This window comes from Gastrolobium bilobum, unplaced genomic scaffold, assembly GCF_033153095.1.
Source record: "Gastrolobium bilobum isolate Gb01-03AN ecotype WA unplaced genomic scaffold, APGP_CSIRO_Gbil_v1 utg25646, whole genome shotgun sequence".
Classification (NCBI taxonomy): Eukaryota; Viridiplantae; Streptophyta; class Magnoliopsida; order Fabales; family Fabaceae; genus Gastrolobium; species Gastrolobium bilobum.
The window spans coordinates 40,515-112,603 of NW_026898523.1; the positions used below are offsets into that span (position 1 = coordinate 40,515).

Below are 72,089 nucleotides of genomic sequence, written 5' to 3' on the forward strand. Positions count from 1 at the left end.
TATCACCAGATACGCATGAGGGAAGAAGACATTCCCAAAACGGCTTTCAGAACCCATGAGGGTCACTATGAGTACTTAGTGATGCCTTTTGGGCTCACAAACGCTCCATCTACCTTCCAGTCCTTGATGAATGAGATATTGAGGCCGCATTTGCGCAAGTTTGTTCTGGTGTTTTTTGATGACATTCTTGTCTACAACAGCTGTAAGGATGAGCATTTAAGACATCTCAGGGCTGTTCTGCAGATTTTACGTCAACATCAATTGGTAGCAAATAAAAAGAAATGAAGTTTCGGGCGACAACAAATTGAATATTTGGGCCACATCATTTCTTCGGAGGGAGTGAAAGCAGATCCCTCCAAGATTGAAGCTATGTCTCAGTGGCCTAGTCCAAAAAATTTGAAAGGACTGAGAGGTTTTTTCGGGCTAACCGGTTATTATCGCAAGTTTGTGGAAAGGTACGGGAAAATAGCCAAACCACTTACTGATTTGCTTAAAAAGGATGCCTTCCTCTGGAGTCAAGAAGCCCAAGCATCCTTTGAAACGTTAAAGGCGGCCATGAGTATTGTCCCTCTCTTAGCAATGCCCAATTTTGAAAAACCGTTCACTGTCATCACAGATGCGTCTGGCAAGGGAATATGAGTTGTCCTTACTCAAGAAGATCGCCCAATTAGTTACCTCAGCCAAGCTTTCTCTCCTCGAGCTTTGGAAAAATCGGTTTATGAGAAGGAATTGATGGCAATCGTGTTTGTTGTCCAAAAGTGGAGACCTTACCTAATGGGTCGTCATTTTGTCATCAAAACCGACCAGAAGAGCTTGAAGTTTCTTGCTGACCAGCGTCTTCTGGGGGAAGAGCAACAAAAATGGGTCTCCAAACTCCTCGGGTTTGACTTCGAAATTCAGTATCAGCCGGGAAAAGAGAACAAGGTTGCTGATGCCTTGTTCCGAAATTTGCAATTTTTCTCCCTCTCATGTGTGTATGCCAACAAATACGAAGCAGTGGAACATGAATTACATGCTGATGTCCGAATGCAGGGGATCATTCAAGATTTGCTACTCAACCCACAAGCTCATCAAGGATCCAGCTTACAAGGTGGTCGGCTGTATCATCAGGGGCGGATAGTATTGGCCAAAAACTCTAATTTTATTCCATTAGTGTTACATGAGTTCCATGACTCTAACATTGGTGGGCATTCTGGGTTCCTCCGAACACTGAAGAGAGTCAATAGTCTAGTGTATTGGGAGGGCATACGCAAGAGAATTCAAGAATACGTGGCAGCTTGTCCCGTGTGCCAGCAAAATAAAGTATCCACGTTGTCTCCTGCTAGACTTTTGCAGCCTTTACCCATTCCTACAAAAATCTGGTCTGATTTATCTATAGACTTCATAGGTGGTTTACCCAAGGCTCAAGGCTTTGACACAATTTTTGTGGTGGTGGATCGGCTTGCCCATTTTGTTCCTCTCAAGCATCCGTATACTGCCAAGGTGGTTGCCTATATGTTCATCAAGGAAGTAGTCAAATTACATGGGTTCCCAACATCCATTGTAAGTGATAGAGATAGAGTTTTCCTTAGTGCATTTTGGTCTGAGTTATTTCGCTGCAGTGGCACGCACTTGAAGTACAGCACCTCTTATTATCCCCTATCCAATGGACAAACTGAGGTGGTGAACCGTTGTTTGGAAGATTACCTCAGGTGTTTTTGCTCACCTAAGCCCAAAACATGGCCTTCTTGGTTACACTGGGCAGAATTTTGGTATAATACCACCTTCAAGAGTGCGACGGGTACCAGTCCCTTCAAGGCAGTATATGGTTGTGAACCACCTACATTATTTCGGTCCAGCTTTGCTATTTCCCCTGTAGATGAGGTCTCCACAATACTGCAAGATAGAGATCTGATTTTGCAAGAGTTACAACAGCACCTGGTTGTCGCTCAGAATAGAATGAAGACCCAATCAGACCTTCATCGGCGTGATGTAGAGTTTCAAATACATGACATGGTCTACCTCAAACTTCAGCCATACAGGTTACGCTCACTGGCCCGAAAACTGAATGAGAAGTTAAGTCCTAGATTTTATGGCTCTTATGAGATAGTGGATCGCATTGGAGCTGTAGCTTACAAACTGCTGTTGCCAGAGGATTGCAAGGTCCATAACGTCTTCCATGTGTCCCTTCTAAAGAAAGCTTTCTCCCCTAACACTATGGTACAACCGTTGCCACCCATGTTGACTGATGATTGGGAACTTGTGGTTCAACCTGAAGCAGTCCTTCAATGGCGGAGGAACTCTATGGGTCGGGAGGAGGTGCTGATTAAGTGGTTGCATCTTCCTTCCTTTGAGAATTCTTGGGAAGATTCAGCTTAATAGCATTCTGAATTCCCTGAATTTCACCTTGAGGACAAGGTGAAGGTTTTGGGGGGGGGGAGTATTGATAAGACTACTATGAGGGTGTATAGCAGAAAACGCTACAGGGGATCACAAACTCTTGCTGACTCAGAGGAGAGAGATGGGAATGATAATGCTGCCAAGGGAAATTCTGTTAGGAGGCATTCGGTTAGTGAGGTGCATGCTGTTGCTGACGTGGCAAGGGATGGAAAAGGATCCAAATGTGATTATATAAACAGAACACATTACAGGGAAGGAGGAGGCTGGGAAAATTGGGAGTTCTTGGGAGAGATCAGTGCCTCTTTAATTGCACTGAAATTATAGAGTACTTTTCTGTAGTATTTCTCTTTTAAGCTTTAGATTGAAAGTTCACTGTAATAGCATTTCCTCTTTGGATTAATATTAAGAAAATCCAGATTTCTGGGCCCAAAAATACTTGTGTTGCTGCGTTTATTTCTCTGATTGCATTGCCAGTCTTATCACCTAGCCTCCTCCTTCACACATAGGACGCCTAGCAAGCTTTTGTGGTGATAAATTGGTGGCTTTTCAAGAAGAGTTCTTGCATCTTGACGTGGGGTGGTGTGGATCAACGTTAGAGGGTTTGAACCCTTCAAACCTGACACTGATCTCCTTGGTGTTTGAATCACAAACAAAGGTAACATCATGCTGTCTTAAAGCATGAATCTTGATTGCATGTGTTATTCCGCTTGAAAAATTTTGTTTTTTCCTCTCGCATGCTTCGACCTTCAAGGTCATTTTTCTTTCAAGTGGTATCAGAGTTCGGTTGCTTTACAATCGGCGGGTGATGGTACCTTGTTTATGAAAATTGTTTTTTACGGTCAAAAGATATTTAAAGGGTTAAAGCTTGAATTTTTGCATATGGATTTTGAATTACAATGCTTTAAATTGTTAATGTTTTTGTTTTTATGAACATGTTAATACGATTGCTATGTTCATATATCTATATGTAGTCATGGTTTTGTTTCTTTTTTCTTTGTGAAAGTTTTAAAAGGAAACACCTTTTTGAAAGGGATGATTCGGCCATGAAGGGTACTTAGAGTACCTTGATTGTTTTCTTATTTTTCTCCATGAATTGTATCATGAGCATAGCATGAAATTTTTTGTGACAAAATTTATCATATACATGCATATATGATTCGGCCATTAAAGGGTTTATGGCTGCATGCATGGTTTAATTTTGTGTTCTTTGAGAAAGAGTTAACAAAATTAGAATTATAAAAATTGTTATATAATTCGGCCATTAAGTGAAAATTAAGAAAAATTTGAATCATGATTCTTGTAATTGCATTTTAATTGTTAAAATGTTAAGACGTGTGAATGAACATATTTTATGATATTTGATATCTTGTGCTTGCGAAGTTGTCTAACCTTTCAGGTGCAAAAAGGGAAGGGGATGGTCATGGTGCCCGAAATTTGAATTTCAAATTTTTAAATTAAATGTGTAATTTTGCTCTATTTAAATTAGAGGTGTAATTTGAATTTTAAATTTTGTAATTTTTCATTTGTCCCTCCAAAGATGTTTTGGAGTTTCTTTAATTATTTGTAATTAGAAAATTAGGCTAGTGGTGTTTAGACGACAAGCAGCCGTGGCTTGAGAAGCAAGATGGACGAATGCGCGAGCACCATGACTATCTCAAATAAAAGTGTTTTATATGCTTGTATGTTTTAAAAACGACTAGTATGCATGAGATAGTGTATCGCAGATGTATGCTTTTATGTTTTAAAAACGACTAGTATGCATGAAATTGGACAAATCGCGTTTGTAAGTATTATTATGCACGTCCAATAACGACTAGTATAATCCGATAGATGTTTGACATAGGATACGACTAGCATGATAATAATGCATACGCATTTGATGAGAGTTAATAAAACCTAAATAAAAGGAACCCTTAAAAGGAATAAATTATTAAGTGCATGATTACCTCCCACCACCAGTATTACTCAAACCTCCTCTAAATAGTGGTGCTCCACAACTCAGTTGGGACCCACTGTTTTGTTGAGTAAGAGTAGTATTAGAAGTGTGAGACACTTAGGGTGCTGGTTAGTGCTTAACTAAGAGCATGAGTTGCAGGCTCAGCCGGGCTCATGTGCTTAGGGTAATAGTGCTAGGTTGGTTGCATAAGATGCACCACTAAGTGACAAGGAGTTGTCAACCTAATGTTAAGAGAGGGTATGAGATACTGTTGAAAAGGATCAACCCATTATTTAATTTAATTTTGCAGTCTCAGACGAGGGTTAAAATAAATAATCACACTCTTAAAATCCCACTAAGGTAAAATCTAAAAGTAGAACAACCCTAAGTCAAAGTTTAAGGGTTGTTGAGTTAGATAAAATAGTGGGAGGGGCATATTATTTAAAGTCTTTAATAATTTGCTCTTATTACACGACAATATATATTAATTAATCTATCTTTACATTTTTCAGTTTTTAGTATGACTAATCCACTGTCACTGCGCTCAATACTCGATATGAACAAATTAACCGGTCCTAATTTTATGGACTGGTATCAGAACGTCAGAAATGTTCTGCGGGTCGAAAAAGTTGCTTATGTCCTTGACACTGCTTTACCTATTACGCCTAAGGAAGGGGAAGATGGGTTCGCGAAATTTGATTTCGAGGCCCACAAGCAACACATGGATGATAATGTGTTGGCTTGTTGCATCATGCTGGCATCCATGTCGCCTGAACTGCAAAAGCAGCACGAACATATGGATGCCCCCTCCGTTGTCCTTCATCTCAAGGAGTTGTATGATAAGAAGGATAAGCATGAGAGGTATGAGACCTTTAGGGAATTGTTCCTATGCAAGATGACTAAAGGCATGTCCTTTAACCGCCATGTCCTGAAGATGATAGCGCTCATTGAGAAGCTAGAGGGTCTAGGCTTCATAATGGATGCTGAATTAATTAATGACTTAGTTCTATCATCACTTCCTCCTTCTTTCAGTGAATTCATTATGAATTACAATATGCATGGGATGCTTGTGAGCTTGCCAGAGTTGTTAAGTATGTTAACAACTGTCGAAGTGTCTATCAAGAAGGATAGGACACAAGCTCTTCTGATTGGTGGGCCTAGCAAGGCCAAGGGTAAGGGCAAGGAGCCTGCGAAAGGAGACTCCCTTAAGCCCAAAGGAAAACCCAATAAAAAGAAAGGCAAAGAGAAAGGTAAGAGTGCACCCAAGGACAAAAGCGATGCTGTGTGCTTCCATTGTGGCAAGAATGACCATTGGAAGAGGAATTGTCTAGATTACCTGAAGAGTGTGAAGGACAAGAAGCATGGTGATGCTTCTACCTCAAGAATTTACATGATTGAGATAAATTATTCTTGTGCTAATCTGACTTCATGGGTATTGGATACCGGTTGTGGTTCTCATAATCTGCAATGTGTTGCAGGTGCTTAGGAGCCCTAGAAGATTGGAGAAGAACGAGGTGGACCTCTGCGTTGGTGATGGAGCAAGAGTTGCTGTTCATGCTGTTGGAGATACCGACCTCATTTTGCCTGCGGGCCTCTTATTGCATTTGAATAATTGTCTTTATGTTCCTAGCATTTCTAGAAACATTATTTCTATTTCTTGTTTAGAACAAGATGGTTTTGCTTTCATTATTAAGGATGGTACATTTTCTATCATTTTGAATGATATTGTTTTTGGTACTGCTTCTTTAATAAATGGCTTATATGTTTTTGAAATGGGAACTGAAGTGCTCAATGTAGATGTGAAACGACCTAAGACAGATAATCAATCTTATCTTTGGCACTGTAGACTAGGGCACATAAACGAAACAAGATTGTCTAGGATGCATGCAAATGGATACCTAGATTCCATGGATTTGGAATCCTATGGACAATGTGAATCTTGTCTATCTGGGAAAATGACTCGTCATAAGCCCAAAGGGCTTGAGAGTCATAGGGCTAGTGAGTTATTAGAACTCATTCACTCTGATGTTTGTGGCTCAATGTCTATAGAGGCTAGAGGAAGATACTCCTATTTCATTACCTTTACTGATGATAAATCAAGATTTGGGTACGTGTACCTAAAGAGATATAAATCCAAAGCATTTGAAAAATTCAAAGAGTTTAGGAATGAAGTAGAGAAACAGCATGGCAAGATGATTAAGACATTGCGATCAGATCGTGGTGGTGAATATCTGAGCTATGAGTTTCAGGATTATCTGAGACAGTTTACTGCACCTTACACACCACACCAAAATGGTGTCTCCAAAAGGAGAAACAGGACCTTGTTAGACATGGTCAGGTCTATGATGAGTGAGACTCAACTTCCAAAATCATTTTGGGGATATGCCTTAGACACAGCGACATACCTTCTGAATAGGGTACCGTCTAAATCTGTTCAGACCACACCATATGAGATATGGAATGGTAAGAGACCCAACCTGAGTTACCTCAAGGTATGGGGATCGCCAACATATGTCAAAGCATTGGCATCAGACAAGCTTAGTGCTAAGAGTACTAAATGTCTATTTGTGGGGTATCCCAAAGGTACTAAGGGATACTACTTTCACTCCATGGATGAACACAAGGTGTTTGTGTCCAAGAATGCTGAGTTCCTTCAGAAGGATTTGATCTCTCAAGGAGCCAGTGGGAGTAGGATAGGTCTTGAAGAAGTTCAAGGACCACAAGAACAGATTGAGGAACCGGAGTTTGCTCCGCAGGTGACGTTCTCCAATGGAGAAGTAAACACATAACTCCGTAGGTCTACTAGGGCCATCCATCCACCTTAGAGGTATGGGTTTGTGATTGAGAATCAACAAACCGTCGAGGATGATGAACCTAGTAACTATGAGGAGGCGGTCAAGGATGTTGATTCCTCTAAATGGCTTGAAGCCATGGAATCTGAAATAGATTCGATGCATCAAAACAAGGTATATAGACCTTGGTTCCTAAACCGTAAGGAATAGTTCCTATCGAAAATAAATGGGTCTTTAAGAGAAAGACTGATGCAAATGGCAACGTTCAAACCTACAAAGCTAGGTTGGTTGTAAAAGGGTATCGTCAAAGACAAGGAGTTGACTATGATGAGACTTTCTCACCAATTACCATGATCAAATCTATTAGGATCGTGATATGCTGCTATTGCAAGCATCAAGGAGTTGGAATATTCGTTTTGATGAAGTGGTTAGGAGTAACGGTTTCATCAAGAACGAGGATGAACCTTGTGTTTACAAGAAGGTGAGTGGGAGTAATGTCGTCTTCCTGGTACTTTATGTAAATGACATATTGCTAATAGGAAATGACATCCCCACATTACAAACAACGAAAGACTGGCTTTCAGAAAGCTTCACCATGAAGGATTTGGGAGAAGCGGCCTTTATACTTGGTATAAAGATCTATAGAGATGGATCCAAGAGGCTACTGGGTTTATCTCAATCCACGTATGTTGACAAGATGCTAAAGAAGTTTAGCATGGAAGGGTCGAGAATGGGTTTTCTTCCCGTCAGTCATGAGGTACATCTTTCAAAGGCTATGTGTTCTAAGTCACAGCCTGAGAAGGATCGCATGAGTGGAATTCCATACGCTTCGACTATTGGATCCATCATGTATGCCATGATATGTACGCAACCAGATGTCTCATATGCTTTGAGCATTACGAGCAGATACCAGTCTGACCTTGGAGAGGGTCACTGGACAGCAATCAAGACCATCCTTAAGTACTTGAGAAGAACTAAGGATCTATGGTGGGGTTGATGAGCTTTCAGTAAAAGGATTCACTGATGCCATCTTTCAGAGTGACAAAAATGACTGCAAGTCACAATCAGAGTTCGTATTCACCTTAAATGGTGGGGCAGTATCTTGGAAGAATTCCAAGCATGAGACTACAGCAGATTCAACGACAAAAGCTGAAGGAGGCCGTGTGGATCAAGAAGTTCATATATGAACTAAGGGTGGTTCCAAGCGTGGATGAGCTCATACAGTTGCTTTGCGACAACACTGGAGCCATTACGCAGTCAAAGGAACCTAGGTCTCATCAAAGATCTAAGCACGGGCTCCGCAGATATCACCTGATTAGAGTAATCATTGATAGGATGGATGTAAAGATGAATTAAGTTCCCATAGATGATAACCGAGCCAATTCTCTAACAAAGGCTGTTCCCAGATATCAAATATCATAAAATATGTTCATTCACACGTCTTAACATTTTAACAATTAAAATGTAATTACAAGAATCGTGATTCAAATTTTCTTAATTTTTCTCTTAATGGCCGAATTATATAACAATTTTATAATTCAAATTTTGTTAACTCTTTCTCAAAGAACACAAAATTACACCATGCATGCAACCATAAACCCTTTAATGGCTGAATCATATATGCATGTATATGATAAATTTTGTCACAAAAATTCATGCTATGCTCATGATACAAGTCATGGAGAAAAATAAGAAAACAATCAAGGTACTCTAAGTACCCTAATGGCCGAATCATCCCTTTCAAAATGGTATTTCCTTTTAAAACTTTCACAAAGAAAAAGAAACAAAACCATGATTACATATAGATTTATGAACATAGCAATCATATTAACATGTTCATAAAAACAAAAACTTTAACAATTTAAAGCATTGTAATTCAAAATCCATATGCAAAAAATTCAAGCTTTAACCCTTTAAAGATCTTTTGACCGTGAAAAAATAATTTTCACAAACAAGGTACCATCACCCGCCGATGGTAAAGCGACCGGGCTCTTATACCACTTGAAAGTAACTGGCCTTGAAGGCCGAAGCATGTGAGAGGGAAAAACAAAATTTTTTGAGCGGAATAACACATACCATATCAAGAAACATGCTTTAGGGCATGGATGTTACCTTGTTTGCTTTCCTTAACTTGAAGACGATCAAGGTGAGGCTTGAAGATACAAGCCCTCTAATGTTGATCCACACCACCCTTTGTCAAGACGGAAGAACTCTTCTTCGAAGCCACCAATGAACACCCAAGGAGGCAAGCTAGGCGTCCCAATAGGTGAGGAAAGAGGCAAGGTTTCAAGGTGTTTAGATGAGAGAATTTTCAGCTTGTAATCTCTCTAAAAATCGTGATATTTGTTCTATGAGAGAATGACCCTTTTATTTCCAAAAATCCTAATCAGAAAATAGCACAAAAAGGAAACATATAAGGAGATGAAAGAGGAATTAATTTGATTCAGATTTTTCACTAAAAATCTGATCATGGAGCGCCCCATTTGTGGAAGAAAGAAGGGAGTTGTTGCAAATCAAATCTAATCAACAATCTCCTATCATATCCTCTTAAAACTAAGTCTGCACCTAGTCAAGATTCTGACCAAATAATCATTATATGATCAGCCCCCTTTTGTGCGCCCAATCAGCCCAAATCTTTTCCAAAAATATTGATTAGTTGCAATTCAAATTGAATCAACTAAATCAAATATTTCCTCAATCAACCAAATCTGAATGGAGATTGATTTGTTGATTAAATGACTATCATCAAGCCACCAAATCAGCGCCCCTTATAATCTTTGATTCTTTCCAAAAAAATATTGATTAGTTGCAATTCAAATTGAATCAACTAAATCAAATATTTCCACAATCAACCAAATCTGAATGGAGCTTGATTTGTTGATTGAATGACTATCATCAACCACCAAATCATCGCCCCCTTATCATCTTTGATGATGTTCAAAGATCTCGTCTTGATGTTATCAAAAAAAAAAAAAAAAGATCTCGTCTTGATACTTTGGATTTGATCTTGACAAGATACTATCAAGATTTTATCCTTTCCTTTTTGTTATGAAACTTCCTTTCATAGCCAATTCAAATTTTAATATTATAATTTAAATAATCAAATGTTAAATTCAAAATTCAAATTCATAATTTAAATTTTAATTTAAACATTAGATAATTAATTTAACTAATTAAATTAATTAATAATGTCTTGGACCATCCAAGCCTATTACAACATTACATGTGCCCCTTTCCCTCTTAGGTGGGCATCTAAACTTCTTCTTAGGCCAACAACCATTATTAGGCCCAAAAAGCTTTTATGCTATTATGTCATGACAAAAAGGTGTTAGTGTGTGACCCATTAGGCCCAACATAGCCACTGACATAAATGGGCTTAGGCCCAACAAGCCCATAACCCATCTAATGACAACACAGAGCACTAGCAATGCTTTGTTTCCCAGAGCTAGTTAGATTGATGACTTGATCATCCTATTACACATATTTGGATACCGTATATATTTCCTTTCGTCTCGGTTACCTTTCCATTAAACCTAGGGTAAGGAAACGTATCAACCCTTGCGGTTTAGGGTAAGCTTTATTCGAAATAAGGAATCTTCAATTTACTGACTCTAAAGGAAGATCATCTCATGATCTCTTTTACTATGCATAGATTCCCGAGTCCCAGTAAATGTCATCCCGATTTCTCCGGTTTACAGATAACATAATCTCTCACAGATATTTGATGAATTCCTTCAGCTTATCACCCTAGCCATGTGCTCTTTCAGGACAAGCCCAACAGTGTACCTATGAGTCTCCATGTTTCAGGCAGACGAGGTATACAATCAAAGCATGCCTTCTAGAACACAGTCTAGGTAATAACTTCTGGTCTAAGGAAAGACATACCCAAATATAAAGAGACTACTCTAATGATACTCTCTGTGCGATTTCCTCAGAGAGTCTCTTTGTGGGTCTGTTCAGTGCGAGCTATACCCTTATAAGTCCACCCACGACTTTAGCTAAGACATCTCCATATCTGTAGCTCATGAGGTCTTTGCCTTGCATCCGAATACAAGTAGATAAGTCGTGCTAGTCTTACCCGAAATCACTGATCCCCATTCTCAGTGTCTCTAGACTAGGAACATAAAATTAGGAATAAACATCCAGTATCCTTGAATCCTCATGATCGTGATCTCATCACAGATACTTAAGAGATACCTATTTTATTCCAAGGGGTTCATCCAGTTACTCATATAAAATATTAACTATAATATTGAGACAAAATATGAAACAAGATAAAGTGTGCTTTTAATTTATTTGCGACAATATAAAGTTTCCACATATGTCCTAATCTAATCAAAAAGATTGTCTCTAGGACATCCATATACTAACATCATCTTGACGTGGGGTGGTGTGGATCAACGTTAGAGGGTTTGAACCCTTCAAACCTGACACTGATCTCCTTGGTGTTTGAATCACAAACAAAGGTAACATCATGCTGTCTTAAAGAATGAATCTTGATTGCATGTGTTATTCCGCTTGAAATTTTTTTTTCCCTCTCACATGCTTCGACCTTCAAGGTCATTTTTCTTTCAATGAGTAGCCTTTATACTGCCCATCCAACCATCAAGTAGGAAGAACAACCTTCACGCTACCCTTCTGCCCGGCCAACAGGATGACTAGCTTTCAAACTGCCCATCCAACCAGCAAGTAGGAAGATCAGCCTTCACGCTACCTTTCTACCCGACTAACAGGATAACCAGCCTTCCTTCCACCCAGCCAACAGGATTACCAGCCTTTATGCTGCCCATCCAACCAACACGTAGGAAGACCAGTCTCCACGCTGCCCTTCCACCCGACCAACAAGATGATCAACCTTCATGCTGCCCATCCCACCAGCAAGTCAGAAGACCAGTCTCTCACACTGCCTATCCAACCATCCAACAAGATGACTAACCTCCTATGCTGCCCATCCGACCAACCAACAGGATTACCAGCCCTCTATGCTGCCTATCTGACCATCCAACACGATGACCAGTCTTCACACTTTTATCCGGCCGGCTTTCACACTTATATCCGGTCAGCCTTCATACTCACCTGCAAGAAGGATGGCCACCGTCCACAACTACCTAGCCAACCAACTTAAGCATAGGAAGGCCGAAATTGTAGATTCAAATTACAACCAAAGTCTCTCCAGGGCTTCTTCAACTATCAAGGCAAACATTAAACAAAATCTTCCAAATCATAAAGCCATCTCGTGAAGCCATCTACAGAAGCTTTCATCTTGAAATCTTATCATCAGACATACCTCTCAAGAACTACATTATTTGGGCCTTTAAACAGGAAAGATGACCAGCATTCACCAGCATATTCAAAAGTTGTCCAACCAGCGTTTACATGACAAGTGTCTAGCGACACACACATGGTAAGGTTATTATTTTTGACATCTGGAAAGGATAGGTCTGCTCACTAGCATATATTTTATTCTCTATGAATATTTTATATTTTCTCTTGTTTGATTATAATTTTCATCATAAAACAACATGACCACTAACAAACACTGGCACGATTCTGACCCCCAGTAACATGAAGACTGGCACCCCGGAATACAAATGAGATGAAGACCGGGGCCTCGGGATACAAATGAGATGAAAACCGGAGCCCCGAGATATAAATGAGACAACTCTTGATTCCGACCAGAAAAAATACCCCTGAAGTACTGGCGCGGTCCTGAACCCCGGGAATATATTTCGGGAGGAAAAAACATCCTCGAAGAACTGGCGCAGTTCTGACCCCCCAATAATACTTTATTCCAGGCGGAAAAGAATCCCCCGAAGACTAGCGCGCAGTTCTCACGCCCAGTAATCTCTTATGTTTATCGCTTTATTTTACTTCCAGTTTTACTTTATTTCCTTCTTATTTTTCTGCCATCACAATGAAGGTCGGGACGTTCTCACCCCTGGTATACCATGAAGACTAGCGCAATTTCGACCCCCAGTAACTGATGCTCACCGGCAAGTGTACCGATCGCACAAGTAATATAATGAATGACTAGAGTATCGTCTCCACAGGGATTGTAAACTAAGTACCACAATAACCAGTCCCCTTAAGTTGGAAAATTTAGTTGTTTAGGAAAATAGTGAATTGATGGTAAAATAAAGACAAATATTTAAAATATAAAATTTTCAATTTAATAAGCAATGGTAAAAATAAATTAAATTTTTGAGAGAATAATAAAAAGTATTGCAGCTAAGGTACACGCACCATATGATTCCCACTTTAAACTTTGGATTGATTGACAACGCTCATTCAATTTAATAACTCAGACAAATTATCATCTAAAAATAATTAGTTAAATCTCAATCCCTTGGCAATCTAACCCTTTAATCCAATTGGAACCCTAATTCCTTAGCAATCCCGCATGAAATTAAGCATAATCACAATAAATCAAATGACTGCAACTCACACAAGTCTATCCCTAGAGCATGCATAAATTGTTACCTTACCCCCTTTCAGAATCAAAACCCCCAAATATTCCTATTGCGAGCCCTAATTCCCAAATTATTATCTCCTATTAGGTTGATCAAGTCTAACAATAATAATAAACAATACGCACAGGGTAAATATAAAATATATTAAAATAAACACGCAAATATAATTCAATCCATCGCAAAAAGGGTTCACATAGGGTTTGTGACCCTAACTACAATAAAAGAAAACTAGCCAACCATGGTCATGGTTGATCTATGAATATTCAATATCCACTAGAAATAGAAGAATGGAAGAACGAAGATGAACAAGAAGATCTCTCAGGAGCTCTCTCTCTGAAGCACGACGGTTCTCTGATGAATCGAATCCTAATTCTGTCATGAAACCTCCTTTTTATAGTCCCCACATATCGTCTTCCAAAATTGCCCTTAAAAGACACGGTGCTGTGATTTCCGCAAACTGGCGCGGGACCGTGCCACTGTGGCGCAGAACTATGGCGCCAGATCGCTCTATTTCTCTGGATTTTGGCCTGGCAAGACTGATGTAGCATAAAACTTCCAATCGTGTGGATTCGCGCCACCAAGCTTTTTACACTTTCGTATTTTCTACCTTTTCTCCCTATATAAACATAACAAATAGGTGAGAAATATCATTGATATGGAAAAGTCAATATAATAAGTAAATATGTATATAAAGTGCTCTTTTATAACTTAATCCTCATCATTTTTAGCTTGGAAAACTACATATGCCAGAGGCACATCAGTAACACTTTATTACACTACCTATAATTGCTTTAAAAGCTTTCCTCCATCGAGAAGAAAACTTTTAAAGTAATTAAAATCCGTGGAAAATGGATTATAGTCATCTAGACGAGTTGAGATTACAGGCGCATCTTTGAATACCACCAAAAATTCAACACAATTGCAAGTCAAAATAAAAGACTCTCTCGAAGCACTCAAGCATCGCCAAACAGACAACTCATACTTAAAGACAACAAATAAACAAGACAAGAAGGCCGATATACTACTGATCAGTTATATCATTATATCATTATATCCTACTTTCAACACTGCACACTACAGACGACCAACCGACTTAATTTGCTATACATCTTGATAACCTGACTTCGCAGGCTATCAAGCTGGGGGGCTTTTATACTGGTAGTCTCTTTTAGGCCCATTCCATTGGGCCCAATATAAAATGCCCACACCTAGAAGGTTCTAGAGGGCACCCTTATCACATAGGATTCTCACTCTCCCCATGCATTGTTGCCCCTAGTGGGTTAAGTATGCCTAACCTGAAAAGGCTAGGCTAACTAGGTGACAGCTCTTAGGACTGTCTCCCCCATGCTTGAGAGGGACTTCCGCTCTAAATACCCTCCCTCTAACATTGAGAAGGGGATCTTCTTCTCCATTGTACTCTTATGTTGTTACTCTGCCTCTATGGAGAGTCATTCTAGCCACTTACACACACTCCCCCCTTTAGATGCAACTCCATGGAAAGCCTCTATAGTGCTTTGGTCTCTACTATTGTCACTATGAGCACCCTTAGATCAACATACTTCACCCTCAAAGGGTACATCCATGAACTACTACTAGTTTAGTACCAAAATAAAATACTACAACCATAAATTGCATTACATATAAAGACTTCACTTCTCATTTTCCTTCAATTTAAGATCATCAATTAAACATTTTAAGTCTCTTTTTGGAGACTTATCAATAAAAACATTAATTTTGAGGAGCGTAAAAATATACAATTTTTCTCATGTACATACTCCCTAAGGTAATTCCAGCATATATTAAGATCAAAAAGTAAGAATTTAAGTAACGGCATGCTGCCTACAAATCGCTTATGAAAAATTTACTGATCTTCCCTTCCAACATACTTCCTTGTGTCTTACTCTAAAGTATTTGGAACTCTGCTTTTGTCTGAATTCCTTTTCAACGTTGGTTTCATCTTTCATTTTATAGGGGAAAGATCTCTTGACATGGCTTGCTTCATATCTTCATAGGTCTCACAGAACTAGAGCTTGGAGTGTGATCCCTTTATCCATTTTTGTTCTTCACTATGTTCCATAAGAAAAATCACTTTCACTCTTTTGACATATTCCCAAAAGTTGTATCCTTGCCTAGAGTTGCAGCTACAAAGCTGGCTTTTGAGCCTTATGTTGTGAAGGCAATTGCGTGTACAAGAACAAAGCTTCCCTCCATGGTCTTGTCTCTCTCCTTTTTTTCTTCTTCCTAAAAAGTTCATAGCTGAAATTTCTAATTATTATGATAATAATAATTATAATTAAATTAAAAATAATAATTGTTATTATTATTATTATCGATGTAATGTACAAATTTTAGTGGTTTATACACAAAAATTATGTTTTTTAGGGACATAATTGTTTCTTGAAGAGTTTAGTAAACTTAATTTTCTTTTATAGAAAATACATGTTTTTAGTAAATTCTTACAAAATATTTTGAGTTCACAACATATATTTTCAATATTTGATTCTACCAATTGTAACTTAAATTAATAATCACATGAGTGCTTCACATAATAATTTTTTGTGTTTATAGTTTCTTCTGTCGCAGAAGGTAAAGTTATCTCGAGCAACTCCAAAATTACATCGTTTTGAGGGTTGAGATAATTAATAAAGTGTGTTTTAGTAAAATTCATATAACAAAGAAACAAACAAAATTTATAAAATATTCTTCATTAATTCTCTAGATTCCCAAAGGAACATAATTTTGGGATTGTTGGAGATAACTTCATCTTTTGTCGCACGAGAAACATTGTTTTGCAAATTTTTATACCAATATTAATTCTTTGTTTCCGGAGTACCAAAGAATTTTTATAATAATTAGAATATTTGATGAATATTAATTAATATATATTTTGCATTTATTATTATTTTATTTTATTTTACAATTTAATATTAAAAAATACAAAAATGAATATTTAGAGAATAATGTTGGTTTCAGAGATGAAAAATAGAATTGAGAAATGAAATACTGATATAGATTGATGCATGACTGTAACATCCCACGTAATTAGAAAAAATACATAAAATATTATAAGGCATAAGAATGCGTGTGTGAAAAGTCAAACTACATGTAATGTTTGTTTGGTTTTCGAATTATATGGTTACTAGTATGAAATTAATATTGAGTTAGTGTAACATCCCGCAAAATTAGGACATAACATTACGTAAATTAAGGGCGTGTTGTAGGCTTGAAACTCGAATTAATTTTCTAAGCCCTAGCTAAAAGAATAGGAGTAATTTAATATAACCTATGAAAAACTTAAATAATACTAAGAGGCATATGAAATAATTATTAATAACTTACAGGCAGCAATGTCCATTAAGATATGGTAGCTTGGACCCTTTAGTTAACCTTTAATTTATTCTAAAGGGAAAATCCTAATTATTTGTATTAGTATCTAAAGAAACTAACCTTGCCACTTCATGCAGCCAATAGGAAGAAAATGATCCCCTTGCATGAAATCTGATTGGTCCGTGACAACCCTCATTTATCCTATCCATTTTGATTCTCTTTCTCAGCGCTAATGGGAGGAGTAATAAGCTGACCATTATCTTAAATCTTTTGAATAAAACTCAGATCAAACTTAACCTTCTTGACCCCACGCGTAGCACCAAGGATTGTCTAACAAATAAGAGTGTTCATCACTGATTCAGATTTACCTTTAGCCTCACTCAGATTCCCTTCACGAACCATAAGCTCTCCTAGCTGAACATCACAAACAACGCTTGTATCCTCCTCTGCCTTATCTTTTCCCCAAACCGTGAGCACCTAAGGGAAAGCAAAACACTTGAAACTATTCTTCTTCCCATTTTTCTAGTTGGCCGTGTAACGCTGAGTAAGGAAATTGAAGCACAAGTTTATTTCTCTTCTTTCCCTCCCCTGGCCAGTCGAAGACACCTCCTAGGAGGTGAGGCAATTTCTGCTCTTCATTGTCCCACACCATTCAAATTGGTGCTGAAGGTATCCTTTACCTTTGCATGCAGCAAAAGCTTGAACCTTTGGAACGCAGGAAGTTGAGGATGCTACTCAAACCTTGGTGGCTTCCCATGTGACCGATTTGAGGAATTTTGATTGCATGCAAGGAGGTAATATAGCATAACTTAGTTTCTCTACCTCTTATTGTCTCGGTCATACATGCATCGAAGGAGGGTACTTTGTAGTTGTCATTCCTTTGCCCCTTGCTGTCCGATTTTAGGTACATATTAGAAAGATATACATTGTGTCATTCTTCTCCCTTGGTTTTGTTCAGCCGTGCGGCCATATTCTAGTGCATGGAATCATTATAATTAATTTGAGAGCTTGGAATATGACTCATATTAGATTCTGAAACTGCCCTTCGAAGTTATAATAGTAATTTTCAGCATTTCAATTGTGAAAATAGAAGAGGTTTGCATGCTAAAATTTAAGTAACCATGCCATGTAAGGTAGGTGGAGTTATGTTAAAGAAAAATTGGAATCCCATAGGTAATAGTCTTAAAAACCGATTCTGTTGTACTGTGAACTTGGGAAATTTAAATTGATAGCACTTACTGGAATAACCTTAAAGGCATAATAGTAACGGGAAATAGAAGCATAAGAATCTGACTCAAGAATAAGGATTAGAAGCCACAAGGCAAACGGAATCCCTTATTTTTCCTCTTTGTTAATTCTCGGTTTTCATTCTCATGAACAGGAGTTTTAAATTGAGGAAAGTTAATTATTTTGATCAGATAAAAGTGTACCTTGCATTGATTTAAATATGGTTTTCTTATAAGTTATAAGTTGATATGAATATGAGGTCATTAGAAAATGAATGAAAATCCATGATAATGATAAGTATTACTCTCGGCCATATAGGAAGATGGGACATGAGTTGTTGTCAATTGAATATCCATTTTAATTTTGGATCATTATCTTATAGAGGATAAGATTGATTAAGGATTATGTATGATTAATGATGAGAATGATGTAAGCCAAACATAAAACCTTTCCTTGCCCCTTATCGGTTTCGGTTTATATGTGTGGTCTGGGAAGATTAAACTTGTGTCAGTTACATTCATTTGCTTTTAACCTTTAGATCAACCATGGATTTTGGGTACAGCAAGCCGAAATAGATTTTGTGAATTTGGAAAATAACTTTTTGTTATGCTTTAGGGCTGTTCATTTGAATTAGTATTTTAATCCAGCTTTGCATACTCTGAATTTATATAGACAACATGTATAATGTATAATTTAATTAACAGTGATTAAATGAGAATTGTAGAGTTTTGTTAAGATGAATTTATAGGCACCTAGTAATCATGAAAACCGAACCTATGTGCTTAAGAAATTGTGGGTTGTAATCTTTGTATAAATGGAAAAGCTATGTGTACCTAGTTATTGGCTAAACCGAACATGCATGTGTAGGTCCTTGGAATGAATCTTTTTGTTACTTGCTAGAAATTAGTAGGACAAAAATTAAAGACAGGAAGATAATTAACTTATGGTAAGGCAGCTTTGAATCAGAATGTTAATTTAATTTAAGAACCTTGAAACCGATTGGGAACCAAGGATTCAGGAGAATGGAAAGATATGTAACGTAAATGAATGAATATAATAAATTCTGATTTGGCGTACGTGTTTGTTTAGGTGTGCAAGGTCCTGAATAATCGGACTATTTGATGATATTCGGAATGCTTGATGTAAAAGCTAAAGAGTTAAGGTAAGTGTTTGGTGGTATTACCTAATGTGACTATTAGCTAGCGTATAGAATTGTGAATTGTTGCTCACATGTGCCTTGGATTAATGTGATGTTATATGCTACATGTATGCTGCCTATGAATGTGACAAGATGGAAAATCATGAATGAGAAGTAATTGTTATGTGGCAGCTTGGTATAGAAAGTACATGAAAGATATGCTATTATGATGATGATGGTACGGAGAGTACATGAAAGATATGCTATTATGATGATGATCTAGTCATGCATATACACCTCATAATTCATTTGTTTCTTGTTTGTGTGTGAAGCATATCATGGCATACATGCACGAATTTCATGTTGTTCATGGATTAGAATATTTATATAAATATGGATACGATTGAGCACGCATCATATAGGCATCCCTTCGGTACCAGGGTATGGGACACTTGGCTTCAGTCCGCATAGGCCACAGTTGGAATTCACCTTTGATGGGAGCCAGTATGGAATATCCACTGTGTATGTACACGCACGACGGTGCTATGAGCGTAATGATGGCGTTATATACGCACTATGATATGTTAAGTATGCGCACGATGGTGCTATGAGCGTAATGATGGCGTTATATACGCACTATGATATCTTAATACATCTCCGGAAAATGAAATGTTGATGTGACTGTTTATAATTTTGTTCCTAGTTTAATACTGTTGCATTATTGGTTTTGCTATCACATTACTGGGATTTTTCTCACCCCTTTGGGGCTGCAATTTTTATAAAATTGCAGGAGGACGAAAGAGCATATGAAGACATGGTTATTTTGAATATTAGCTGTTAATTGTTGCTGTTTAGATTTCTGCGGTTAATTGTTTGCCTGTTGGATGACTATATTATTGGAATATTTGGGAAGTTTGGATTATTGTTGGAAGCATTATTAGGCTACTGTTTTAAGATTTTTATGATCAGTTAGGACTTTGGAAAAATTCTGGAAACCTTTTGCGAAAACTATTTCTTAAGGTTTTGAATGCAGTTTTATAAACCGTTTTGCGAGCACTTTGCAAGTTATATTTAGTTGGGCTAAAGACCTCCGAATGAGGTATAATTCATATGTACGTAAAGCCCCAGTTGTGTACTTTCAGATTATATAAAGATTATGTTCAACCCTTGTAATTACGAATTATTATGATTTTTACAAGTCAGGAGGTTTTTGGAGAAATACAATGAATTTTCAAGTACTTTACGAGTTCTGTTTCGTGGGACTATTCAACTCCGATTCGCGTATAATTTATAGGTACGCGAAGCCCCATATGTCTAGTTTCTATGTATCAAGGAATATTTTTGTAAACCGTTGATTTCGAATTTACATGATATTTTGCAAGACAGGCTGTTTTCAGGAAAATCAGAGTTGCGCAGCGAAAGCCTTTTAAAAATATTTTTGCGGTTTTCACTTTTTCAATGTCAGTTTTCTAGGCAAGCTTTTATAATTGTTAATATGAAAACGTTTTTACTGCAAGAATTCTACTCGTTAACAATTCGACTCTAATCCGCTTAGCAGACAACTCCCTTGGACGCGTACAGAGGAGGGTGTCACAGTTAGGAAATTATTAGAATTATGATGATAGGTGAGAATTTATTTTAGGCATGTGAAGCCTTAGAAAAGATGTAGGAATTAATTAATAGCAACTTATAGAAAAATTAAAAATACTAAAGAGAATTGGGAACTTATAACTTTATGGGTTAGCATCTTAGTTAGTATCATTTTGCAACCAATGATGCTTATGTAGTCAGCCTGCATGTCACTTGTGTGGGCAGAAAATTCTGCACCCAATTACCTCCTCTTGGACGGTCCATGGAGAGAGAGAGAGGGGACTCAATTCTCTTCTGTTCTTGATGGCTTTTTAAACTCACATTCCAGCCTCATTCTCCTTTCATCAATCGCTGATTGTAGTGGACCAAGTTAGGGAAATCACATTGATAAAACAGAACCCTTTACAGCCACATATTCCTACTAAACCGTGAGCATCATTGAGAGACAAAAAAAAAAAATTCTAAACACCTTCTCATTCAACCTTGACCGTAAACGTTCTTAGGAGAACAACATAAGGGAAACTTGGTTTCATCTCCATTGGTTTCAGCCGCGATTCTGCATACAAAGAGGTATATAAATTCCTCACTTCCATTGTTTTCCTCTTCCACGTGGGTTGATGGAAATGTCGCCTTGTATGTAGGTTTGAACTCTAGAAAATTCTTCCTTCCCCTTGGTGCGCACAACCACTTTTTGAAGGGCTGAGTTGCTGCGTTCGTAGAGCTTAGGAAGCGAAGGTGCTGCTCTCTGTTTTGTTCGGATTCCTTGTGTGCTTGCAAGAGGTAGGCACAAAATCTCTCCTTCTTTCCTCTGTTCAAACCATGAAGCATGCCTAGGAAGTAGCTTTTATTTATTTTAGCTCTTTTAGATTCTGCCATGTTACATCCTTTGGGTCATAGCCTAAAAGCCTAACAAGTAAATTGGAAAATGATCTTAAAATTGAATGGTGGGGCTGTTTGGTGGTGACTTAGTACATCTCTAAATTTTTATGAAACAATATGATATGGACAGAATGCTTAGGCCCCTTGTAGCGCACCATGAATGAAGTAGTTGGGTTTGGAATAAATTATCCTTGATGTTTGTTTAGATAAACTCAATTCTGTCTTGGTGAATCTTGTTATGAACTAAGTCTTATTTAAATTAAATGTACAGTATGAGCTTAGGCTTTCCTTCACATACCCTTGGTCTTGTTGAACTAAAATTTCGAATAAATGTCATGAGCCGATATATATTAAAACCGACTCTGTTTTGAGTAAGCCATTGGGATTTATTCGTGGTTAATAATTGGTGAAAATTAATTTGAGGGCAGAATGCTATTTGGAAAGAAACCATGATAGGAACTGATTGGGTATGTGCTGTATAAAATTTATAAACTTAGGTGTAGTCAGAAACTTAAAACCGAATCTGAGTAGGTTGTAAACCTTGGAATTCTTCACTGTTTGCTTGGGGGTAAACCGTATTGGAACCAGAAATTTTGTAAGAAAAGAACCTTGATGGCTGAATGGTACAAGAGCCTTAAATTTTGGAAACTTATTGGTAGCTAATAGGAATAGCTTGGGACGTATTCTGATTTGTTACACTTGTATATTAGGTGCGCAAAACCCTTGAGACTTTGGATTATTTCGCTGCCGCCTGGTAAATTATTTGCGACGTGTGAGGTAAGTGTCTAGTGACATTACCTTCTGTGACTGCTAGCTAGAGCATGAGTTGTGAACGTTGCTCTCTTGTGCTTCGGTTTGGAATTTTTTTATATGATTCTGCTCATGGTTTAAAATGCTGGATATTTGTTTTGAGAATTAAGTATGATTCAGCATATTGATATTGGACTCCATGAGATATATGTATCTTGATTATTATCTAGTCATGCATGCTCATTCATAATTTTTAACTGTATGTTGTGTGTGAACCATGACATAGCATACATGCATAATTTCCATATTGATAGCTGAAAATAATTTTAAAAAGTATGCATACGTATGAGCACGCATCATGTAGGCATCCCTTGGGTACCAGGGTATGGGACACTTGGCTTCAGTCCGCTTAGGTTGCAGATGGAACCCTCTTGAGGAGCCACTATGGGATCTCCACTGTACTTGTTGGTACGGGCACAACGGTGCTGTAAATGTACACTTTTGGCGTTATATACACATCTTGATTAAGTATTCTTGGCGTTATATACGCAATATGATAATGTTTAGTAACTCTTGGAGTTAACTTGATGATGCGATTGCTTTGTAATTTTGTATCTAGTTAGTACTGTTGCATTATTGGTTTTGTTATCACACTACTGGGATTTTCTCATCCCTTTGGGGCTGCAATTTTTATAAAATTACAGGAGGGCGAAAGAGCATATGAGGACATGGATTATTTGGATATTTACTGTTAATTGCTGCTGTTTGGACTTGGTGCTATTTTGTCTGTTGGATGACGTTGGATGATTGTACTATTGTTATGTTGAGAACCTTAGACTACTGTTGGAACTATGATTTTATTGCTGTTGTGAGACTTTCATGATTATCTAGTACTTTGGAAAAAAATTCTGAAAACGTTTTGCGAAAATAATTTATGAATGTTTTGCTAAGTGCTGATTTATAGATAGTTTTGCAAGCACTTTGCGAGTTATGTTACGAGGGGCAAACGAACTCTGATTTGATATTATTTTATATGCACGCGAAGCCCCAGACGTGCTCTTTCTATATAACAAAGAATATTTTTGCGGATCGTTGAACTTGATTTTATATGAATTTTACAAGACAGAAAGGTCTGCCAGGAAAATAATATTTTCAGCAAGTTAAGAAATTTTAAAAGTATACTCTGATTTTTTGTATGTAACCCGATTTCAATTATAAGTTTTAATTAGCAACATCAAAATTATTTTTCAGCAGTTTAAATATGACGAAAGCACTCTAATCCGCTTAGCAAACACCTCTCTTGGATGCATACAAGGGAGGGTGTTACAATGACAATACAACTTATAAAGCAAAATAACAAAAAAATGTTCACTACTACATAACTTCTCATTGAAGCAGAAAATAAAACTGTGCACTACATAACTACCTATTAAAGCAGAAAAGTAAATTGCTCATTATATAACAACCCATTAAAACATAAATGAAAACTGACTCCTAAATAATTAAAACTATCAAACTGCAGTTTCTAAAGCAAGATCTCTAACACTTCTCCTTGCATTTAGAGCTGCAAACACCAATATTCTCCCTTAGATCTTCAAATTTGCTTGCAGGTAATGGCTTTGTGAACATGCCTGCCTATTAGTCTTTTGACCTGCAGTAGACAAGTATAATTTCACCTTCTTTCTGAACTTCCCTTAAGAAGAAAAACTTGATCTTAAAATGTTTGGTCTTCCCATGAAAAACTGGATTGTTAGAAATGGCAATTGCTACTTGGTTATCAATATGAATTTCAGTATTGTTCTATTACTTCAGGTGAAAATCACATAAAAATTTTCTTAACCAAATTGCTTGATTAGCTGTTGTCGTAGTAGCTATGAATTCAGCTTATGTTGTGGACTGTGCTACAATATCTTGCTTTTTAGAGCACCGTGAGAAACTTCCTGAGCCAAGACTGAAACAATAACCAGAGGTACTTTTCATATGATCCACAGAACCTCCCCAATCACTATTAGAAAATCCCAATAGCTTAAAGTCTTGACTTTTCTTAAATTCCACACCGAAATCAATTGTTCCTTTGATGTATCTCACTACTCTTTTTGCTGCTTTTAAATGCATTTCAGTAGTACAATGCATAAAAAGAGATAAAAGACTTACAGAAAATAAAATTTCTGGTCTTGATACTGTGAGGTACATTAGACAACCAATCAGACTTTGAAAGTAGCCTTCTTCAACTCTGTCAGCTCCATCATTTTTGCTCAAGCTCTCCTTTTGATTCATTGGATTGGTCACTTCCTTGCAATCCTCCAAGTGAAATTTCTTGAGAATTTCCTTGGCATACTTCTTTTGACATATGAGAACTTCATCTTCTAACTGCTTAATCTGCATTCCCAAAAAGTATGTCATTAGTCCAAGGTCTATCATTTCAAAAATCTGTATCATTTCTCTTTTGAACTTTTCAACAAGCTTGGCATTACCACCTGTAATTAAGAGATCATCAACATAAAGAGAGATTATAAGCAGATCATCATCTTCGTGCTTTATATACAGAGTAGCTTCTGAAGTGCTTTTCTTGAATCCTAAGCTTGATAGATGCTTGATGGGACGAAAATTCGTTCCCATCTAAGCCCATTTTGATGGCAAAACACCATCTGTTCCCTCATCTGATGAGCAAATTTTGCATTAAAAACACGTGTTTATATCTTTGTGACAAAAACACAGTAGGGGAACGGATGATGATGTAATCATTTGAGAAAAGTATATAAAGGAGAACAAAATGGGAACATTAAATACACCTGCTCCACTAACTCTATCCCTCTGTACACTTTGCAGGTAACGTTGAAAAGAAGCTTCCATAAACAATAAGAGGTACAACAATCAAGTGGGAAGAAACGTGCACAACAGGGAATAACGAGTTCCTATTGGATAAGAGGAAAGCAAGGCATAGGGGACTACAGAAGAAAGGCAAATCTCAACAATAAGTGTCCTATCCAAGCAACTTGCGTCCCTATGAGCACTGTTCACACCGCCTCTTTGGTGCAGTCAAGAAAACAACTCAGTGGAAATTACGAGTTTTGTCATCCACTCTTCTGCCTATAAATAGGACGTTCCAACACGAAGAAGATCATCGAATTCCTTAAGAAGAGATCACTTAGTTTATTTTATAGTTTTTACATTTCAGTTGTATAGTTTTAGCAGTAGTTAAGTGACAACAACTTCTTCTCTATTCTGTATCACCACTTGAGACTCCTCACGAGCAACAACCATATTTCTCCATTTGTACTTTGTTGTAACCTAGTTTGTTTCCAGTTAAATATATGTTTTATTTCTCTTCTATTCCACTCGTTATCTCTGAACTGGATCTCGGGTCTATGGGATTTCAGTTTAGAATAATTATGTTTAAAGTAGTAGCCATGGGCTAAGTTATATGTGGAACGAAAAAACTGTGAAGTTCTTAAAGAACTATTTTCAAAACTCTTGTACTGAAGCTTTCGTATTTCTCTGGTTAAGTGAGCTATATTCATTGTGTATCAATGGAAATTGAACACATACTGGGAAAGGAACTTTCATAAGGAAGGGATTTCAGACAGCTTAACCAGAGGGGGAAGGCAATGTTGTGGAAACAACACTGCTGGTTGCCTTTGGAATAAGGGACCACCTCGTTCACTAAAAGTCATGTGCTAAGTAACTGTTGGAGTCAAGGGAGCCATAGGAATATGGAAACTTGTGAGTCATTTAGTCCATGAGATGAGGAATCAGAGTTGGCAGTTAAAAGACCTGATCAAAACCAAAAGTGTTATGGCTTGAGTGGAGAAAATAGCTATTTAAGAATGAACCAGTGGATCCGTTCCTTCTGTTAAAAACTGTTTTTATCACTCCATATTATTGTCTCTTAAATTTTGCTATTGTTAGTTTTATTATTTTTCTTTATTCAATCTTGTATCAATCATTCTCCCATGAATATTGTTGTTCCTTCTCTCAACAAGAAGGATATCATACATAACAAAGCGAAGAGCTGTTTGCTGTCAGATTGAACCTACTGTTCTTGAGGAACGTTGTCAAGACAGTAGGGAACGTTTGACCAAACAGGTCAATTACTAACTTTTTTTTTCATTTTCATTCTTTTTAAAATAGTTTAAGGTATTAATTATAGTACTATCCTCGTGGGAACGATAATCTGGGCACTAATAGTCCCATTATTACTTGATGCGTGCACTTGCGCACTTGGGTTGAAGTCAAGAGAACGAAAGTGTTTCCTCTTGATGATCTAAAGTGAGGGAACGTCTTTCATCATAATATTTTAAGCAACCAACAAGTTCACACGCCCAACAAAGCTCATCTATCTTGCTATACCATGCTCTAGGTACTTGTTTCAAGCCATATAGAGCTTTCTTGAGGCAAGTAGACCTTATCGTCCTCACCTTCTTTTACAAATCCTTTGGGCTATTCAACATAGATCTCCTCATGCAAAATACCATTAAAAAATGCAGATTTTACATCTAACCGCTAGCAAGAGTCGAATAGTGTCCATTCTAGCCACAGGTGCAAAGGTTTCAGAATAATCAACACAAAAAATTTGTGCATATCCTTTGATTACAAGTCTAGCCTTGTACTTGTTGATGGAGCCATATGCATTTAACTTGGTTCTAAACACCCACTTTACTCCAATAACTGTTCTATCCTTTGATTTGTCAACAAGCTCCCAAGTATTATTCTTTTTCATCATTAACGACTCCTCTTCCATTGACTTCTTCCATTTCTGGTCTTAAACAACTTCTTTACATCCTGCAGGTTCATAAATGGCTACATTGCATCTTTGATAAGTATTGGACAGCAACCTTGTTCCACGAATTGGTGGGTCATCTTCCAACTCTTCTTGCCACTGTTTCACTCCTTGCTCTTTGCTTATTTGGGTGAGAGGACTTGATTTCTGCTTACTCATGGATGCCTCTTGTGCTTGTGTCTAGTTCCACTTCTTATCTTCATGAAAGTAAACATCCCTACTAATAATTATCTTCCCAGTTTGAGGTTGATACACTTTGTAGGATTTGGAGGAAGAGTTGTAGCCAACAAAGATTCTTGGTTCTAATTTCTAGTCAAGTTTATCACGATTTACCTATGGAATATGAGAGAAACACATGCAACCGAACACTCTAAGAAAATTGAGTGAAGGTTTATAGCCATATCATGCCTCAAATGGAGTTTTGTCCTCCAATGCCTTTGTAGGCAGATTATTTTGCAAGAAGATAGCAGTGTTTGGTGCCTTAGCCCATAAATTCTTTGGCAACTCTTTTTCGTGATGCATACATCGAGTCATTTCCATTATGTACCTATTTCTTTGCTCACTTACTCCATTTTGTTACGGAGTGTATGGAGTAGTGAGTTGGTGTTCAATGCCAAATTCTTCACAGGAAATACTAAATTGTTTTGAAGTATACTCCTTTCCATTATCAATCGTAATGCATTGAATGCTACAACCACTCTGGTTCTCCACCGTTTTGTTGAACTTCCAAAACAGGCTAGCTACTTCTGATTTATGCTTCATGAAAAAAATCCAACACATTCTGCTAAAATCATCTATGAAAATAACATAATAACGACTACCTGCAAGTGATTGAGTTCTTTGAGGACCAGCAACATCTAAGTGGATCAACTGCAGCTTATTGGAGGCTCTCCAACTTGCCTTAGGAAATGGATTTCTGTTTTGTTTGCCAAACTGACATGCATTACAATTTGGTAAATGATCTGCAAAGGTTGGTAAATCATTTGACAGCTCCTTCTTCTTGATCAACAACATATTTGAGAGGTGACAATGGCCTAGTCTCTTGTGCCAAGTCTCAGTTACATTCTTCTTTGTGGAAACAGCAGCTTACTCCTCCTTGATTGGTTCAAATGAGAAACTCTTACCTTTCATTTTTGCTTTGATGATTTCCTTTCCATTTGCATCTAGAATAAGACAAACTTTATCTTCGAAAAGCACTTTTAATCCTTTTTCATTGAGTTGTCCAACACTTAACAAATTTGGATCAATATCAAGTACAAAAAGAACATCTGAGATTGACTTTGTACCTGAATTTGTTAGGATAGAAACATTTCATATTCCTTTTACCAAAATATGGTCGCCATTACCGATTCTGACTTTTATGATTGGTATGGATTTTAACTCCTTGAAAAGACTTCGATCATAAGTCATGTGGTTTGTACATCCACTGTCAATCAGCCAGCTCTCACTAGATTCATTGTCGGAGATACAAGTGGCTACGAATAATTGATCTTCCTCTTCTTTGTAACAGCTTGTTACGTACCGGTGTTGTTAGCATTGATTATGATATTAAGCGCAGTTACAATCACAGCAATTCATTTAAAAATGCGAGTAAACTTTTTCCTTTTCATTACGTAAGCGTTTAAAAACAATAATAAAATGTAATGACATAAGTTGTGATCATAACTTAATTCTAAATGCGGAATAAATAAAATAAAAGCCTAACTATCATACATTACATATTTTAAGCCACTAAGGGGTTCCCATAAATCCACTTAGCATAAATCTCACTGTTACGATTTTTCTATAACTGAACATGATTCAGTCTTTTGGACATTGTGCAAAATTACCAAACTATAAGACTATCATATTTTAGTATGTTATTATAGACTCAATTACCTTTCCAACAAGGTATCACACGCCTCATAAATTTCTCTCTAGCTCCGGTTATCACCGTTTGAAGTTGGACAAGCAAAATTGTCAGCCAACCCAAAAATCCGGGCTCCAAACATCTCTCACCATTTCTGTGATTCTGGACAAACCACTCATCCAATTGCTCTCCAATTTCTATAGAGAATACTAGACACCTTAAGATTTAATTTGAAATATCATGAGCTTAATTTATGCAAGAATTGAGGGAGAAAAATTTCCCCGAAGCTACTGCCTTGACAGCCCCTGCACATGGCCCCTTTTGGGAAATCTTCACTCAAACGAACCTACATGGAGCTACACAACTTCAAATATTACCAAATTTTGACACAACATTTCTGACATCTCAAGCTTTAAAATGATGTATGGCATGTCTGTATTGAACCTTTGTGGAGGGAGATATGCTCTCCCAAATTCAGCCTAAAAACTACCATTTTAGTATAAATTTTGACGGCACCTCCTTTGTTTATTTAACCTATCCCACTTTATCAAAAGTGTGTTTTAAAGCCTCAAATGGTACCTAATAGACAAGGGTGTCACACAAGACCAACAATGCCTTGGTGTTCTTACAACCCATAACAATTTACAATATCTTTGTCAACTTCACAATCCATTGTTTAACTTAGTTGAATCTTAAACTCATTACAATCACATTATCCAATTTCATGCATTCTTCTTAACAATTGACATATAAATCATAACCTAAAATAGGCCTATTTCCCTTTCATCACATACATGCTTTACAATTTTACACAAGGTCTATTATCATTACATTACAATTATCCAATGCCAAATATAACTACAATAAAGCACCTCAAAATGAATCAATACATAAATCCTAGACTTAGCCAAAATATAGCATGAACAAATACGACATGATACATATCACTAATGCAATATTCAATGTTCATGCTCTACATCTAACCTATGCCAAGTGTGACCCCAAAATACAAAATAAGCTCCAACTCCATTAGCTCAACCTGTGGGCCTCTTGCCCGTATCTCCAGTCCAGCTACAACCACCTGAAATAATGTCCCATAATGTGGAGTGAGATATACAAATATATCCCAGTAATCCAGAGGTTCTGGAGGATCACTCCGCCCAATGGCTCACTCAGGATGTAAATACAACAATGAATCATAACAACCAAAGGATATAGCAAGGGATTTAGAGAAGTAGGGATATATAAAGAGAAAACATACGATGAAGATAGAATGGTCATAGCCAAAACCACGCAACATTCGACCTACTGGCCTCGACATATAGCCTATGGGTTATCATCCAAGAATGTGTTCATGGAACATCATTCAAGGCACCCCCATCCGATACACCTGAGACATTCTTAGAGTGCTCCTCAACGAATAACAGCTCTATGGCCGCAGGCCAACTGGAACTCCCTCACTGAGACCTATAGTTCACAACGCCATATGACAATCTATCTATTGGAAAAAGATACGGTACATCCTATGTACCCAATATATATATACATATGCATGAGCATGTTATAATCACACCATTGACATACAACTTCCAACCACTATACCAATGGGCATAGTGGAGCACACACGAGGATTAATCCCAGTACCAAGAAATTACCTTCTTGAAGCTCCCAAGCTAGGTAGCTTCAATGCAAGTTACACCGTAACATAGTCCAACCAGAAATGCCTACACAACAGGTCATTCCCATATACGTTAGTACCATAAATACCACTCACTTGGTCTTTCAAGCATTCATGCAAATGTGACATAAGTACTTACCCAAATCCTTTTGTTCAAGGACCAAAGGCATTCACCAAGTTCAATCCTCAAGGATCGTGTCCGTGGGAGGAAACCTACAATGATCACACATAGGATCATCAATTCAATGGTGCTTCAAGTCAAATCACAAGACATTACACTTCCTCACTCCCACACATAGGGTTCAGCCATTAAGGCCTTAAATATTTAACCAAGTTGTTAATTTTACTTCAAAGTTCCTATGGCTTCCTAAGCCCATCACAACACCATTTCAAGTCCACAAACTCATTCAATTATAACTCAGCATCATTTTTCCTAAATTTTCCCTTTATGGCCAAAAATTACACCTAGACACAACCAATGATTTTGCTTCCAATTCACATGCATTCCACAATCACACAACCTATTTAAACTTGGTACAAACCATCATAACATCAATTATAACAATTTTGCATTATCCTTCCTCATTATCCATCATATGGCCGAATTGTACATGCCCCCCTCACCAAAGGATTTTCAATTCAATTCCACACATTCAACACACCATACAACATACAATTAACTACTACAACTACTCCACAACTCAATCTTCCAATCACACAACAATCCATTTTCACAAAGTTTCAAGTTCATCATCCAAATTTTCCTAAGTTACAATAATTTTCCTTAATAATTTTTATGAGCTCAATCATCATAAAACATCATTCTAAGACACATTTATCTAGTACATGTGGCTTTGTCCACTTAATTGTGTGGGTCCCACACGCCACCTCGCTCAATTCAAATTATTTCGAATCTCCCGCTTAAATCACCAATCTCTAAATAATTCCTAGACTATTTGTAAACTCCAAATTTTAACATTCACTAGAGTCCTTTAATTTCCCTTGAGCAGATGAATCCAGAGTTTTCTGGTCTTTTGGTAAAATCACAGTTTTAAGCTGTTATGTGCACTATGGGCACGTTTCCCCAAAAACTCTAATTTTAATCAAATTTCATCAATAATCATAAATCTTAGTCCTGTGTACCTTTTTCAACTTATTTCCAAGCCTAGAGCTCAAATTTTATTTGGCACATTTTTTGATGCAACTGTACCGCTGTATTTTTACCGGTAAAAATATTATTCATCAAATTTTCAGAAACTTGCCTAACCACTCAATTTTTCATTCTGAATCCATTTCCAAGGTTAATTTTCTTTTGAGACCTTCTACTAAAATTTCATTGTCTAGGGTTACGTATTTGGCAATTTACCATTTTACCCTTTTTACGTATTTTGACTCAAAACTCTAGATTTTCACTAATCCTACCCTTTAATCCATATTTTAATTATAATTATAGGTTTTAAAACTATGATGTGTTATATTCTTCATCAGAAACTTGAGCATCTACCTCCTACATTCGATTCTTATTTTTGCATATCACTGCCTTATACCCAAATTGACTACATTTGGAGCATTTTGCATCTGGCCTCCTCCAACATTTGAAAGGAGGGTGACCTTTCTTCCCACAATGATGACAAGGAGGACATTTCCCTTTGAAATTTCCATTCCTACTACTTGAAGAAAAAGAACCAGAATTACCTTCTTACATTTTCTTATTTTTATCAGCTTCATGATATTCTGCATGTAGAACTCCTTCTTGCCTCATGGCTCTTCTTTGCTCTTGTGCTTGCAGAGCAATCAACAATCCAGCAAGAGTGATGCTTGACATATCGTTAGTATTCTCTAAGGATGTAATTATTGCCTCAAATTTTTCAGGAACAATTACAAGGATATTTTCAACAATTCTTAACTCTAGAAGAGAAGAGTCCAGCAAACTGATCTGGCTTGCTATACTAAGAAGCCTCTCAGAATACTCCTTAATAGATTAATCATTCTTCATCTTCTGCATCTCAAAGTCATGAACTAGATTCAGCACCTGCATTCCTCGAATGCGTTCATCTCCCTTATATTCAGCCTTGAGATAATCCGATATCTCCTTTGTTGGCTTCAAAGTCATGATATGAGTGAAAATGGTGGTGAAACTGCAGCGATCAAACAGGCTTTTGCTTTTGACTTCTTCATTTTCTTCTCCTTCTGCACTTTGATTTGTGCCATGGTAGGATTAGCTGGAAGAAGCAGAATTTCATAGTCCTCTTCCACTGCTTCCCAAAGATCCAATGCCTCCAAGTAAGTCTCCATGCTTAGTTTTCTCCATCAAACACTGGCGAAGCAATTGACATAAGATTTGCTTCAGTTTCCATGGCGCCTCAAATTAACACACAGATCCCTTAGGAAGAAAGCTTTGATACTGGTTGTTGGTTTCAGAGATAAAAAAATAGAATTGAAAAATGAAGTATTGATATAGATTGATGCATGGAAATACAACTTATAAAGCAAAATAAGAATAATAATAAAAACTACTCACTACTACATAACTTCCCATTAAAGCAGAAAAGAAAACTGCCCACTACATAACTACCCTTTAAATCAAAAAAGTAAACTACCCACTACATAATAACCCATTAAAATAGAAATGAAAATTGACTCCTAAATAATTAAAAATATCAAACTGCAGTTTCTAAAGCATGATCTCTAACAAATAGCAATTCTAGTGTAAGAACCTGCACCGCTAAATCAGGAATTTAACGAGTTAAATATGATTTTAGGAAAATATTCTATAATTGATGTAGGATAATCATGGGAAAACTATAGTAATCAGTTAAAGTCGTTTTTCGGAAGAAAATAGCAAATACCGGGTATTTCACGGTATAAATGCGTACCAGTGAAGCGTCTCGAAAAAAAAATGATAATTCCTAGAAAAATGTCTAGGTTAAGAATATAAAGTTTGGTAAAAAAATAATTAGTAGAGCTATTAGAACTAATACCGATGATTTAAGTGAGAACACTTATAAATAGTTAATGACACAAAACCCTAGAGTGTTTCTAACACTTGCTAGTTTCCCCCTTTAGTGTGCATGGCTGACATGAGTGTTCCTCTAGCCTTGCCTCCATGAAAGCTTGCTATTTTCTTCATAAAACCTCATCAAGTCTTCATCTTTTTCCATTCCCACACTATAGAAACATCCCCAACCCTTTGAAGTTTAAGTTTTGTTGAAGAAAACACTACCTTGGGGGGGGGGGGGGGGGTTGATTCTGTTTTGGCATTGGGTAGAGGGCTACAACCTTTCTTCTTGGTTGTGAGTGGTTCACACAGTTATTGGAGCATCAAGGTGTCATTTTTGGTGAGGAAAGGACCAAGCTTTCCTTGCAGATTTTCGTGCACAATTGAGTAGTGGTTTGGAGCAACTTCAAAGACTCCAAAGTTACTTCATTTTTTTTTTTTTGTTTCAAAGGCCTTAAGGTAACCTTCCATCATTTCCTTTGCAAATCCTTGAAAATAACTTGTTTTGGGTAATGAAAAAGAGAAACCTTAATGATTCAAGTAAAAGATGGTTTATCTATGTTTAATCATGTGGTTTGAACTTCTGTTTGATAAAAAACCAGACCTTGAACCTTGGTGCAACATTGAACTCGCGGATTATGCAAAAAGTCTGTAGTTTTCGCGTTTCTGTTCGTATGGTAATCGATTACCTTACACATGGTAATTGATTACTGTGAAGGGTTATCGAATACCCTCTGTATGGTAATCAATTAACCATGTCAGAAAGGACCAGAAAATTATCCCTGGTGCATATGGAAGCCCCAATTAGGGTATGGTTCCCTAGGGAATCAGTGTTACAGTTGGATATGTAAATACAAATAATAAAGAGACTAAGTATGCTTTAATTATGGCTTTAGGAAGGACTTGCAGTCACTAAACAAAAAAGAGAACGTTGTCCAATTGCTATGAAATTCAGAATTATAATTAGTACTAATATCTTGATGTGAAACAGATGGCAATTGTCAGATTATGTGACTGTTGGTGTATTTGTTTATACCGAACCTTTGGATAAGGATTTTGGCACTACAGATAAGCTTTTGTGTCATCGATTTTACCCATTGTTGGATCCACCGTACCTCATGGAGGGATGATTTATATACATGATGTGTTTTTTTTGAAAATATGTGTTTATTACTTGAATAATATTTGACATGCTGTCGAGCTGTTTTGTGAGTGCAAAGGCCATATGTTATGTATGTGGGGTATTCCACCCTAGACTGTAATCCCTGAGTATGTGGGCCACATACAATAAGGTAACTCTGTGGGTGAGGTACAGGGGAGGAGCCTTGTACTGTGAGTTGTAGACGTGTGTAATCCATACCTTTTATTCTCTGGCCAGTAAGATGCATACACACATGACATGGACATATGTTGCATTGAACATATATTTGTCATTATACTGTTGTTATCATTTTTGAACTTATATTGGACATGTGAGTGAGCTTGGAGTAGAGAGATCCTTGAGGATCCCTTGCCTTACTGAGATTTCTGTTAGATATCTCACCCCGAGTGGGGCACATTTTCAGGTACAAGTACTTTTGAGGCTGAGACCTCTAGTGGCAGGAGGCCGAAGTTGAGTTGAGATGATGCATGCACCTTGCCATTTTATTTGGATATGATTCTATCTTAATGTTATATCTTTATAGTATTGTACCTGAGACATGATTTATGTTGCCTTACTTGGTGAGCATGGTGGTTGTCTATGCCACAATTGAATAAGCTGTGTTTATTTCATACTGGAGTTGTGTAATTGTATCAGGATTTGTTTGGTCTACGTGTTGTAGTTCCATGACTTACCTTATTTATGTTAATAAGGTTATTCAGTATAGTTATTTATTGCAATTTACATACAGGCGTTTTTGGAAAAGAATAAGTAAATTCACTTGGTTAATATGATAAGATTCATAATTGAATATTTTTAGCTTCCGCATATATTGAGCTGCGTGTATACCATATGTATGTTAATACAGAGGGTGTTACATCTAGCATCTAAAATGCCTTCACTGTTTGCTTTGTCTATAAGTCTATGATCCTTAAGCTCATAGTGCCTCATGTTGTAGATCCGATTGATAGACTTTCGCAGTTGGTTAAAGGTCTTCTGTAGGTGTCTGTTTTAGTTTGTTTTGTGTATTTCTTGATTTTTTTTTTGTTTAAGCCCCTCTTTGATCCAAAAAAGTCTATGAATACTGTTCAAAATCAATTTGAATAATTTTTAAAACCAGTTATTCTAATTTTTATAACTTACTATTGGAATATGCTGTGAATAGCAGAGCCAGGCTCCAATTTGAGCCTGAGCTAAAAATTTATATTTGAATTTATTTTTCTAAATTTTAGTTAATTCATATCATATAATATATTTAAATTATATTAAATACAGAGCACCTGAGCAAGCAATACTAAGAAGAGTTATAATTTTATTAAATATTTTTTAATTTTACTAAAAATATTTTTTTTTTACAAGTGGAAATTGAACACATAACCTAATACAACTTATTTAAATTTTTCACCAAAAATATTTTTACTCTTAGATAGGGCCAAGTAACATATTGTAGTCCAGGCCAAATTACAATTTTAACCTGGATCAAATTATAATTAATTATATAATTATATACAATAAGTATAATTTGATAAATTTTAACCCGAACCGAGGCTATATGTGACTCCGCCACTGATGCGTGATAGTCTACTTTTGATAAACTACATAACAATGTAACGCTATTTTTTCAAGTTGATTGAAATACATTGTGTGAATCACTTTTTATTTTGAACATTCATACGTGTTGTATATCTAAATGACAGGTTCATGCATGCACTTAGGGGTGTTCATCAACCGATCCAAACCGATTCAAACCGCGACAACCGAACCGAAAAATCGATAACCGAAAAATCAAAAACTGAAAAAAAAACCGCAAATTTTAATTGGATTGGATCGGTTTTCGGATTGGTAGATGAAAACCGATATAATCCAAACCGATCCAATATATTAATTTTTCTCTACCTACTTGGATCTTTTCCCAATCATAGCCCACAAATTTATAAATCCAAGACCCATTAACTAAATCCAAAAAAAAATCTAATCGCATCTCTTCAATAAAATTTCATCAATGTAGAGCTTCATATCTCATTGTCCAAAAAAATACTATATTATTGTTTACTGATGTTTTTGTATTTAAAAAAAAATTACAAAGCCAATATCTATAAAAAGATGTTATTTGCACAATAATCATGAAACAAATTTCATAATTTTCAAAAACCAAAAACCGATCCAATCCAAACCGAAAAAAATTGGATTGTATCGGATCAGATTTGAAAAAAATCCAAACCGAATGGATGATTACATGATCAAACCGAAGGGATTGGATCAGATGATTTTGCTTCCAAAACCGATCTCATCCAGACCGCGAACACCCCTACATGCACTATACTGCTCTCCGTTATAAAGCTAAAGCATTTTCCGGAGTAGGCCGCTACTAGGGGTGTTAACGGGCCGAGCCGAGCTTTGATCTTAACGGGCCAAGCCTGTATTTAAACGTGTCCGACTGGCCTTAGCCTGTTACCTGTTAGAATATAATATTGGCCTGTGGTCTGGTTTATTTACAAAAAAAAAAAAAAAAACCTGTGTGAAGCTGTCTTAGCCTGTTAGCATGTTAAAGAATAAAAATAAGATAACAGAATTCCACAAAAAATCAATTTCCAGATAGAAACCTTAGCTTCCAATTTGCAGCAATAATTTACAAAGTCTACAATAAATAAATAAAAAATTAAAGTGAGAGAAGGTAGATAACAGGTTATATTATCTTAGCCCATTATAAAAAAAGTGCCAACAAAAATAAAAATAAAAATAAAATGAATAAAATAAAAAATAAATTGACACAAACGAGCAGTGCACATTGGAACGAATGAGTTTTTGTGGGTTTGTTTTTGTGAAGGAGGATGAAGGATAATATAGAACAGCACTAGTAATTCCATAAATATACATAAATTCAATATATATCCAAATAGCATAATATAGAACAAAATCATTTAAAAAGTCTGTTAAACCAATAAAATGGGGTGAAATAAATTGATGAGAGAGAGTTAATACAAGTAGTATAAAAAGTATAAATAAATATTTATATACTAGGCTAGCCTGGGAGGCTCTAAGGCCGAGCTTCTGAATTAGAGCTTGAGGCCTTTTTATTAAACGAGCTTTTATACAAGTCCAAGCATGGTTCCAACACGAGCTTTTATTAAACGAGCTCAGGCCTTTACGAGCCGAGCCGAGCCAAAGGCCCCTGAAATACCTCTGACTCGTTTACCACCCCTAGCCGCTACCCACATTTGAAGCATTATTATTGCAGTTTTTTTTGTCTTGTAATTTTGTTTTTCTTGTCAATTCTACTGTCTGATATCATACACTCTTTTTTCTTCTCTGGACATAGTTCCCAATTATACTTTGGGAAATATTTATGTTACGTAACATGATATAAAAACCAATTTCTTACACTAACATCGATTATTGTGCTAACATTTCTTTTGTTTTTTATTTTTTTTCACAATGGGTCCCACCAAAGTTTGTTAGTGTAGGAAATTAGTTTCCTATCATGTTACATAACATAAGTATTTCCCTTATACTTTATTCTTAAAATGCTATGAAAACCATTTTTTTTTTAATATTTGTTCCTGCTTCCATAACATCTTAAACCCCTGAAACGCTGTAAAATTTTCACCTTGGTTAGGAATTATTTGCTACTTTATGTTCCATTAATTGTTTCTACTTCATTGCTGATATTTTGTGAAGCGAAATAATCTATACTTTAACATGCTTATGCTTTTATTCATCATTATAATAATAATATTTATGATAATAATTATTACAATTAAAATAATAATAGTTATTATTATTATTATTACCAATGTAATGGATAAAATTTAGGGGTTTACAAACAAAAATTATATATTTTTTTAGGGACATAAGTGAAAGGTTTAGTAAACTGATTTTTTTTATTTTTTTTTGAGAAAATACATTTTTTTTAGTAAATTGTTAGAAACTATTTTGAGCATACAACATATATTTTCAATATTTGATTCTACCAATAATAACTTAAAGTAATAATCACATGAGTACTTTACATAAGTTAAGGACTAAATATTGAAAGCTTGATACTAAAAGTACATGTGTAAATTTTAGATTTGTGGGGTGAGTTATGTGTACGCGAACCTTCGTGCGAATGTGATTTTATTGACAAAATTATGGGGTTTACACTCAGAGAAAAATCAGACGTATGAATAGATTGAATTAGGGAGAAGCTGTTGTTGCAACTGATATTGGGGGTTACAACCTTAGCTTCAAACTAGTATACTACTTATTTTATCCATGTAAATTTTTAAGTGACAATCATAGCTGGATTGTTCAGTTTTCCACTAGATTTTGCAATTATATTTTGCTTTTTTATTTCTTCAAGATACAAGATTGCCACCAACATAAACCCAGTACACTGAAGAAGACCGATAGAACTAGTGAGCAAAGAATCCCACAACTTAGTGTTTCTTTTATGTTCATATAGCAATCCTTCATCCCAATGATCCTTAATATATCTTACAATTCGCACCATTGCATTCCAATAATCAATACACAAAAACTGAATATACAAACTCACCACATTGATTGCTGAGTAAAAGATATAGTCTGGTTATTTTAAGGTAGTTGAGTTTTCTTTACCCCGGTTTCTTTATTTTTTACCAACCAATTCAATCCATCTTTTCATCATCAATCAAATCTTGGAAAACTCAAATAAGTTTCCCTGAAACGCAACAACACTAAATCCACTACTTCACCTTCACCAAAGTATAGGACCCCAATACAAATAATCTCCTACATATAAAACATCTATGAGCCAAAGTAAAAATATAAAAAAATGTATTAAGTTTTACTTTTTCACATTTTGAATATGTAACAGTACCAAATTTGTAAGCTACAAAATTCATACAGTATCAGAAAGAATCCCGCTGCTTTCACAATGTGATACTTTACAGTGAATAACCTGCAAATATGGCAAATCTTCACATAGACATAAAAAAAAAGAACAAATCTTTTGTTGGAATAACAATATTCTATTGTTCTTTTTAGTGGAAGGATGCAGAGGCATTCATACTTGGTTTGTATTCCCATTTTACTTTTGTGAATGACCAGAATGCCTGGTTGTTTGATTCTCAGTTTCAGATTTTGGTGTCCTTGTGATTGTATTTGAGGAATGAAGTCCTTCCAATGCTGCTAGAACATCTACCATAGGTGGTCTAAATTTGGGGTCTGTGTTCAAACATTGCAATGCAAGTGCAGCTGCAGCTTGTGCTCCTTTCTTGGAGTATTGACCACCCAACCTTGTATCCATAATTCTCAACACTCTTCTGCTATCACTCAGGAAGGGCTTTGCCCAATCCACAAGAGTTTCCTCTGAAAATCCAGGTCTATCATCTTCCACGGCACGCCTTCCTGTTAGCAACTCTAACAATACAACACCAAAGCTGTATACATCACTCCTTGGAGTCAAATGACCTGTTCAAATGAAAGCAAACTTAGCAAAATGGCAAAGACAGGGTCATGACATTCATAAAAAAATATGCGCATGATACAACTTAAATGGAAAGCTGTATGTAACAGATAGGACAACTATTGCCTGCTTTGATTAGATACTTTAAAAAAAGAGAAAATTGAACTGGTCATTAGACGAGCAAGTGATTCAACTAGAGTTACTAATGGGTTCCCAGAATTGTTAGTTGAAGGCCGCATTAATGGTTTTATATTATAATTTTTTTACACATCCTCTCACACAAGAGGCCATTGGGCATTAAGAGTGGACAATGTCCATGTCCGCTATACCTGTGCTAAAAAGCCCCATAGTATTTAAATATTTATTAATAGGGTAAGTATTGAATCCGTGACCATCTGGTTAGAACCATTTTAATACAAAAGTTTAAACTGCCGGGTGATGGTCACGTTAATGATTTCATATTATATTTTTCTTACATAGTTAAACTACAGAACCAGATCAGTTCTCAACTGGGAGTAAATTATTTACTGTTGCAGTTTTAAGCTACTAGCCTACTTCCTATTATATCTCTACTTTTAAAGATGTTAACAAGCAGCATGGAAGAACTGAGTTCATTATTTTTTATTCTAAGGAATAGAACAAGAAGTAAAGAGAGAAACAGAATGAATCCTAAATGAATTATGGAATATCAATGATCTTTAATGATTCAATATCTAGAGGTTTATATAGAATAGAATTTAAACTGACATTCCAAGTGGAAAAAAACTACTACATCAAAACAAAAGCACAAAAAACACTGTTAGGGAGCCAAAGAAGATAAGGGTGTATTGTAGGGAGAGTTATAGGAGATCTTTATTCCCACTTTCACTTGCTGAGTCAGCAGCACATATTCACCATTCAGTTTGTAGGAGAAACGGTTAAGATATGGCTGACGCGGTGCAATGATGGGAAGCTTCTAGAGCTACAATTCTGTTGCATAAAAAGGGATCATGGAAAGACATTCACCATCTTTGGGACTGGGACTTAGGCATTTGAGAGAGACCAAGAGCTCTCGAATTCTCTTGGAATATCTTTTCCTTTTTCTTGTTATTTTACAGATTTCTTCGTATCTGTTGCTGAAATCTTGCTCTGTTTTATTGTAGAGTTATATTCCAGTTGAATCAACTATTATCAATATAATTTTCCATGTCTTCTTCTTCTGTATCCTATAATTCTGGTTGGACCTTATCAAACACATTGGAAACAATTTAACTATGCTCAAATAAAACAATTGCATTTTGAGTCTTCAGGCCATTGATATTAGTCTAATAGTATGTAGAAACTTCTGGATAGTTTTGTAGAGATGAACTGGTTTGCTTTAGGTTGAATTTGATGTTTGCTCTTCTGTTTTTGGTCAATTTGAGTTTCTGCTATGGACTTCATTTTGGTTGTCTATTTTCCTATAACCAGAAGTCATTGATGACATAGGATTACCTGGGGTACTGGGTAATATATACAGGGTGGAAATCAATAGAGACCATTGTAAGACTTAATACACTAACACAAAAAAGGGCAAATCCCTATGCACGAACTCCCCGACTTATGATGATAGGGATGAGGGTTGATTGTACGCAAACTGCTAAATAATTTCATACCCAAAATGTTTTGATTTAGCTAAATGTTAAATTAGATATTTAGATCTTAACACTTTGATAAAGATAAAGGAACTATACCTGTAGCCACATACTCTGGTGCAGCATAACCTTGAGTTCCAATAACTCTGGTTGAAACGTGAGTATTATCTCCGGTAGGACCATCTCTTGCCAAGCCAAAATCAGAAAGCTTAGCATTGAAATCCTGCATATATAGCAGGCTACTCTTTCAGAATGGAAACTTACATGTAAACCACAATATGTAGTCATTACAGATTTACAAACAAACTTTTAATGTTACATACTGAATCAAGTAGAATATTGGAAGCCTTTAAATCGCGAAAGATAACATTTGCATCCAGGGAATGTAAGAATGTTAATCCTCTTGCAACACCAATTGCAATGTTGACCCGTGTAATCCAGGCAATGGGTTGAACACCTTCTGCAAAAATATAAAACAAAATTTAAGGTAAATAAATAGTAATATGGCTTATGTTAGCTCATGTACTAAGTGGATTATGGGATTTGCTGCTATAGCCAAAATCATCAAAGGATTGTGTTTTATTTAGATAAATGAAGACAGTTAAAGAGATAGAATTAGGAAATTCATAGAAAAAAAATAAAATCACTCCTCATTAAACCAAATAGAAAGGGTGCGGGTGAAGGGCAATCCTTATATGCAGCCTTACTTTGCATATTTGCAAAGAGGCTGTTTCCCAGACTAGAACCTCTAACCTTTTAGTCATAAAGGAGCAATTTTACCACAACTTAGGCTTGAAATTCAGAGAAAATAAAAACATAAAAATTTTTCAAGTTCTGTCATCCTCTGGATCAGTTTTTTGAATCACGTTCATCAACATGGTTTTAAAAATACAAAAGCAGGATCACAATGTCTTTATCATACTCTTACTTGGTGTATAAAAACTACTCAAATATCAGGAATTGGGACAAATGAGAGACCAAATATGCTTAGAGTGAAATGTACTTACTTCTAAATAAATGATTCTCCAAACTTCCTTTTTGCATAAACTCATAAACTAGAAGCCTGTTTTTACCCTCCAAACAATAACCAATAAGTTTCACCAGATTTTCATGGTGAAGCTGCCCTAGATAACTGACTTCTGCCTGCCAAAATAAGGGATGAAGAATCAGTCAATACCAAGCAAGAAAAATTAGTCAAAGGGAAAAAAAAATTGATCTATGGTTCTTGTTACACATACAAGCCATTCCTTGTGGCCTTGAAAGCTTTCTTGCTTAAGATTCTTAATGGCCACTACAATTCCACTCCCTGGTTTTGTGGGAGCATATGTGTTCTCATCAATCCATCCCTTGAAGACGCGTCCAAACCCTCCCTCTCCAATCAAATTGTCTTGCCGGAAGTTCTTAGTTGCTTCCTTTAGATCACTCAAGCTGAAGGACTTAAGGTTATTGGAGATTGATTTGGCAATATTTAACTTTGAAGTTTGGACAACAGCTTTTTGTTCAGAAGAATTTGAATGCTGCTTTGTCTTGCTTAGAGGCTTCTTGCTTCCTGTGAGAAAATGAGAGGCAAGTTAAAAGCAGCCATGAGATTTACTTTCTAAAATCTTGTACACAGCCCTGTCACATGTAACTTCTTGAAGTCAGTTAACATATAAAGTGCCCAAAAATGGTGAAAATAAGTAACATATAGCAATTTCTTTTTATTTTCATTATTGCAAAAATGCAAGAGTAAGCCTCTGTACAATCGACCTTTATCTCTACTCTCGCAAGGTGAAAAGTTTTGTACACGGGGGTTTGCCCTTTTAAGATTATTTAGGTAGTCAAACACAAGAAAAGAATGTATATACCAAGACATAGCCGCGCAAGGAAGTTCCTAATTCTAAAATCTGCAAAGAAGAGGTTTTGGGAAAATTTATTGGATTAGGTTTTATGGGGGCAATGCTGGAATAGTTCTGGTGCCTCCAATTTGTAGTTAACTTAGATTAAGATCTGTAGTGAATATATGGATACATCACAGAGTACAAGCTTTAACAATATCACAGAAAATATTGACATACATGGCTCTACTAATTTGTCTAAACTTCAAAATTCATCGACTTCATCTAGACATGCATTGACCAATTACTTATGTATCTTTTAAAATGCAAAATTGTTCAACATTCTTTGCAACCGGATTGCAAAGCAGCCTCAGAATCTTCATTCTCAAATAAATAAAATAGCCTATAATATTTTAAAGCGACATCATAGGGACAACAGTTTTAAAAACCAAAGTGAAAAAAAAAAATGAAAACATTCAGAATAACAAAGGGGAAAAATAAAATTCCCACCAAAAAAAAAGAAAAAAGAAGAAGATAAAATTCAAGCCTGGTTTGTATGACAAGTGCACTAAAGAATAAGAACAGAGATGAGGAAGAAACAAAGGAAGGGAAAAACATACATAGCTTTTATAAAGATGATTAAAATGAAGAGAAACTGACCTGCAAAATTAGAAGAAGACACATGAGCAACCGGTTTTGCACAAGTGTTTCCCATCATGAAAGGGTCTTGTTATACCAAACCAGCAAAACTCATGCACGAGAAACACAAAAGGAAGCAAAAGTGTGTGAAGAAAAAGTCTCAAAACTGCAAGTGTTTATCTGAATTATGCAAGAAGAAAGGTTCCACGGCATTGGCGTAGTTGGCTGAAGAGGCAGCGTGGTCAATTTAAAGTTGAACCAAAAAAATAATACTAATAATAAATATAATAATAATATAAGAAAAAATTATATTTACAAACTTATTTACAAAGTCTTACAAATTAGGTTATACTTCAATCAAAAATGTATAACTGGTCATATTTAAAGTAATACGTAAAAGATTTTTGTAAATGAATCATTTCTTATAATAATAATAAGAGAATAACATCTATCCTTTTAAAGGATATAAGTTTATATCCTTTTAAGTTTATATCATTTTAGATCCTAACCGTTGATTTCCGTCCATCAACGGTTATAATCTATTGGATTAAAATTATTAATTAATTAATAATAAATTTGACCCGTTAAGTTTGACCCAATAGATTATAACCGTTGATGGACGGAAATCAACAGTTAAGATCTTAAAGGATATAAATTTATATCCTTTAAAAGGATAGATGTTTTTTCCCAAAAATAATAATAATAATATTTGCTTTTGAGAACCTTCAAAGAACAAGTCGCAAGATAAAGCACTTATTGTTAATTCATGGGTCAGATTTTGACTACATGAAGTCATGTTATTATATTCAAACATTGTGACGTGGAAAAACTTTGAAAAAAAAAGGTTTTTGGTTTATGATTTTGGGTTCGTTTTTTTTGCAGTTACTGCACAGTAAATTCAATATGACATCGTTTTAGAGAAAAAATTATGGTATTTTTATAATTTTAATTTATTTCAGGATTATTATAGTCTGTATAATTATAATTTTTTAATTTTTCAATCTCAAAATGATGTCATTTTGAAAATAAATACAGATAACTTATCTACATTAATTGCATGAATATTTTTGTGTATGATTATTTGGACTTTTGTTGAGATTAGGATTGGATTTTGACATGCATATTGTATGTACGGGAATAAATCAACAATGTTAGTAGCACAAGAAAATGAATAATATAAAATAAAAGAAGAAAATTATATGTGATAGATTATTTTACTTATTTTTTTTTGTCTATTTTTGTCTATCATTCTAAAATATTATTAGATCAGAATCTTAATTAATATTTTTTTTTTCTCTTGAGATTTTGATCTAATAGTATTGGAGAGTGATAGACAAATACAGGTAAAAAAATATAGATAAAATAACTTCTCCCAAATTATATTTACCACCGTTTTTTTCATATAACTTTTTATTATCACTCTTTGGTTGATATTAAATAAGAGCCGATAATTATTTTTTATCCAACAATTATAAAAATATTTATAAAAAATTATAAGATTATAAATATAACCTGATTCAAAATAAAATAAAATAAAAAAATTTAACCATGCGGTGGCTAGTTGCAGGCGGCGGCATATTTATTTTGGTAAGCGGCGGCGGCATATTAATTTAAGCGGAGAGCGTGCTTCCACTCTCTTTCTTTGGTTTCTGTATTCCACATTTTCTTCCATTGACCAGAAACAGTTACATATTCATAGCGTCAGCAAAGTGTCACATAAAAGATTATTTTGAATTAATTATAATTAATCAATTCTCTTGATGAATTATTAACATGAATAGTAGTATCTAATAATTGAAACATTTTATTTTTATATTTGAAAAACACGAATAAGACGGATATTAATTAGTAAGAATTAAATATTAAAGTTCTTGAGAAAAATTAATGCGGTCAATACTTGTGATTCTTAAGAGGCCGTTTGGTAGTCGACTCTTTTTACAATTCTCGGAAAAGCTTGGTTCGACATAAATAAAACCCGCATTTGGTATACACAAAAGTAAATTATTCTAGAGTACAAAAAATTTCCGTGAAAACATGTTGTGTTATGTACAGTGCTAAATGCAAATGTGAAAGTTCATAGAAAACATGGAACTATTTCGGTCCCGAGAAAATATTGGTAGAGGAGCGAAAATATTGACTAAAATAACCTTTATTTTGGTACGATCTGTGTCAAAATATTGACTAAAATTGTTGTCGACCAGCCTTTTCCAATGTATCTCACAGCAAACCCTTTTCGTTTTCAAAACCACAATATAATATTACAAACAAATGTAAATCTGAAGTTATTTTGGTAAAATACTTTCACTTTCCCACAAATATTTCACAACTAACTAAACACACATTCAGTAAAATTAACCATAAATTTCCAGAAAAATTTTACCATACCAAACACCTTTTACTAATATTTCGGAAAATATATATTCTGGAAAATAATTATTATTTTTCAGATAAATAAAAATTTCTCCTCTACCAAACGCTGCATAAATATGAAAGTAACATTTTTATGTTCTCGTATATTAACATGTGCACCAGCGAATTTCTTTATGTTTGAATTTGAAATATTAGTGTTTCAGAAATTCTTGTGGACTGTTAAAAAAAAAAACTATTAATAACTTAGTTTTCGTGGTGAGAAATTTATTCTGGTAATTAAAGGTTTAGAGTTTAATTATTAGAAGTAGGTTATATTTATAAATTTTTTGACTTATTATTTTTTAATAAATTATAATCGTTAAATTAACGGGAATCAACGTTAAGATTTAGTTATAAGAGTTGGTAAATAATTTAATTACTTTATAAATATAATCCTTCCCTAATTATTAATAATAAAAATATGTATGAGTTCAAGTGGCCAACGGTGTCAAATCCGGATTAATTAGATTTTCGATAAACCAGTAAAAAAAAAAAAAACATACTCAATCCGCTGAGAATATGTAAATGCCGATATTGTACATGTATTGGATTAAACTTAAAAGTCTCAAGGGAAATAGAGAAAGGAAAGATTTAATAAATTTATATAAGGAATGAGTACAAGCTCATTGACATATTTTGCAATATGTTGGTGTAAAGTCGCTATCCGCATTTAACTTTAATTATTATAGGCATAAAGCAAATAATAGTTGGGAAAATGCTTCTTTTGTACCTGAAATTTAAGACTTGCTATTGGTTTGAGCAGAAGGGCTTGACCTCTTTAGATTATGTGATATTGGATCGGAATTATAAGATTCTGAAAAACAAATATCATCAAGAAAGTCTTACGAGCTTGTTATTTTTTTTTGTTAATTTATAATTATTCCTTTGTTTACATTAGTGGATAGATTTTAGTACTAAATAGTTGGTGGATAACTGTTAGTAGTGGGTAATTTGAAAGATACAAGTTTGCTGTAGTAGATATCTAGTTTTCAAATGTTGTAACTTCTATTAAAATTTCCACTCAATGAATAAAGAAATGATGAGAAAGATTATTTGAAAAAGCACATGTACAAGATGTCAAGCTTTCTCATCAAAGCTATTCTTCTATTTGTTATTTTTCTCTTGCTATTTTTTGCTAAGATAGGTAAATAAAGGTCAAAATAAGCCCCTGTATGAACCACAAAGAGTTTTCATTTTTGATGTCTAATTATATTTAGGAGATTGATCATTCACTTATGAGTTTAAAGTATAGACTCACTTATGGAATTAGTCACTCACTACTTAAGAGTTGTTGGCCTAGTGGCATCCCAACTAGATCTCGGAATTTAACCTGTCCAAAGAATAATGGATTTGATTCTTAAGAGTCACAACTCTTAAAAAGGGTGGAGACATTCAAACTCAAAACTGGATTAGTCGAGCCTGTTGGGTTTTGCATATCAATTCGTATCTGCCAATCAAGCACAAATTAGTTCAATTTCAACAAATTAGGTCCCTATATGCCCTAAGTGAAAGTGAGAAAAGGTGGAATCTTTATCAGATCAAGAGCACCAAGGCATGGTAAGATGTGAACTTTTCATGTTCGTAATAAAAAAAGATGCAAGCTTTGCATTGACTATGCATTCCCATAAAAACCAAAACTCAATAGAATTCGTGGGAAGGTGTAAAGCTCATACATTTGGCACTTTAACCCAAGAAAAAATGTCTTGCATGGTTGAATTTTTTCAAGCCACTCTGATGGTGATTTACATAGTCTCTGTAACGGCAACGTAGAATGTTTCACTCGTAGGATCGAATCTCTCCAACCCCCTCAAACAATCATCCACACAATCTCTGCAATGGCAACGAAGAACGCTTCTTCCTCTTGACTCTTACAACCTAGACTGCTTGCTAGGCTATGGAATAAGGTAAGAGCTCAAGTGTTTTGGGTGAGAGAGAGAGAGAAAGAGATAAGGAAGTGCAGAGATTAAGGTTTCTACAAAAACCTTATAATTGTACCTCGTACACAAGGATCACTCAATAAATCACATATCAAATGAGTGTCCAACGGAACTCCTCAGAGGCAACCTCTTCGAATATATCCCCTCCAGGGATAGTCCATAAATATATTGATGGCCAATAACCCACTCAATCAATTCAGTTCACCAAGCTATATTATTACACATCATTACAACATTTAGTAGTATAAAACACACTTCATACATTAGATTATACAATTACAACAATTTAAACACACATTACCATACTCTAGAATATACAATCACATATAATCAGTCTCAATTACAAAAGTCACACTTGACTTTTGTAACTTATTACCTCATTCTATTTTCTAGGATAACACCATTATTCCTATCACAAATATGAGTTCGCACAATGTTCAAGCAGGAACAACCGAAAATTTCATTCATCAATCAATATGCATCGAACAAACATCTATACATATATAATGCACTATTTTCATTTCAAAAAATTACAAACACTATATCACAAAACTATTACTATTCAATCACAAACACATTTATGAGACTCAACTAAAGCATATCAACCATCTTCTTTACATAGTCACTCGAATATCCTATATCATATGTCCTTATTCTCCTAAAATGACTCACTTTAATCCTAGCATGGATATTAATTTAACGTCTTATGTCATTTTTTTGCATATAATATTTCTAATTCAAGGAAGTCGTCATAATGTATCCTGGTGTTTATCTTGATCCTACAATCACCATACTAAAGAATGAGTCAGCCAAACTTATACTCTGTATCTAGCAGTGCAATATCATGTCAAACAGTAAGAATCACTAAGCAGGACACTTCCCTCAATCTATTCTACCAGGATTTTTTCGTTGAAAGTGCTCTGATACCATAAAATATAACACCCTGTTTCGAACCGGTCTATTATCATTAAATAGTATTAAGCACAGCTTAATCATAAATACTAACAGCAAAAAATAACGTCAAAATTTCTAAGTTGGAATGTGGATAAACTTTTTCCATTCTACAATCATTGGTAATTATTACTTGTATGTCAAGTTAATAACATTATGCATTACTCATTCCCCAATTATCTCGTTTATTAATTACATTCTTGCTTCATTAACATTACTGGAACTACGTACTATGAGAGAACGTTCTCAAACGTATTGTCTCAACAATTACACACACCAAGACATCTAATCACATCTAGATTATTCATTTTAACTACTCTCATTTTCCTTAACATTTATTAAGGCAACATCACTCCTTAGAAATGGATTTAAGCCTTCTATATGTGCCTCTAATTTACTCTTTAACAATTTCTATCATTTCTTGTAAAATCTTACAAATTTCTATCATTACTTAGTCATTAATTTAGGTATATGAACCCTAGGTACCTTACCTAACCATATTCACACATTTTGTAGTACCTAAATTATCATCAACGTAATGAAGCATATCATAACATTATATGACCAACTATAAATACTCCATAACATAAACTAATACATGTTTGCTAACATAATTAAGCTATCTTGTTCAAGAAAGCATAGACAACCCTTATACTCTTCACAAATACAAACATAACATAACATGTCAAATGGTAATCATGCCTCATAGGAATACATAAACAATATATCACCACAATGCATGTATCATATCTATAATCTCTAAGTCGGCCTCTTGCCTCAAGATGCTTTTATCTCATGGATCTCAACACCTAAAAAATATTCCCAAAACTGGGTGAGATAACAATATCAGTAAACTAGAGGTTCACGAAGGATTACTCTGCCCCCAAGTTCACATTAAACAATAACATGGTAGAATTATGTAATCATCATAAAGCAGTGCATTAATAATAAACAGTATAATGCATCATCACGTAATCCTCATGCAGGTGCAATGATAAATCCTACTGGCCAAAGACATATCATATGATTTACGCAACATCTTGCTACAAATAAGTATCGGGATTCCCCCAATAGCCTACACTAGGCATTCCCAATCTCATGATGCCACACTCATAGCGCACCACCTAGGACGATAACACATTAACATGCATTCATATGACTGCATTACATCAATATCTCAAGTTATAATCAATAATCATATGTATAATATCTCAAGTTAACAAAGCAGTCACATACGTGCATAATATCTCAGTTTAACAAGGCAGTAATATATCATACATACAACCAAGCATCCTCCCATGGAGTTTTGGTAGAACAAACAGATGATTAACCTTGAGAACTGAAAGCTTACCTATATTGTTAGTATGTAAGTGTCCTAGAGACAATCTGAGAGTCAGATGGACCCATGTACTTCTTTATTGTTATGAATAAATTTTATGAATAAAAGCATTCTTTATCTTGTTTTATATTGCATGTCTCACATATTGAATATGAGTAACTGGATAAAGCCTTTTGAATGGAACATGTGTCATATTGAGGATCTGTTATAAGGATCACGATCCTGAGGGCTCAATGACACTACACGTCCATTGCCAGAAATATGTTCCTAGTCTAGAGATACCGATAATGGGCATTGGTGATCTCTGATAAGACTAGCACAACTCAGCTACTTGCATGGAGATGCAAGGTAGAGTCCTCATGAGCTACACACATGGAGATGTCTTAGCTTACTCGTGGGTGGACCTATTGGAGAATAGCTCGCACTGAATTGACCCACAAAAAGATACTTCAAGGAAATCTCACAGATAGTATCAATAGGTAATGTCTCTTATTATTTGGGTGTGTCTTTCCTTAGACCTAACATTGTCATATAGACTTGTGCTATGGAAAGATTACTTTGATTGTATACCTTGTCTGCCTAAAACATGGAGACTCATAGGTATACACTTGGGCATGCCCAAAGGACTCAGGGTTAGTGTGACAAGCTAAAGGAATTCGTCAATCTCTGTGAGAGATTAGGTTATCTGTAGATCGGTAAAACTGGGATGACATTTATGGGACTCAAGAATCTATGCATAGTAAAGGAGTCATGAGATGGCCCGCTCTTTAGAGTCCGTAGATGAAGATTCCTTGTTTCGGCAAAAGCTAACCCTAGACCGCAAGGGTTGATACATTTTCCTTAACCTAGGTTGTAACAGACCGTTGTACACTGGAATTGTTAACATTGATTATGATATTAAGTGCAGTTACAATCACATCAGTTCATTTAAAAATGCAAGTAAACTTTTTTCTTTTCATTATTTAAGCATTTAAAATAACAATAAAACGTAATAACAAAAGTTGTGATCACAACTGAAATCTAAACACGGAATAAATAAAATAAATGCCTAACTACCATCCATTGCTTATCTTAAGCCACTAAAGGGTTCCCATAAACCCACTTAATATAATTCTCACTTTACGATTTTTACACAACTGAACATGGTTCAGTTTTTTGAACATTGTGCGTGATTTAGTGGTTACAAGCCTCTAATATTTTAGTATGTTATTCTAGACTCAATTACCTTTCCAAAAAGGTATCACACTCTCAATAAAGTTTTCATTTGCTCCGGTTATCACATTTTGAAGTTGGATAAGAAAAGCTGTCAGCCAACCCTAAATAGGGCACCAAACATGCCCTACCGTTTCTGCGATTCTGAACAAAACACTCAACCCATTGCTCTCAAATTTTATAAAGTAAACTAGACACCTTTAGATTTAATTTGACATATCATGAGCCTAATTCGATCAAGAATTGAGAGAGAACTAATTTTGCAAACCAGTGACCCGACAGCCCCCATGTGCAGGGCCATCAGGGCAGTCTCCACTCAAACGCGTCTCCAGGGATCTACACAACCTCAAATGCTACCAAATTTTGAAAAAATATAGTTGACATCTCAAGATTCAAAATGATATATGGCACGTCCGTATTGGACCTCTATGAAGGTAGATATGCTCTCCTAAAGTTAGCCTAAAAACTATCATTTTAGTATAAATTTCGACGGCACCTCCTTTGTTTATTCAACCTATCCCACTTTATCAAAAGTGTGTTGTTATGCCTCAAGGGCACCTAATAGACAAGGGTGGCACTCAAGGACCAACAATGTCTTGGTTCTCTTACAACCCACAACAATCTATATCATTTTCCTCAATTTACAATTCAATACTTAACTTTATCGAAACTTAAACTCATTACAATCACATTATCCAATTGCATGCATTCTTAACAATTTGCATATAAATCATAACCTAAAATGGGCTTATTTCCCTTTCATCACATACATTCTTTAAATATCACACGAATTCCATAATTTTACAATTTACTATTCTCCCAAATGGTAAACATAATTACAACAAAGTACCTCACAATACAACAAAATTTATCATCAACTAGACTTAGGCAAAATATGGCATGAACAAATATGACAAGATGCATAATCCTAAAGCAATATACAATGTTCATGCCTAAGTCTAGCCTATGCCAAAAGTGCCCTCAAAATGAAAAAAGTCCTCTAACTCCGTAAGCTCATCCTGTGGGCCTCTTGCCCATGGCTCCCGACCCTCTACAACCACTTGAAATAATGTCCCAAACACGGGGTGAGATATACAAATATATCTCAGTAACCCAGAGGTTCTGGAGATCACTCCGTCCAATGGCTCACTCAGATGTAAATGTGCAATAATGAATTATAAGAATCAAAACGGGATATAACAAGGGATTTAGAGAAGTAGGGGAGTATACAAGAAAATATACGATGAAGCTGGAATGGTCATAGCCAAAATCACGCAACATCCGGCTTATTGGTCTCGGCATATAGCCTACGGGCTCTCATCCAAGGAGATGTTCCCAGAATATCAACCAAGGCACCCACCACCAATACACCTGAGACATTCCTAGAGTGCTCCTCAACGAATAACAGCTCTATGACCTCAGGTCAACTGGAACTCCCTCACGGAGTCCTATCCAGTAGAAGTCTGTAACGCCCGAAGGCAAATCTACTGGCCAGAGATACGGTACATCCTATGTACCCCATATATACACAAATGCATGAGCATGTTATAATTACACTATTGACATACAACCTCTAACCACTACCCCTAAGGGGCATGGTGGAGTACACACGGAGATTAACCCCAGTACCAAGAGATTACCTTATTGAAGCTCCCAAGCTAGGTAGCTTCAATGCAAGTTTTACCGTAGCTTCGTCCACTTAGAAATTCCATAATCCCTTTGGTCAAGGACCAAAGGCAATCCACCAAACTCAATCCTCTAGGATCACGTCCGTGGCGTGGGAGGCAACTTACAACGATCAACATAGGATCATCAATTCAATTGTTACACAAGTCAAAATGCAAATAATACATTACCCTCCCATACATTAGACCTTTCGGCCATTTAGGCCTTTTTTGTACAATTCATGTTGCACATTTCTTTTTAACAATCTTATTGTACCTTTAGCCAATTTCCACACAATACACATCTCCCAATTGCATAACTTTATAACTTAACATCATTTTCCCTAATTTCCCCAACAAGGTTGTGGTTTATGCAGTAATAAGGCTAGGGTTATTCCTTGTAATTTCAATGTTCAATACACCTTATTAGGTCTACATTAGTTCATTCACATACCAACTAACTCAATTATCCAACTTAATAATTCAATTGTACAATTTTCACCTCAAGTCCCATATATGGCCGAATCCATGACACCTAAATACCAAGGGATTTTTCTCTCAAATTTAATGCATCACACACTTATGCAACCCACTCAAACTTAGCTCCAATCCTCACAACACCAATTATATGAGTTTCACATCATCCTTCCTTATTTCCCCTCACTTGGCCGAATTATGCATGCATGTATACCCAATTTAATTTCACACTTCTACACATCTTACAATCCTATAATTAACCCATACAATTACTCCACAACTCAATTACACAATCACAACACAATTCCAATTCATAAAGTCTTGCATATTAACCCCAAAATTTGCCTAAGTTATCATACTTTTTATCAATAATTTTTATGAGCTCAATCATCATAAAACATTATTCTAAGACACTTTTATCTACTACACATTTTCAATTTGAAGTCTCCAACCACATCAATCACACAACACATGCTCTAGGTTCATGAAATTCAATCCAATAATTTATCCAATGAAATGTGTTGAAACTTACCAAGGATTAAGGCCTAAGACTCATCTAAGAGATATCCAAGCAGTGGCTTAATCAAACAACCCAAGAACACCAAATTTCCTCACCAAATTCACGGCAATGGGTCTCATTTTTCTCCCAAACTAGTGGGTTTCAAGCCTTGAGAGTAGCATGGTTGGGTTTAGAAGGTATTTTACTTGAAGTTTGATGTAAGACTTTGTTGATTTTGGTGGAGGAATTTTCAAGAACTAAGCTTCAAAATTTTCGCTCCATTTTCTTCCATGGCCGCGGGTTTGGCTGAATGAGGAGGGAGGAAGATGATGCTTTCTGATTTAGCATATGTGTACATTGACTCACATAAGTGAGGTGGGTCCCACACGCCACCTCTCTTAATTCAAATTAATTCAAATATCCCGCTTAAACCACTAAACTCTAATTAATTCCTAAACTATTTAGAAACTACAAATTTTAACATTCACCATTGTCCTTGATAAGATGAATTCGGACTTTCCTAGTCGTTCCGTAAAATCACAGTTTTAAGCTGTTATGTGCACTATGGGCACACTTCCCCAAAAATCTTAATTTCAATCAATTTTCATCAAAAAATCATAAATCTCAGTCCTATATATCATTTCCAACTTATTTCCAAACCTAAAGCTCAAAATTTATTCAGAACGCTTTACGGTGCGGCTGTAGCGCTATATTTTTACCCGGTAAAAACACTATTTATCAAATTTGCATAAACTTTCCTAACCACTCAATTTTTTTATTCTGAATCCATTTCCAAGGTTATTTTTTCCATTTGAGACCTTATACTCACATTTCATTTCCTAGGGTTACGTGTTTGACAATTAATCGTTTTACCCTATTTATGTATTTTATCTCCAAATTCAGGATTTTCACTAATCCTACCCTTTAATCCATATTTTAAATATAATTATATATTTTAGAATTACGAGGTGTTATATTCACCCCTCATTTTTGAAAAATTTTCATTAGCATCGTACCGGTCCACTAACTCGGGATATAGCCGAAGAATCTCATCCTCCCTTTCTTAAGTAGCCTCCTCAGGTGTGCGTCTTTACCACTTTACTTTCATCACAGGCATAACCTTGTTTGCAGTATCCATCCTTCCCCTATCCATCATAACCACTTGTCAATTCAGGTGATGTGGCTTTTTAGTTCACCATAGTTAAATTTTCCATATGGCCAATGTCATACCTTGAGTTACACTTTCATTGTTTTATAGGCAGTAATATAGTTAAATTACAAGTTTGTTTGCCTAACCTCACTTCATTTTCCTTTTTATCTATTTCTTTGACCCAAGGCCGTTCACAATAGCCTCAAACAGTTTCCAAGTATATTTACCGATCACTTCTTGAACATTTTCAACTCACACTTTCTTTAGTACTTTAATCATTTTGCTGCTAATACTGTTTCAACAACACCCTAATATACCAGTCCTTTCCACTAATAATACTTATCTTACAATTTCGTTAATGCCTTAGCTTTTCCACAAGCATATACCTTCTAATTTCAACGGTACTCTACAGTACCCAATAACCCACTCACAGTGAGGTCCATATTCAGTTGCTTTACTTAACTATGTCACATGTCTCCACATCTTCTAAGATAATTACAACTAGATTTTTCTCTTCGTGATACGAGGACTAACAACCCTCATCATAGTTTATTCCTCATGCCAGTCATTTCGAGGCCTTCATCCCCAAATCCATTCATGAAATTTTCCATACACCAGGTCGTATGTATAATTTACATCGATCATTCATTTGTCTATCAACTTAGCTATCTCAAGGTCTAAACACAAAATCCATCAATGACTTCTGCATCAAAGGCCTCGTGCCTAAGATTTTCACTAACTAACCATTTTTACTTATCATTCGATGCCAAGGTTGTAAATTCAACATATGTTTCACTTATTTATACCTCAATTTCATAATCATCTACATTTGATCATGGATGTCCATCTCAGTATACAATTTCATATTTCTTACACATAAGTCCCATCACACTGGGATTTTTTTTCAAACATAACCATTTAATAATATGGAACTAATTTCATCCTTAAACAAAAATCTAAAATTCTATCTATATATTGTATCTCCAAATGAAATATTTCTCCCCCACCAAGCACGTATAAATATACAATATTGTAAGTCACTCTACCGAGCTATCAACCTTTCTTTAGTCAAGACAATTTAAGTTACGGTCATTATTAGTCATCGTTACTTGACCCCATCACAACTAACTTCTTATGACAGGCCATCAGGCCACCATCTTTACTCAACATTTCTTCATCACTAGTCTTCCTAGCATAACATTTACTCAATCCATCAGTATTAACAAGTTACTATTCCTTTCCATAGGGCAAGAATCCCCAATAAACTTCAAAATATCATGTGAAACCCAAAATCCATCACACACACACACACACACACACACACACACCCACCCCACCGAGTGCGCTGAAATCACACCTTAAAATACCTTCCCCTGACGCATCCCATCTTATATTCAATTTGATATATTACTGTTCACTTAAAATTACTTGAGATCACATCTTGCGTTCTTCACACGGCACAATCTCTGTTGTGCAGTAACATAAGGCATCTCACCTGTACTAGCAGTCACATCAATACAGGATACTTCCTTGTATCCAAGTCCTTATAGAAGATAACAATAGTCTTCGGGAACATAATCCGCGCAGAGATAAGAAGAGTCTCCGGGAATATAATCCGCGCAGAGATAAGAAGAGTCTCCGGGAATATAATCCGCACAGAGGTAACAAGAGTCTCCACGAACATAATCCGCACAGAGATAGCCATAGTCTCCAGGCACATAAGCCGCACAGAGATAACCATACTCTCCGGGCACATAAGCCACACAGAGATAGTAGTATCAAGTCATATAACGTGCACCCAGTGCATAAGGGAATTCATATTTATGATGTATCCGTATATAACGGCAAAACGTGTACCCAGTACACTCCAGATCACACATGGACCCAGTCCATTTGGTGTCTGTATAATATCCGTATATAGCGACAAAATGTGTTTTGTATATCCATATGGGAAGTTCACTCCTTTGAAGTTCGTTCTTCCCACTGCACTTTGACCATGGGAATGATCTTGCTTATTAGTTTCTTCTCACCACGATCAAGTATCTTGAGTGGTCCTACGGGAGTCTTTAAATTCTCCCGAATTTTCACATCATCGGGTTGCACAATATGCGAAGGATTCGCTATATACCTTTGTAACTGAGACACGTGAAACACATCATGGATGTTGGCCAAGTTCGGAGGCAAGGCAAGCCGGTAGGCAACAGAGCCTACCCTACCAAGTATTTGGTTTGGCCCAATGAATCTCGGGCTAAGCTTCCTCACTTAGAGGGCTTGACCAACACCGGTGACAGGTGAAAGTCTCACAAACACGTGTTCACCCTCACTGAACTCCAATGGTCTATGCTTATTGTCATAGTAACTCTTCTGACGGTTCTGTGCTTGCTTCAGCTTCTCTCTGATTATCTGGATCTGTCGGGTAGTATCTTGGACAAAGTCCAAACCAAATAACTCATGATCCCCAACCTCGGACCAATAGGTAGGATTCCTACACCTCCTACCATATAGTGCCTTGTAGGGTCAGGCTAGCATGAAAACTGTTGTTGTACGAAAACTCAACCAATTGTAGGTATTGTTCCCATGCTGAGCTCTGCTCTAAAGTGCAAGCCCTCAACATGTCCTCCAGTGTCTGGATGGTCCTAACAGTCTGTCCATCAGTCCGAGGGTGATAGGTTGTACTCAATCTCAACTGAGTACCAAAAGCTTCCTACAGTGCCTCCTAGAACCGAGATGTGAACTTCGGGTCCCTATCACTAATGATACTCTCGGGCACCCCGTGAAGCCTCACAATCTCGCGAACATATATCTTGGCCAACTACTCTGTAGTGAAGCTCACCCTCACTGGAAGAAAATCGGCAGATTTGGTCAATTTATTCCCAGTGACCCAAATAGAGTCACAACCAGCCTGAGTCTTAGGCAATCCCACCACGAAGTCCATGAAAATGTTCTCTCGCTTCCACTATGGAATCTCAAGAGGTTGAAGCTTACCAGACGATTTATGGTGCTCAATCTTCACTTTTTGGCATATTAAACACTTGGACACATAAACTACTATATCCTTCTTCATGCCCGGCCACCAGAAGTTTCTCCTCAAATCCTGGTACATCTTTGTAACCCAGGGTGGATAGTGAATCGGCCTTTATGAGCCTCGGACATCACCTCCTCTATCAACGGACCTCTAGGTACCATAATCCTTTTATGAAACATTAACAATCCCTAATCATTTCAAGACACACCTCTTGGTTTTTCACATAGTCAAGGCATTTCCTTTCCACTTGTACCGCTTTGATCTTATCCATCAGCTCATTTTCAACTCTAACAGTTTCCATCTCCAAAAGTACACCCCAAACAAAGAGGTCACTATCAAGTCTCGGAACTTCTCAATCACATCAAAATCATTAATCATCAAGCTGGATAGACTAACGGATTTCTGACTCAAAGCATCAGCTACCACATTGGCCTTGCTTGGGTGGTACTTCAACTCAAAGTCGTAGTCCTTAAGAAATTCCATCCATCTTCTTTGTCTCATATTCAGCTCCTTATGGTAAAAAAGATACTTCAAACTCTTATGATCGCTAAACACCAAAACTTCATTCCATACAGATAATGCCTCCAAATTTTTAAAGGCAAAAACAATAGCAGCCAACTCCAAATCATGAGTCGGGTAGTTCTCCTCATGAGGCTTTAACTACCTCGAAGCATAAGCAACAACTCTGCAAGTCTGCATCAACACACAACCTATCCCCTTCTTGAAAGTGTCACAATATAGCTCAAACTGCTCCGCAGGATCAGGAAAGATCAACACTGATGCAGTTGTCAACCTTTCCTTCAACTTCTGAAAGCATTCCTCACACTCGTGAGTCCACACAAATGGAGCCTCCTTCCAGGTAAAACGTGTCAGTGGTAACACCATCTTGGTGAATCCTTCACTGAACCTCCTATAGTAGCCTGGCAAACCCAAGAAACTCCTCACTTCTGTAACTGTTTTGGGTCTCTCCCAATCCAATACTGCGTCTATTTTGTTTGGGTATATTGCTACTCCTCTTGCACTAATCACATGCCTAAGAAATTTCACTGAATTGAGCCAAAACTCACACTTTGAAGGCTTTGCATAAAGTTTCTTCTCCTTCAGTACCTGCAGTACAATCCTCAAGTGCTCCTCATGCTCTTCCTCGCTCTGGGAGTAAATCAATATATCATTAATGAAGACAATCACAAAACAATCCAAGTACGGCCGGAAAATACGGTTATGTAATCCATGAATACTGCCGAAGCATTCACGAGTCCAAACGGGATCACCAAATACTCATAATGACCATATCTCGAACGAAATGCGGTCTTGTGAATATCCTCCGGCTTAACACGGATCTGATGGTATCCAGACCGAAGATCAATCTTCGAGTACACGCAAGCACCCCTAAGTTGATCCAAAAGATCATCAATACGTGGGAGACGATACTTGTTCTTGATTGTCACCTTGTTTAACTGCCTGTAATTGGTGCACAATCGCATGGTCCCATATTTCTTCTTGACAAAAATGACTGGTGCTCCCCAAGGAGACACACTAGGTCTGATGAAGTTCTTCGCAGAAAGATCCTCAATATGCTTATTCCATTCCGCGAACTCAGGTGGAGACATCCGGTATAGAGCTAATGAAATATGCCCCACACCAGGTAAAAGATCAATGGAGAACTCTATCTTCTGCTGTGGCAGAAATTCAGGAATCTCAAGAAACACCTCAAGGAATTCCCTCACCACAGGAATGCCGATAATATCCTCCTGTGTCCCGCTCACCAAACCTCTCAACATGACATAGCCATATGCCCCTGCTTTCAAGACCTTTCTCTCCTGAAGCACTGATAAATAAGGAGAAGAACTGGTGGGGGAATCACAAGGAGACATCACCACTTTCTTTGCACAACAATCAATCATCTCACAATTCCTGGACAACCAGTCCATACCCAAAATGATCTCAAGTTTGACCATGGGTAGGCAAATGAGATCTGTTAAATAATCTCGATCGTCTAGTCGAAATGCCACGTCCTGATAAATAGATGAAGCGTCGCATTTCACCCCAGTAGCGGTGGTAACCCTCAATGGTGGAGAAAGCTCATACATGGGCAAATCTAGCCTCATAGCAATCAGATCCGCAATAAAGGAATGCGTGGCCACATAGTCAAACAACACATCTATGTCACAACCACCAATGGAAACAATACCTTTCACAAGGTTCAGAGCTCTATCCGACTGCTAGCAATCAAGAGTGTACACACGTCCTGTGACTGGTGGTACAATGGATGTCATTGTAGATGGAATAAGAACCATCCGTAGAGGGGCTGCCTGAACCGCTGCAACCCTAGCAACCGACGAGGAACAATCTCTGGCATAGTGGCCCTCCTTGCCACACTTAAAACAAATAACCTGGCTGGTGGAACAAGGCCCAACATGCGATCTCCCACACTCGGTACATCTGGGAATGGTGGGAGGTCTAGTTGTACTCCTCTATTGAGTAGATATCTTCTTGAACTAGTTAGGCAGTTGTCTGGCAGAGAACTGCTTCCCTTTTCCTTTCCCCCAAATCTCCTGTCTCTCCATGTAGTGGAACCACTAGCTCCCTTTGCCTCTGGCTCTCCAGTCTTCCTCTTCTTGTTTGTCACACAAACATCCTCTATATCCGTGCACTTCTGGATCAAAGTACCAAAATCTTTGGAGGCAGCTCCGCTATCTGATCCGCTATCTCCCTTTAATTCCCCTACGGAACTTAGCAGCCAAAAAAGCAGGTGTAGGCATAGAAATCTGAAAATGGATAAATTTGGCCAGTTCATTGAACTAAGCCAAGTATTCATCTATGGTCATAAAGCCTTGCACCAAGCGCTCAAACTCTCCTTGCTTCCTCTCCTGAGCATCATATAGAAAATATCTCCCAAGGAACAGCTCCTCAAAGAATGGCCAAGTAATCACATAACCCTGCATCTCATACACCTGAGAGGTGTTCATCCACTACTCATATGCATCTCCCTCAAGCATGTAAGTAGCAAACTCAAAATCTCCCTGCTTCCTCTCCTGAGCATCATATGGAAAATATCTCCCAAGGAATAGCTCCTTAAAGAATGGCCAAGTAATCACATAACCCTGCATCTCATACGCCTGAGAGGTGTTCATCCACCGCTCATGTGCATCTCCCTCAAGCATGTAAGTAGCAAACAAAAGCTTTTGTGGACTAGTACACTGCATCACCCTGAATATCTTGTCCAGGGCCTGAAGCCATCTCGCAACAACTATTGGATCATATGATCCATCAAAAGAAGGTGGCTTGTGCTTACGGAAAGCATTCAACCGGCAGTCTCTAGTCTTCTGATCTTCCACGGGCTCATCCCTGTAAGGTGACTAACATCCTCCATGTGGCTCTGACCATCGTCCTCAGGAATGTGCGTCCCACCTCCTCCATTCTCATCCTGGTGACTGGGTGGAGGCGGCGGTGACGGTGGCAGTGGAGGTGGTGGTTGAAGATGCTGGCCATCATTACGACTAGTCCTTATCTCCTCCAACATGACCCTCATCATAGTCATGTACGCCAGTTGGCTCGCCTTAAGCACATCCTCCGTGGCTTTCCTGTTCGTCTTTCTAACAGCATCCATCATGGCCTGCCTCCTGTTCGGCTTGTCTAGCAGCCTGCATCTCAGCTAATGCAGTCAGGATAGGATCAGACTGACCCTCACATGTGTGTATGCATCCTACTGGCTAGAGAATAAAAGGTAGGGCTTATATACCTCTACAACCCACAGTATACAGAGTTACCTTCTTGCATGTGGCCCAACATGCTAAGGGATTACCGTCACGTGTGGAATACCCCACATACATATGCATATGGCAATTGCACTATAATAATTTAGCTCAACAACATTTTCAAGACTCATAGCATAAACAGATATTTTACAGAAAACACATCATCCATATAAATCATCTCTTCATGAGGTATGGTGGAACCATCAATGGGTAAAACTGAGGACACGAAAGATTACCTATAGTGCTAAAATCCCTATCCAAAGACTCGGTATACACAGACACACCAACAGTCACACAATCCGACAATTGCAATCTGTTTTGTATGAAAACTTAAGTAATATTCAGAAATCCCAATTTTCATATCCATAGAGCAATGTTTTCTTTTTCATTTAGTGACTTAAACCCCTTCTACATCATAATTATCGCATATTAATCCTCACTATTATTAGTATTGATATTTCCCAACAGTAACACTGATTCCCTAGGGTACTATACCCAAATTGGGACTTTCCCACGTATCAGAACTGGTTTCTGGTCTTTCTGACAGAGGGTAATTGATTACTCCACACGGTAATCGATTACAATGAACAAGGTAATTGATTACCATGAATAGGGTAATCGATTCTTCCACATGGTAATCAATTACCACGAACAGGGTAATCGATTACCACGTGTACAGAGTATGAAAACTACAGAATTTTCTGCATAATCCGCGAGTTCCATTGCTTCCAAGAGTCCAAGGTCCAGTTTTTTAACATGCTTAAACATAACTATACCATATTTTACATGCATCATTAAGATTTCAACTTTTTACTTCAAAAACTAACTCATTTTCATGAAACTACAAAGGAAATGGCTTGTAGTTATCTAAGGGCCTTTGAAATCAGAAAAAAGGGGAAGCTTTGAGGACTTCGAAGGTGCACCAAGAAACTGATGTAACGCCAGGCAACTTGCAAGGATCAACGACTGTCCCCACACACTAACACGAGACTTTTCAGCATGCTTTGTCTTCACTCGCACACTTCCCGGGAAAACTTCCCAGGAGGTCACCCATCCCAGAATTGCCCCAAGTCAAGCACGCTTAACTATGGAGTTCTTCCATTCCGGGCTACCGAAAAGTAGATGCATCTTGTTAGTATGGATAGTATCAGTTAATTCTTATAAGCTATTCCCAACTGTACTGTCCCATACCAGCACAGTCTCTGGAATCCCTCTCTTTTGGATGTTGATTCGATTCATTCATGAACCCCCGTCGCTGGAAGCCTACTAGGATTCGCTCCTTGTCGATGCCCTTTCACACCGGCGATCACTCGCCATCCTCGTCAGCGCCCAGGATGTTACAACTGACTTGGTGGTGCACGAAAATCTCACTCCAAGGTAGGTTCTTTCCTCCACAAAGTGGCTTCTTGAAGCCCCAAATGCAAAGGAAATGGCTCCTACACCACCCAATCAAGATGAACAGTTCCAAAGCCCCCAAGACAACACCCAAAAACCCACTAACAAAAGTTCTTTCACAAGGAAGATGAAGGCTTTTGAGTATTCAATGTGTTTTGGTGAAGCAATCAAGAGGAAAGGTGATCACTTGGACATTTTCTTGAAGAGGGAAGGTGGTAGCAAGGTGGAGACACAATGGCAACTTTAGAATGTCACGTAGGAAGGTGTAGAATTCTGGCCTAGGTTAATGTGCCCTCATATTTATAGGTGCACTTAATTAATCCATCGGTATTAGTTCTCATAGCTCCGGTAAGTAATTTTCTACCAAACCTAATATTCTGAACCTAGTCATTTTTCTAGGAATTATCATATTTTTATTATAATTTTTCGAGATACTTTGTCGGTACACATTTTGTTCATAGCCGATATTAGTTCGGACATCACCGCTCATTATCCTTACTCGAAACTTGATATCCTTAACCTAAATATTTTTGTAGGAATATTTGTGTGTTTTATTATAATTTTTCGGGATACTTTACTAGTACGGATTTATACCCAGAAGCAAGACCGGTATTCGCACTTTTCATCAGAAAAATGATTTAAGCATTATTTGACCTTCTTGATAATTATTCTAATCTTTCTATATTTATCCAAAGTCAATTATAGAATTATTTCTTAAATTCATAATTAAATTATTTAAATTCCTAATTTAACAGTGCGGGTTCTTACAACATACAATATATGTCCATCTCAATCGAGTCCACATCCAATAATATATCCCCGGGATATAATTCAAGGCACCCACAACTATAACTTCTGTAACAATCCGTTCTACACCGGTATTGTTAACATTAATTATGATATCAAGCGCAGTTACAATCACAGCAATTCATTTATAAAAATGAGAGTAAACTTTTTCCCTTTATTATGCGAGCGTTTAAAACAATAAAAAGCGTAATAATTAAAAGTTGTGATCACAACTGTAAACACTTTGCGGAATAATTATTTAAACTACTTTTATAACTTATATTACATCCCTTAAGTCACTAAGGAGTTCCCATAAACTCACTTAGCCAAAATCTCACTTTTACGTTTTCTACCTATTCGTACATGGTTCACTCTATATTTTTCTGCGGACAAACCGCATGACGTGCGCTCCTCATCTTTTAGTATATTATTCTGGACTCAATTACCTTTCTAGGAAGCTATCGCACGAGTCATAAAGTTCCTGTTTGCTCCGGATATCGCCGTATGAAGTTGGACAAGCAAATCTGCCAGCCAACCCCAAAATAGCTCCAAACATCCTTCACTATATAAATTAATGCAGAAACTATACTCAACCAATTGCTCTCAAATTTTTATACAACAAAATAGACATCTCAAGATTCAATTTGATATATCATACACCTAATTTGACCAAGAAACGAAGCAGGAATAAATTTCCCAATTTCGGCTCAGAACTGCCCAATGTGCAGTAGCCCACTGTATAGTCTGCGTTCATTGCCATCTACAGGCCGACACCCAACCCAGATTTTCCTCAAATGATAAAAAAAGATAAGGGACATCTCAAGCTTCAAAATAGCGTATGGAACGTCCCTATCGGACCTCTATGGAGGGATATATACTCTCTCAAAGTTCGCCTAAATTCTGCCAATTTCTAGAAAATTTGCAAGAGTTTCCTTTGTTTTTCCAACAATACCCAAATTTGCAAAATGTTCTAGGACCTCATATTGTACCTAATAATCATAGGGTGGCACACACAAGGACTAGCAATGCCTTGGGGCTCTTACAACCCTTCACAATTTATATCAATTTACTCAATTCACATCATGTTGCTTACTTTATTAACACTTAACATATTTCAATCACCAATGTCCATTTGCATGCATTTTCTAAACATACACATAATCATAATCCTAAAATAGGCCTGTTACCCTTTCATCATGTTACATGCTTCCATATTACATCAAGTATTCAAATTACAACTTCCAAATGAAATATTACACTTTACAACCCATAATCTTTAAATACAACATAATGAATAAACCTCAAAATGACATATGTAACTAGACTTGGGCAAAATGACATGAACAAATATGACAATAAATCTCATTCTAAATTCCATATGCAATGATCATGCCCTAAGTCTAGCCTAGGCCCAATGGCCACCAAAATGCAAAATAAATGATCCTCCAACTAATCATCGTACGGGCTTCTTGCCCGCCGCTCCAACGCCACTGGCACTACCTGAAATAAAATCCCCAAAGCGGGGTGAGATATACGAATATATCTCAGTAACCCAGAGGTTCTGGAGAGGACTCCGCCCAATGGCTCACTTCGATGCATATAAATAACATAACATAACATCTTTAAAACGGGATAAAGCAAGGGATTTAGTGAAATAGGGGAGCATAGTGATACAAAATACGACGAAGCTAGAATGGTCAATGCCAAAACCACGCAACATCCAGCCTATTGGCCTCGGCATATAAGCCTACGGGTCTCAACCAAGGCGTGTTCCTAGAACATCAAACTAAGGCACCCTCCATCCAATACCACCCGAGACTTCCTAGTGTGCTCCTATCTGGATCACACACCACGACTCCAGGTCAACTAGAACTCCCTCTCGGAGACCTATCCAGTGGAAATCTGTAACGCCCGAAGCCAACACATCTACTGGCCAGAGACACGGTACATCCTATGTACCAACACACATACTATATGCATGAACATGTTATCCTACATTACTTACATACACTTCCTACCATCACCCTCAACGGGTATGGTGGAACACACAAGGGGATCAAGCTCCAGTACTAAGAGGTTACCTGTATAATCCTCTCCTGCAGCTCCACTGCAATATCTTTTCCAAGCTAGGTACACAATCAGAATGCCTACAAAGAGGACATTCCCAATCAACTCTCATTCACCAATTGCATGCTAATTCTCAAGCATGAATGCATGATTTAAAATACTCACCGCAATCCCACTTGGTTCGGGACTAAGGACAACCCACCGAGCTCACGGTTCGGGGTTCAAATCCACATACGACAACCTACAACGACCATATACGGATCGTCAGAACACGACAATTCTATCAAAATAAAAAAACGTGAAAATCCTCCCCCACACCTAGGTAGGTTCGGCCATATTAGTGTATTTTTACAAATTATTTTTCTTTATTTTTTTTCTCATTCTCTTAAGCATCCTTAGGTTACCGAAACACCATTTTAGGTGTCAATTTGCATACTACATCACTCAAACATCATTTTGCCTAATTATTTGCTCTAGGTCCAATTCCACAATTTCCCACTATCCAATATTTTTCCATTGGTTCTCCAATCTCCAACCATCACACAACCCTTCTAATTACCATACAATACACAACACATCATCCCAATAATTTTACAACATCTCATTCCTCTCATTTCCTCTCTTAGCCGAATTCCACATAGACCAACTCCAAGGGATTTTCAATCCAATTCAATTATTCCACACCTCATACAAACCTATTATAACATCATACAATCATACAACAACTCACCAACACAATCCTAACAAATTTCCAAATCACAAAGTCATGGCATCATCCAAAATTTCCTAAGTTAAAATCATATTTTCATCAATAATTTTTATTGCATTTATAGCTCTAACACATCATTCGAAGACATAATCATCTAATACACATTTCCCATTTGAGCTCTCTAACAACACAAATCAACCAAACAAGCTCTAGGTTTTCATGAAAATAAATCATCAAATTAATCCATGAGAGGTGTTGAAACTTACCCACAATTAAGTCACAAGGCTCCTCCTAGCACCCTAAAAGCAATAGCTTAAGAAATCAATCCCAAAATCACAAAAACTCCAAGAAATTCGTGGATGTGTTTGTCAGTTTTCTCACAAATGAGAGGGCTTCAAGGCTAATGGATACCACCAATGTGTTTGGAAGGTGATTTCCAACAAATTTCAAGACAAGAATCACTTGATTCAGTTAAGATTTGATGGAGTTAGAAAGGAAAGAAAATTGAAACACAAATGGTCCAGGGGGAGAGGGGTGGCGCGGGTCTGTGATGGAGAGGAAGAGAGAGGATAATGAATAGTGCCTACTGCTTAGGTGTCTTAAGGGATTTTAAGTGAGTGGGCCCCTCCGTCACCTTACGCGATTTCAAACTAATTCGAATTTTCCTCTGATTCCACTAAACGTCCATAAATTTATAACCTATTTAGAAACTCTAATTTTTAACATTAACCATTTTCCTTTAATTACTCTTGATCAGATGAATCCTGAGTTTTCCGGTCGTTCAGAAAAACTGCAGTTTTAAGCTGTTACGCGCGTCGTAGGCAAGCTTCCCCAAACTGACTAATTTCCGTCAATTATCATCATAATTCATATTCCCTAGTCATATTTGCCATTTATAACTTATATCCAAAATCTAGAGTTCTAAACTCAATCGGCACGTTTTACGGTGCAACTGTACCGTAGTATTTTTACCCGGTAAAAACATTATTCACCAATTTTTCTGAGACTTGCCTAACCACTCAATTTTTCGTTCTGAATCAATTTCCAGGGTTATTTTTATCATTTGAGCCTTCTTGCTCAATTTCCTTCCTAGGGTTGTGTGCATGGCTAATTTACCGTTTTGCCCTTTCTTTGTATTTTGGCCTAATTTTCAGGATTTTCACTAATCCTTCTCTTTAATCCACATTTAATATATTAATATTTAAACTTAGAAATGCGAGGTGTTATATTCACCCCTTCTTTTTGAAATTTTTTCCACAAAATTAAATCATACCTGTCCGCTAACTCATGATACAGCCGAAGAATCTCATCCTCCCGCTCCCAAGTAGCCTCCTCAGGTGTACGTCCTTCCCATTGGATCTTTAGCATTGGAATAATCTTACTTCTCAGCCTCTTTTCACTGTGATCAAGGACCTCAATAGGACCTATAAGAGTCTTTAAATTCTCTCGAATTTCAATATCATCCGGTATCACCACATGTGATTCATCCGGAATATAACGCCGAAGCTGCGATACATGAAACACATCGTGTAAATTCGACAACTGAGGGGGCAAGGAAAGCTGATAGGCCACTAACCCTACTCTTTTCATTATCTGATACGGCCCAATAAACCGAGGACTCAACTTCCTTACGCCCAATGCACGCCCAACACCCGTAACTGGAGATAACCGCACAAATACATGATCACTTTCTTCAAATTCCAGCGGTCTGTGTCTATTATCATAATAACTTTTCTGCCGATTCTGTGCCTGTTTAAGTTTTTCTCTGATCATCTTAATCTGCGCTGTAGTTTCTTGCACAAAATCCGACCCAAATCTCTCTTTATCACCTACCTCAGTTCAACAAGTAGGAGTACGACATCTCCGTCCATACAATGCCTCATACGGTGCCATGCCCAGACTGGAATGAAAACTGTTATTATACGAGAATTCCACCAATGACAAGTACCTATCCCAAGCAGCGCCCTGCTCCAATGTGCAAGCTCTCAGCATATCCTCAAGTGTCTGTATGGTTCTCTCAGTCTGACCATCAGTCTGCGGATGATACACAGTGCTCAGCCTGAGCTGAGTGCCAAAAGCCTACTGCAAGGCTCCCCAAAAACGAGAATTAAATTTCGGGTTCCGATCACTAACAATGATAACTGGTATCCCGTGGAGCCTTACAATCTCATTTACATATAACTTAGCTAGTTTCTCCGTAGAGAATTCCACTCGCACTGGCAGAAAATGTGCAGACTTCGTGAGTCTGTCCACAATAACCCAAATTGAATCGTGACCAGCCTGAGTCTGAGGCAAACCAACAATGAAATCCATAGAGATTCTCTCCCATTTCCACTCTGGTATATCCAATGGCTGAAGTAAGCCAGCAAGTTTCTGATGTTCTATCTTCACTTTCTGACAAATTAAGCACCTAGATACATACTCAGCAACATCCTTCTTCATCCCAGGCCACCAGAACTTAGTTTTGAAATCTTGGTACATTTTTGTGGCACCTGGGTGGACAGCATACTGACCCTTATGGGCCTCAATCATTACCTCTTCTGCTATCTCCTTGGGCACAACAATCCTGCCCTGATACAGTAATAACCCCTGTTCATTCAAAGATATCCCACTCTGCCCTTTAAAATATTTGATACTGTCATTCTGTACCTGCGTTTCTTTAATTTTCTCATGTAATTTATTTTCCACCCGTAAACACTCAAATTCATCCATGCTACCTATAAAGACATCCGTCAATTTCAAATCACGGAATTTTTCAATCACTTTATTATCCCACAACATTAGCTGGGACACGCTGACAGACTTCCTACTCAAGGCATCCGCTACCACATTAGCTTTACCCGGATGGTATTTCAATTCAAAATCATAATCCTTCAAGAATTCCACCCATCTCTGTTGTCTCATATTCAGCTCTTTCTGATCAAACAAATATTTCAAACTCTTGTGATCACTGAATACTGCAACCTTCATCCCATACAGAAAATGCCTCCAGATTTTTAAGGCAAACACAATAGCAGCAAGCTCTAAATCGTGCATCGGATAATTTTCCTCATGAGGCTTCAATTATCTAGAAGCATAAGCAACCACTCTCCTCTCTTGCATCAACACACACTCCAAACCCTTCTTGGAAGCATCACAGTATAATTCAAACTCACCTTCCGGATCGGGGAGGGTCAACACAGGAGCAGTAGTCAATTTCTCTTTAAGAGCCAGAAAACATTTCTCACATTCCTGGGTTCACACAAAAGGAATATCCTTTCGTGTCAATCGGGTCAACGGCAGTACCATTGTGGAAAACCCCTCTATAAATCTATGATAATACCCAGCAAGACCCAGAAAGCTCCGGATCTCAGTCACTGTCTTCGGTCGTTCCTAATCAATTACAACATCAATTTTGTTTAGATCCACCGCAACACCTCTAGCAGAAAAAACATGACCCAGAAATTTCACCTCATATAACCAAAATTCTCACTTAGACGGCTTCACATACAACTTTTTATCCTTTAATATCTGCAACACAGTCCTCAGATGCTCCGTATGTTCCTCTTCACTTTTAGAATAAATGAGAATGTCATCAATGAACACAATTACAAACTGGTCCAAATACGGCTTAAAAATGCGACTCATATAGTCCATAAACACTGTAGGGGCATTAGTAAGCCCAAAAGGAATAACCTGATACTCGTAGTGTCCGTATCTAGAACGGAATGTCGTTTTAGGCACATCCTCCCGCTTAATCCGGATCTGGTGGTATCTGGACCGGAGATCTATCTTAGAAAATACACAAGCACCCCTCAACTGATCCAACAAATCATCAATACGCGGCAATGGGTACCTGTTCTTAATCGTAACTTTATTCAACTGCCGGTAGTCAGTACATAACCTCATGCTTCCATCCTTCTTTTTCACAAATATTACTGGTGCTCCCCATGGAGACACACTCGGTCTTATAAAATCCTTTGCAGAAAGCTCCTCAATATGTTTTTCAACTCAGCCAACTCCAGCGGCGACATCCGGTATGGAGCCAAAGAGATAGGCCCCACACCAGGCAACAATTCAATAGAGAACTCAATCTCTCTCTCAAGTGGGAATTCTGGTATTTCATCAGGAAATACATCCACAAACTCATTAACCACCGGAATACTAGAAATTTCTATCTCCTTATCACCCACCAATCCACCCAAGAAAACATATCCCAGATCACCAGCCTTCAAGGGTTTAATTGTCTGACACATAGAAAGAAAGGGAGACGGACAAACCGAGGGCTTCTCGTGAGATAA

The 72,089-nt window shown here is 36.8% G+C and overlaps 4 protein-coding genes across 4 annotated transcripts in view; 1 reads left to right on the top strand and 3 right to left on the bottom strand.

Annotated features, from left to right (window-relative positions):
- LOC133317039 (uncharacterized) overlaps positions 1-285 on the top strand; it is a 1,509-nt gene extending 1,224 nt beyond the window's left edge. Inside the window, exon 1 of the mRNA XM_061518832.1 lies at positions 1-285. This exon is cut by the window's left edge and continues 1,224 nt beyond it. Within this exon, the coding sequence (XP_061374816.1) occupies positions 1-285 (285 nt within the window).
- A 24,087-nt stretch (positions 286-24,372) lies between these two features.
- On the bottom strand, positions 24,373-25,107 carry LOC133317040 (uncharacterized mitochondrial protein AtMg00810-like). Its single transcript, XM_061518833.1, has one exon. It carries the CDS (start codon positions 25,105-25,107, stop codon positions 24,373-24,375), a length of 735 nt encoding a protein of 244 aa, XP_061374817.1.
- A 7,387-nt stretch (positions 25,108-32,494) lies between these two features.
- Positions 32,495-32,908, bottom strand: LOC133317042 (uncharacterized). The gene is made up of 2 exons (XM_061518834.1): positions 32,828-32,908; positions 32,495-32,767 (listed from the first exon to the last, which is right to left on the bottom strand). Exons 1-2 carry the CDS (start codon positions 32,906-32,908, stop codon positions 32,495-32,497), a joined length of 354 nt encoding a protein of 117 aa, XP_061374818.1.
- Positions 32,909-39,780: 6,872 nt separating this feature from the next.
- LOC133317038 (probable serine/threonine-protein kinase PBL3) lies at positions 39,781-44,629 on the bottom strand. The gene is made up of 6 exons (XM_061518831.1): positions 44,453-44,629; positions 43,214-43,524; positions 42,983-43,118; positions 42,299-42,435; positions 42,075-42,198; positions 39,781-40,367 (listed from the first exon to the last, which is right to left on the bottom strand). Exons 1-6 carry the CDS (start codon positions 44,508-44,510, stop codon positions 39,985-39,987), a joined length of 1,149 nt encoding a protein of 382 aa, XP_061374815.1. The 5' UTR covers positions 44,511-44,629; the 3' UTR covers positions 39,781-39,984.
- Between the last annotated feature and the right edge of the window lie 27,460 nt (positions 44,630-72,089).

Excerpts from the sequence above, each read along its gene's own strand:
- LOC133317040 (XM_061518833.1), bottom strand. The coding sequence starts at position 25,107 with ATGGGAACGAATTTTCGTCCCATCAAGCATCTATCAAGCTTAGGATTC.
- LOC133317042 (XM_061518834.1), bottom strand. The coding sequence starts at position 32,908 with ATGACTTTGAAGCCAACAAAGGAGATATCGGATTATCTCAAGGCTGAA. Across the intron at positions 32,768-32,827 it reads AACGCATTCGAGGAATGCAG|GAGTATTCTGAGAGGCTTCT; the intron begins GTGCTGAATCTA and ends TAATCTATTAAG.
- LOC133317038 (XM_061518831.1), bottom strand. The coding sequence starts at position 44,510 with ATGATGGGAAACACTTGTGCAAAACCGGTTGCTCATGTGTCTTCTTCT. Across the intron at positions 42,199-42,298 it reads CCAATATTCTACTTGATTCA|GATTTCAATGCTAAGCTTTC; the intron begins GTATGTAACATT and ends CTATATATGCAG. Across the intron at positions 40,368-42,074 it reads ACCAGAGTATGTGGCTACAG|GTCATTTGACTCCAAGGAGT; the intron begins GTATAGTTCCTT and ends TCATTTGAACAG.